Source organism: Eumetopias jubatus, unplaced genomic scaffold (assembly GCF_037043125.1).
Source record: "Eumetopias jubatus isolate StellerSeaLion01/CBP00866 unplaced genomic scaffold, mEumJub1_p1.0 scaffold_4, whole genome shotgun sequence".
NCBI classification, from domain to species: Eukaryota; Metazoa; Chordata; class Mammalia; order Carnivora; family Otariidae; genus Eumetopias; species Eumetopias jubatus.
In genome coordinates, this window is record NW_028274810.1 from 60,596,853 (window position 1) to 60,668,941 (window position 72,089).

The 72,089-nt window shown below is 40.6% G+C and overlaps 2 pseudogenes; both read left to right on the top strand.

Moving 5' to 3' along the window:
* The first annotated feature begins 40,605 nt into the window (after positions 1-40,605).
* On the top strand, positions 40,606-41,707 carry LOC114212075 (phenylalanine--tRNA ligase beta subunit pseudogene; annotated as a pseudogene).
* Positions 41,708-59,017: 17,310 nt separating this feature from the next.
* Positions 59,018-59,248, top strand: LOC114212026 (small nuclear ribonucleoprotein G pseudogene; annotated as a pseudogene).
* The last annotated feature ends 12,841 nt before the right edge of the window (positions 59,249-72,089 follow it).

Genomic DNA, 72,089 nt, shown 5'->3' on the forward strand with positions numbered 1-72,089 from the left:
AGAGGTGCAGACCTCAGAGGCAAGGTGGGGACCAATGACATTCTATTTATGTTAACATAAGATTCTTTAAAATGTTCTTCTGCTTGAAGCCCTTCAGCAGCTCCCCAGTGACCATTACATAAAGGCTCAGCTCCTTACTATGGCTACACAACCCTATGTGATTTATCCCTGCTCCCTGTCCAGCCTTGTCAGTGGTCATACCCACATGGCTTGGGTTACCTAGGGCATCCATTCTTTCATGTATCCACTAATTTCCTTCTTTTCAACATACATACACTGTGTACCTGTTATGAGCTGGACAGTGTGCAGGGCACTAGGGAAAGAGTGTGCTCATGACATTAAGGGCTTGGTGGGAGACTGATAATGGTCTCCAAAGATATCCAGATCCTAATCCCTAGAACCTGTGAATGTTGCCATAGATAGCAAAATGACTTTGCAGATGTGATTAAATTAAGGATCTTGATCTAGGAAGATTGTCTTGGATTATCAGTAGGTCCTAAATGTAATCCCAAGTGCCCTTACAAGTGGGAGGCAGAGGGAGATTTGATGGCAGAAGAGGATAAGGAAATGTGACCATGGAAACAGAGAGTGGAGCGATGCAGCCATACGCCAAGGAATACTGGCGGCCACTGGAAGCTGGGAGAGGCAAGAAAATGGATTCTCCCCAGGAACCTCAGAAGGAGCACGTCCTACTGACACCTTTATTTTAGTTCTATAAGGCTCACTTCAGATGTCTGGCCTGCAGTAGCTGTAAGAGAATAAATTTCTGCTTTAAGACACTAAGATTGTGATAATTTATTAAAGTTTTTGTTACATAGTTCCCTAGTAATAGGGAACTATAGACCTAAAAGTCTAGCTATCAACGGGAAATTACTGTTCAGTACAGGGAAGTGCAGGGTTGGTTTTTGTTTGTTTGTTTGTTTGTTTTTTGAGATACAAAGTAGGAGAATTTATCCTGGAATTGGCATATCAGGGAAGGCTTCTTGGAGGAAGTAATATCTCAGCTATAGCCTGAAAGCTGCATGGGAGTTGTTAACAAGATAAAGAAGGCAAGCCCAGATCAGGTGGTTACAGGCAGGGCTAACTGCTTATACAAAGTGTACCTTGCTAGTTTCTTTGCCCATTTCCTTACCCTCCCCACCTACCATACACACACACACACACACATTTCACATATGCACACTTCCTCGTTTTCCACTTGGCAAACTTCTCATCATTATTCAAAATTGCTCCAATGCCCCCTTTGTAGGAAAGCTCTCCCCCTACCCCCCATGCCTCATTGGCAGAGTTAAGCAACAGGCCTTCTTGTCTTAAGGAGGTCCCATTCTTGTTTATCAAAGCTCTGAAATCATAAAAGTGAAATCCCTGATCAGAATTTAGCAATGGCTCCTGCTATTATCTTTTTCTCCCTCTCTTTCTTGGGAACTTAAAAGGCCAAGATGTGGAGAGGGAAGCCTTTAGCAGAAAGAACCTTCTGGCACCAGCAACCGGGGAGGAAACCCATCAAGAAAGGTTTCATGGTCTCCCAGCAAATCCCCTCAGGTTGATGAATTAAGGTTCTTGGTACAGATGTCCTCCAATAGGAAATTTGGAAAACCCCAATAAATCTTTCTGACTAGCTAGTTCATCCCCAGCAGGAGGCATTTTTGTCTTGGGTGCTGCTAGAATGCTTTGAGATCATTAAAGAAGAGAGGAACAGTGGGAAATACTGATGTTCTGGTTGAATCTGACACCTGAGTCAGAAAGCCAGCTAATTATCTCTTTCTCCTTTCTTCCTTCCACCTAAAATGGAAGCAAAACTATGTGATCAAAAAGATTTCCTTTTTTTTTTTCTTTCCATTTTTCAACTGGTTGCTATGGTGTCAGGTAGGGAGGACCTATCGGCAACTCTGAGTGTTTTGTATCAGGAGGTGACTGTCAGTCCTCAATTAATTATTCATGTTTTCATTAAGAGCAATAATGAGAAACAGTTGAAATGAAAGGTCCCTAACATTACTAGGAACCCTAAAATATTCATTTATTCTTTGATTAGCAAACCTTCCTAAGATAGAGGGAACACTAACTTTGAAGTCAGACAGACTGAATCCTAGCAGCCACTGAATAGCTATTCTGTGAGGCAACATTTAATTTACCTCTTAGAGCATCAATGTTCTCATCCGTGAAATGGGAATAGTGATACCCACATCTTGGGAATGCCTAAAGATTACAGTTAATGAAGATAAAGCACTTAACACAGTGCCTGATACAATACTTGGCTCAAGGTAGCTGTTCAAGAAATAACATTTCTTCATGATAGGAAAGCCAGAATGGACAAGCATTATTCTGGTCAGGTTTGACTCAATTCACAGCTAATCATCCTCTTAGTTTTTATTTTTTTTATCCTCTTAGTTTTGAATGATATTTTTCTACTCGTGGGTAGAGAACCTTTTGCCTATTTGAAAATATAATCAGCAATCTCCCAATATAATCAGCAATCTCTGTATGTAGAATGTATGCAACATATTTTAAAATTTGAGGACATTAAATTGCGTTTACTAAATACTTCGCTTGTAAGTTTATATTGTCGTGGGGGGGTTGTGATTTTACTGTTTGTTTGGGTTTTTTTAGAAGTCTGTGCCATGGGTCAGTTCTTTAGTCCTTGGGAACACTAACCCTTTGTTTTATTACATTTGTTGGGGAACAGACAAGTTATACCTTCTAAAGCTCACAGAAATATTTGAGTAGCAATCTGATTCACAGCAAAGAGTATGTGACGTGAAACCTGCTCATGTTACATGATGTGGTATAAGTGATTCTATGACTTCTTTGTCCCTAAATAATTGAAATAGAGTCAAATGAGATAATGCATGCGAAAGCATTGTGAAAACTAAAGTTTTCATTGTAAGGGATCATTATTATTCTAATTACTACTAATATGAAGAACCTAATATAGCATGGATCAGTTATCAAGATAAGAGGATTTCTGAAGTTGTGAACACTTGGTACCCATTTGGTATTTAGTTTTATACTGTTTTGCTTTGTTCTCTAATTGTTTCATGCATTTTAATATTACCCCTCTACCCCAAGTAAATTGTAAGCATCTATGAGCATTTAGTCATTTTAGAATTCATTTCTTCAAAATCATTTACTGAATTTTCATCATGTGCCAGGCACAAAGCTAAGTCCTGTTGCCAAAGAGGTGACTTTTCCTACCCTCAGCGAGCTTTCTCTCTGTTGGAGGAGTGATGACTAGAATACAGAGTGCAGAGTACTTGGATACGTGTCAGGCTCTATACTGAGGGTAGAGTCTGCTAAAGTTTCTCTCTCCCTCTTCCTCTGCCCCTCCCTGCCTCTTTGTGCATGCTCACTGTCTCTCAAATAATTAAATTGTAAAAAGAGAGAGAGAGAGACCAGTCTTACTGGATTAGCATCCACCCTTAATGACCTCATTTTAACTTGGTTACCTCTAGAAACACCTTTTCTCCAAATAGGATCACATTCTTATGTGGTACTGGGTGTTAGGACTCCAGCTTCTCTTGTGGGGGGAGACACAATGCAAACTGTAAGAGACCCCAAATCAGGAGTAGGTCAGGCAGAAGAACTGAAAGGAGGCCATGTGACTAATGTAAGAACAAACACTGGGAGATGAGGTTAGAGAGCTAATGGGGCCCGGATCAGGTAGGGCCTTTAGAATATAGGAAGAACGTTAGATTTCCTTTGTGTGCAATGGGAAGCTACTGGGGTAAAGAAACAACATCATCTGCCTTCCATCTTTCTAGGATCACAATAGCTAATGTGTTAGGAATAGGCTGAAAGGGGCAAGGGAAAATGAAGAGATCCAGTTAGAAGGTGACTCAGGAGGGAGAGAGAATGGTAGTTGGGGCTGAGTAACCATCGCAGAGTTGGTGACAAATGGTCAGATTCTAGATATAAGGGTTAGCTGACTAATCCAATGAGGGACAAGGCAATCGGAATGATTGTAAGGTTTGGAGCCTGTGCAGTGACTGGATAGATGGAGTTGTCATAGATTCCAGGTTTAGGGGAATAAATCAAGAGCTCAGTTGATGACATGTCAGGGTTGGGATGCCTACTGGATATCCAAGTGGTGATGTCAAGCACACAGTTGGATATGCAAATCTGTAGTTCTAGAAATGGTTTAGACTGGAGATATAAATTTGGAAGTCATCAGTACACAAATGATATTTAAAGACATGCAACATGGGGATGTCATTAGCAAAAAGTTACCCTCTCTGAGTTTTTTTTATGCAAAATAAGAATCATAACCCTTCTTTCACAGCATTACAGTGAAGATCAACCAGAATTCAAATGTGAGGGAATCATATGAAGGGCTTTTAATAAATGCCTATGACATGGGTTAAATTTTAAGTTACTGGAATCTTGGTGACGACCTCCTGAATTCTCATCTCTTGCTGCCTCTTCTAACGGCTGGATTTGGTTCCCAAGCACCTTGAGATAGTTAGATATTTCTCAGGGAATACCTATGTTCCCTGCAGACGGACACAGCAGCCCTGTAATCCTTGTGCATCCAGCATTCAGCAGTGGTTCAGAGAGAAGGTGCAGTGGTGTGCAGAGGGTTAATCCTATGCCAATGGGGATGTGCAAACCAGGAGCCATTCTAAATCTCAATACCACATGCTGCCTTAGGGATCATCATGTACTAAAGCCCAAGATAAAAAGGCCTGACAAAGATTATTGACGGTTTACGTTTTAATGAGCAGCTGGGATTGATTCTGTTCCCCTCTGGGATGGCTTTCTCTGTCCTTCTTCCACCGGAGAGGCCGTGGGGAACAACAACAACGAAAAAAATACAAATCTCCAATTTGAATAATTGCAAGGATCTGCTTTCTAACAAATAAAGTTTCCATGGGTGAGAAACAGCTCACAGCTTTAAAAATACACATTTAGAATTGTTATGATTATCATGATTATTATTAAGCACTCCTGGTACACTGGATATTTTCAAAGAGGCTGGTTGCCTCTAATTGGATATTCCTTGCAATTTCCCTCTGGGTAGGTCAGCAGTGTTAACTCTTAATCATCCGAGGCAATTAAATGCATGTGGGTCTAAACTATGTACCAAAGGCTTCTGAATTGTTAATATAGTTATAATGGTAGAGCCAGACATAAGGGTGCTGTTTAGGGGGAAGAAACTGGCAACCAGTGTGTGAGCTCTTGCACATCTGTCTTGGGAAAAGGAAATCAGACATCCGCAAGTGGCAGTGGGCAACAGTTCTCCAAATACTGACCCGCAGGCATATCCCGGTGTGCTTCTCTCTGGATCTAATTCCTCCCCTTGCTTGGAGCCAGAGTTCTGCTGGGGCCATGGGGTTCTTTGCTGAGCTTAGAATGAAGCCTTTATGTCACCCTTGGGGTGAATGTGATGGTTATTAGACATAGCTTAGGGGAGGGAGAACCAAAGATGGGGGGAAAAAGGAATTTTAAAATAATCTTGTCAACAATTTGAGTATGTTGCCATAAGAAAACCAACCATTAGGTTTAGTACCCACCCAACCTTGAATCTTTCACCGTCTCTAATCTTCATCTCTGCTCCCCTGTTCCTGATCCACTGCAGAAATGAGATGGGCATATTTGTACTACATGTTTTTCTTTTTTTTTTTGTACTACATGTTTTTCAATAATTATTATCTATGACCTCAAAGAGACTAAGATAGTGGTTTCACACTTTTTGTTGGGACCCACTTAAGAAACATATTTTACATTTTGATTCAGGAGATAGACACATACCTGAAACAAAGTTTTACAGAATAATAATTACTGTGTTTTTTTTTTTTTTTTACATGCAGTGTACTCTGATAGAATCTGTCCTATACTATTTTTTTAAAAGAGAGTTGGCCATGATAACTCAATTTCAATGATGAATTGCAATGCATAGTTTGAAACGCACTGAGCTAGAGGTAGAAGCAAGGAGGTCTCTGGCCTTTGGGTCTCAAGAATCAGTGAAGATGTAGATAGAGTAGCCTGCCACAGGAGAAAATGGAGCTAAACCAAGTGAGAGACTCATTTTTTCCTCTAGGCTTTTCAAAGATATAGTCCTAGTCCAGAGACCAAGACTAATACAATACAGCTGACACTGAAGGAGTGGCAGGATTTCACTGTAGGCTGTTAATGTTGCTTAGACTCTACCTCTGTGGCCTTGACCTTCCCAGGTCACCTAACAACAGTTTTTGGGGTGGGGGTTAGATTGGTTTTTTTTTGTTGTTGTTGTTTTTGTTTTGTTTTGTTTTTTACTTTTAACACATTTTAGAGAATCATGTTAAATTATCCTAACAGCAGTTTAAATCCTAGATCTGGTATCAGAGAATGCTGGATGTTTGTTGTTTGGCTCTCCAGATCTACAGCCTAGCCTCCCCCCTGCTCTGTACCTGGGAGACTGCAGCAACTGGCATGGTTTGTCCTCTGGCCGCTGTTTGGGTTCCCCCATTGGTAGGTACAAGCAGGGGAAAGGAGGGTAGCAGAAGGAGGTCAGAAATTTTATTTCCTTACCTCACTCCTTCCTAGGCTACAGGTTGATACCCACTGTGTTCAACCTCTGCCCAGGGCCACGGCCTCCACAGGGGAGGCCACTCCTACAGTTAGAACCACTGCTGCAGGGCTCTCCGGGTCATGGCACCTGCCACCTTCCTTTGTCCTTGAGGTTTATGGGCATAGTTCACTGCAACTTGCAAAGAATAATACAACACCCTTGTAAATGGTACCTTCTCTAATCTCTCTTCAATCACCCATCTGTGCCATCAGTTTCATGTTGGGTCTCGTGGTAGACAACTTAGACATTCCTTCAGGAAGGATGTGCTGACCAGCTACGTGGATTGAGGTCACCGGGCAACCTCCAGCTCTCAGCTCCTCCAGGGCCTGCCTCAGCTGCAGAGACCACCTTGTCCAGGTCATGTTCTCCCTGGCAGCTCTCAGCTGGTGACAGAAGCAAGCAAGCATAAAAAGGCCAGGCCATTTAGACCCAATGCAGCACAATCTGGACAATGTTCACATTAGCGCTCCCCACTAGTATGGAGCCCATCTCACAGTTAAACTTCTTCCCCTGCTCAATCCGGCTCCTTTCTCTTCCCTTTGGTCTCTATTTAAAATTGTGTACCCTAACTATATCTCTGCATCTTCTCCAGAAAACCCCATCTGTAACAGGAAACTAATTGACACCCAGGGTTATAGAAGGGCCTGTTTTAGAAGTAGAGATATCTCCCTATTGTTTTTCTACCAAAAAGACAATAGGAAAATAAGTAAAACCTAACCTACATGTCCTGTCTGATCTCCCACTCTTAGACCTAAGGCAGAGAAAGATATACACAGAGTTGGAGTTTCCTCCTTGGGAATGTATACCTCAGTGAGTGTTCAAATGTTAGGTTTTTCCTTCTTTTTGCACCATAGCTTGATTTCTGTTAAAACCCAATCTCCCCAGTTTGTTCACTGAAACAAATAATACATTATATGTTTAAAAAAAAAAAAAAGATAGTAGGAAGGGAAAAATGAAGGTGGGAAATTGGAGGGGGAGACAAACCATGAGAGACTATGGACTCTGAGAAACAAACGGAGGGTTCTAGAGGGGAGGGGTGTGGGGGGATGGGTCAGCCTGGTGATGGGTATTAAGGAGGGCATGTACTGCATGGAGCACTGGGTGTTATGCACAAACAATGAATCACGGAACACTACATCAAAAACTAATGATGTAATGTATGGTGATTAACATAACACAATTAAAAAAAAAAGAATGAATTCAAGTAACCAGCTCAAATCATTATCTGAGCCAGAAAGCTGTGTGCCTTAATAATCTCAATGTGTGACAAGTGGGAAATGTTCTTGGAATATTCCCAGACTCCCATTCTAAGGAGGAAAGGGGACCCTTTTCTGGGTATGTCAGACACAGGGGCTCACCCCTGAATGGTATGGCTGCTTTGTCCTGCTTAGCAGAGGCTTAGCATAGTTAAAGAGGAGGACACAGCTATGAAAGACTTTATCTGATTTCCTTCTCTAAAAGTTCATTCCAAATATAAATATATTTTCCCTTTTTTTTTGTTTTCATAACATGAAACTATTCTCAGGATTTGTGAATTTCCCCTTTGTCAACAGGAAAGTATGAGAAAAAGGGGAAACTCTAGGTTTCCAACCCCTCTTTCTGCCCCTCCCCAGTTTAATCAAGCATCTCTGCCTTCATTTTCTATACATAGCTATGGCTAACCCAATCCATCATCTTGCGGATGAGAAATCAAAGTCCAGAAAGACAAATAACTTGCCCAAGGTCTCTCAACAATTCGTATCAGAGCCAGGAATAAATGCAGGTCTTCCTGCTCTCTCTATTACTTATAACCCAGTGTGATATTTTCTTGCAGATTTACCCATCAAAATACAGGAGCTTATGCAGACACAAATGAGTAGAAAGTGTAGAGGAATTCTATGTCTTGGTGATAGAGAAAATGGGGGTTGCATTTTGATGATATGTGTGGGGTCTCCTGATCCTATTTAAAATCATATGCTAGAATCACTGCTTTATCTGTAGGAGGAATATGATTTATGCCCCTTTGCACATCTAGCATCCTTTTCAGACCTGGCATAGAATAGGTTCTCAGAAATTCTTGTCTGTGGATGAATAAATGAACGAACAGAAGAACTTGTGAAAATCCCTAAAACCAGCTCACAGCTAAGGCAATGTCCTACTTTAAGGGTGGTTCTTGTCTCAGCTGATGCCTGATATTTCAGGTGGACAGCAGGAAAAGTGCCAAATTATACTGCTAGCGGGTCACTGGATCTGACGGAAAGGGGTTGGGGTGGGGATGAAAATTAGATGTAGGTTGCCATTAATGCAAGTAATCATGCGATGTGATGTATTTCTTCCTGAGACTGTAGCTTAAATCCCAATTACCTCCTGGTGACAAATGAACTCACTGAGTAATTCATTTTGATTGTTGGAGCTCCCAACTTCTGTGTTACCATCACATGGAGAAGGTGTATGACAAATTTCCAGATTTAATTTTAGTGCTTGGGAGCCCAAGTGGCACAATTACCAGATCAAGAGCGATGGCAGAATATTAACGTGAAGAGTTCATGTGAAGTTGAGTTATACCTAAGAATGCTCAAACTCAGACTGTTGGAAGCAATGTGGAGCTCCAACTGGTCCAGGCACCTACACTTTGGGATATTCTCTTCTCTGACTTTATCCTGATTTATCCCATTCAAAAGGCTTCTCTGAGTCCTATTGATTGTATCTCCAACATATCTCTTGACTGCCTCCCTTTGTCCCATTCCTCACCACCTTTCATTTGACTGTTAAAAGCAGTATGCGCAATGATTAAGCACACAGATCCTACAGTCCATTGATAAGAGTTCAAATCATGCCTCTGCCTTGCCCTCCCTATGTAACCTTGGCCAAGGTACTTAGATACAAATATAGGTTTGCCCTGCATATTAAGCATGATTATACAAATAAAATATGTGGCAGATAGTAAATGCACAATTGATTGTAGTTTTTATATTAGCATTAGCATCCCTATCTGGCTTCTATTTACTGTTCAATCATTCTCCTATCTAGGGACCAGCAAACATTATCTGTAAAAGGCCAGATAGTAAATATTTCAGGCTTTGCAGGCCATACAGTCTCTGATGTAATTACAAATTCTGCCATTGCAGAAAGAGTAGCCATAGACAATAAGTAAACAAATGAACGTGGCTATGTTCCAATAAAGTTTTATTTATGAACTCGGAGATTTGAATTTCATGTAATTTTCACATGTCATGAAATACTATTCTTTTGATTTTTTTCCAACCATCTAAAAATATGAAAACCATTCTTAGCTTGCAGACTAAACAGATGGCAAGCTAGATTTGGTCATGAGCTGTAGCTTGCCGAACCTGGTTCTCATACATTGTCTTCTCTATGGTCAGCTTCATCTTCATGAAAGACTCCTTAGAGCTTATTTTTCTTCTTTCAAAACCTTCAATGTCTCCTCATTGCTTAAAACCAAAACTGCTCCATCTGGCCTTGAAAGCACTTTGAAAAAAAAAGAAAGCACTTTGAGGTCATGGGTGGTGGCCCTGGTAACTTCACTGTCAGAGCCCAAACCTCTCAATTTGCCATTCCCAAACAGAACCTCCCCAGGTGTTTGTCACATTCCTTACACTCTTTTCAAAAGTTTATGGACTTAATTTACATAGGATAGAAAGAGCTGGGGAAACCCAATAGGCTCTAAGAAGATGCTGTTATGATAGCAGCCCAGCTTCTCTAGAAGTCCCCTCACAGCCATGAGGTCTGAGGGTACTGAGGAAATCCCTCCCCACCTGCTCTACTAACTGCTTCCCCCAGCTTGCTCCACTTTACCAAGGACTTTCCATTCATTAAATCTCATCTCATCCTCATGAAAACCCTATGATGAAAATATATCCCCATTTTGCAGTCAAGACAACTTATTCATAGAGTGGTTATGTAATTGGTCACACAGCTAGTATGTAGTAGATCCAGGACTTGAATTTGGGCATTGGGAGTGGAGGAGTTCATCCTCTTAACCATTACATTATGTTGAATATGTTCTTGCATGACAGCTGGTGACCTTCCGAGAGGAGCTTCTCCAACTGACAGAAATAAACATTCCATTATGTGCATGAATGTGTATAGGCATATGTAATACCTTCCCTTGAAGTTACATTTCTCCTTTTTGTCCGATGCAGTGATAACAGGAGGAACATAAGATACCTTATTTACAATTGCAAAACCATGCTGCTCCCTAATCCACACAGACAGTCTTGAACGGGAGCCCAGACATGGAAGAAATGCTGCTTTAAATGTATACTAATCCACAGTGAAGGACTGATCATATTAAAACAGTTCCCATCTTCCTGCATTAGCATCATCAGAGGACACGTTTTAGGCAGAAAGGGAAAAGCTGCTAAAATGAATTAGTTGCCTCATTTTTCCAGCAGAGAGAGGTGAGACCACATGAATGTAATGTGCCACGACATAAAATGCCCAACTTCCTTTTAACAAGATTAATTCAAGCTGAGTCGGCACACTGTGGGAGAGGGGTGGGGAATGTGTGAGGTGCTCGCACCTCTCCCCTGGACACCTCCAGGCCTGTAAGAAGGCCACTTTGGCAGAGCAGGCCGAGGAAAAAGGCTGGCTGTCTTTGGCTCCCTGACTGCTGACAGAGCAGGCAGCTAGGGGCAGTGGGGAGCTCCCCACAGGCCAGACGTCCTGCACCCTCATTCTCCACGCAGGTTTGCCTTTAACTTGCTGTGTGATTTTGAGCCAGTCACCTCAGCTCTCTACTTGATGGTCCTCAGCAATGACATGGGCATCGCTGTCATTATATCCTTGGCCTTCCACTTTTCTGCGGAGCAAGAGGACCCATGGCACAGGGCTTAAGACCTTGAACTGTGAAGACAAGCTATTTGGACTTCAGTATTGGATCTATCACTCAGTGCTACATGACTTGGGGCAACTGTTTAGCCTCCTTGTACCTTGGTTTTCTCATCAGCATAATGGGGATGCTTACCTCACATGGTGTTACAGGTGTTTAATGACCTGATCCACATGATGCTCTTACCACACTCCCTGGCATATGCTCAGCACATAATAAATAATGATCATTAATTATCACAGCCTTCTGTGAGGCTGTAATTGGAGAATAATAAATAACCTGTGTATGATTCTTTATAACTTTTCATATTAGCCAATCACATTTAATCTTCATGAAAACCACATGCAATGTTTTAAGTATATTTATTCCAAATCCAGATAGGAATCTGAGAGTCAGAAAGTTTAAGTAACCCATCCCAGGCTAACAAAATCGTTATTGTATGGTATTGACTTGTGCAAAGCACTCTTTCCTGTGTTCTTTCTACATTTTGTACACTGTAACCTTTTTTATACATGTGGGGAATAATTACTCTCACTGAAGTAAGAATCAGGGATCTCTAGATTGCAACATCTTTTGGTATCATATGTGTTTTTTTTTAATTTTTATTTAAATTCAGTTAGCCAACATGTAGTACATCATTAGTTTCAGATGTAGAGTTCAGTAATTCATCAGTTGTGTTTAACACCCAGTGCCCATTATATGAGGTGCCCTCCTTAATGCCCATCATCCAGTTACCCCATCCCCTCCACCTCCCCTCCAGCAACCCTCAGTTTGTTTTCTGTAGTTAAGAGTCTCTCATGGTTTTTCTCCCTCTCTGATGACTTTCCACTCAGTTTTCCCTCCCTTCCCCTATGAACCTCTGAGCTGTTTCTTATATTCCACATATGAATGAAACCATATGATAATTGTCTTTCTCTGATTAACTTATTTCGCTCAGCATAATATGAGCTGTTGGGACTTCATCAAGATAAAAACTTCTGCACAGCAAAGGAAACAGTCAACAAAACTAAAAGGCAACCTACAGAATGGGAGAAGATATTTGCAGATGACATATCAGATAAAGGGCTAGTATCCAAAATCTATAAAGAACTTACCAAACTCAACATCCATAAAACAATCCAGTCAAGAAATGGGCAGAAGACATGAACAGACATTTCTCTTACTTGCTTTTATATTAAGTTAAAAATGTTTTAAGTTTTCCAACTAAATAAGGGTAAGGGTAGTGTTGTCCTAAGTGGCCAAGATATACTTATGTTTGAGCCAAGACTAGATTAAATGTGTTACAGAGCAATGGGAAAAGAAAGAGGGAAAGTATTACAAATCTGTTTTGCAAAGTAGTAGTATACAGCAAGACAATAGACTTGTAAACTAGGCTGTTGTCTTCAGAGAGAAATCCCCAAATGCCTTCCTTCTCCCCCATTAATTTATCTAAGGCTGAGAGGACTCAGTTCTTAGCATATGATAGGAAAGACCCAGGAGTAGCTGATCATTCCTGGAGGTTTAACTCAGGAGAATTAAAGGAAAAGCCATTCTCTATTCTGGGGAGTTTGTTTGGAAGGAAGAAAGAGAGAAACAGAGTGGGACAGATATGTTCAGATATTCCTCTCTCCAAGCCAAAAGTGGAAACTGCACTGGATAAACATGGGTAATATTGAGGGAATGGTTTCTATTCCAATTAATTATTTAGGACTCTTAGAAACTTCTTGGGCTACGCTGCAGTCTACAGTGGGGCACAGTGTGGTCAGGCAAAGAGATGCAGAAGGCAAGGTAGAATACTGGTCAGTGGGCTCAGCAGACAGAGAACTCCACCTCAAGCTGGGCTGGGAGGATCAATCAGTAGGCTGGGTGCAGAAAATGACGGAGATGTGGGGGTCTGCAGCCAGTGGGAACTGAGAATGGGACAACCAGGCTTAGATCAAGCTGCGGGAGAGAACAGCTATGATGGTTCACATGAACCAGCGGAATGGGAAGGCAAGCAGAACCCAGCAGTCAAGGGTCACTGCCCCAGAGACCAAAACAGGCAAATGTTGCTATGCCAGACAATCCCAACTCTGCTTTGCTTTCTCATGGGTTTCTTGGCCATGGCCTTCCCTAACCACTATGCATCTGGATACTATACTAAGGGAGGACAGAGGGGAGAGACCATTCATGAAATGGAGCATTATTGTTGTTGTTGTTTTTAAGATTTATTCATTTATTTTAGAGAAAGAGCGAGGAAGGGCAGAGAGAGAGAGATCTCAAGCAGACTCCCCACTGAGCACAGAACCCCACTTGGGGTTCATCTCAGGACCCCAAGAGATCATGATCTGAGCCAAAACTAAGAGTTGAATGCTCAATCGGCTGAGACACCCAGGCACACCAGGCATTACGGTTGTTGTTGTTTTCTTATTCAGATTCACTGGGCACCACCTAAAAGGGCTTAAATTATTGGATTGGAATGAATTTAAACTGAGTTGGACACTTCGTCTCACTTAGGTTTTTATTTTCCCTGCCAGCCATCATGAGAATTTGAGGGGAGCCCACATGAGGCTTATTAAAAGATAAATAAATTACATTTAATCTGCACACATGAATTCTAGAGTGAGTTAATTTGCCACAAGCATAGATGTATATTAAGATTCATTATTTTATACAGATCTTTATAGTTTTAAAACACTATATATTGACATGTGATTCTCACACTATTTTTGTGACTTTGGCAGGTCATGGATTATTTTCCCCATTAACTGACTGGGGAAAGGGCAAACTAACTTCCCAGGATTAAAACTATGTGTGATAAAGAAGGGTGGGACTTAAATTTATCTTCTGAATCTGAAGCCAGCTTTTCCCCCACTATATCATCTGCTGAACTACCTGTGTATGTTACATATAGCCAAACATGAGTGGTCATATTTTGAAGAGTATAAGTAAAAGAAAAAGTCATTCAGGGTATTTGTTTAGGACTCTGAAATACCAGAATCCTAAAAATTAGGAAAATGTAGGAGAAATTTATAATTATGCTTCTTCGGTATTTAACATCCTCCTGTGCTCTAGCCGCCTCGTGCATATTTATTTTTATGCCCCTTTACCTAAAAACCTGCCTTCTTGAAGATGTTACCCTACATCCTGGGAAATTCCTTATCCAGCATTTCCCAAAACATGTATGGAACACTAGCTCCCTGGGTTGTAAATAGGTGTAACAAGGAAAGAGAATTCTAAAGGTCAAATAAGTTTGGAAAACACTGGGTTAAGCAAATTAAATAGACGTCTTTACAAACAAATTTTTCAGAACTTTTGATATGGTAAGTGATATTTATGATTACTTGAGAGGGATAAAATATGTTGCGTTTCCTACCTTATTCAACCATTTGACCATTTTTGTCAGTGTTCTTCTGTGTCCTTTAAAGCACATGTTAACACTGCTAACTGCATCAATAACTCTGATGGATGGGAGAGAGTCGAGCTATGACATGGGTCATTCCACTGACCATTAGCGTTGATTCAGCTGACTGGATGGATGGATGGTTACATCCTGGTGCTACACACTCCAGCAAACAAGTGCAGCCTTCCCATGGGGACCATCATTAGGTCAAGTGACTGTGGTCCACTAAGATCCTGATTTCTCTTTGAGCACTACTTGCCATAATCCAATATCCGTAGCCATGAGTTATGCTAGGAAGAAACCAGGTCTAGGTGAGAACCATGCTGTGGAAACTAACTCCATCCATTAAAGCAACAAGGCAGACATTGTGCTGTATACTAGGAATGCACTGACAAATAAAGCATAGTCATTCTCTAAGAGTATCCAGTCTGGGAGAGGAGGGAGGATTGGGAAACAACACGGTGTAGACACTAAAATAGTAACCCCATGTGGTGTTATACAAGAAGGGTATGTTTCAGTACAATGAGGCATAGGGCAAGGAGTGCCCTGGTCTGCTCAAAAGGATCAGGGAAAGCATTGAAGAAGTAGTTATGCCAAGGTGGGGGCTTTATAGAATGAGTAGTGTTTTTGCCTGGTGAAAATGTACAGCATCCCAAGAAGAGAGAAGAGCATATGTGAGGAACTAGGATTCAGCCTGTCCAAGAGGAACCATCTTACACTCAGAATACAGTAGTAGGCTTTTTCTAGGCTGAGGAATGGTTCAAGGAGAATCCATCACCATGGGGTAAAGTCATGGGTATTAGGACCCCAACCTAGAACCAAAATTTAGGCTGTGCTCTAGTCTTGTCAGGGTATCCCAAACTAATCCTAACACCAAAACAGATGCTGAGCCCCATCAACTAGGCAAACACTCCATGGATTCAGAAATTGACTACTGGCCACACACTGAGGACTGGACAACTCATTTTAGAAGGCACCACTTTGGGGGGACTGAGCCCTCTTGGTAAATTCCTAGTGATTTACAACTCTTATCTCATTTAATACTCATGACAACCGTTGAAGGTGGTTTCCCTATCGTTTTATAGAAAAGGAAGCTGAGACTCTGAGGCAAAGCAGAATTTGTTCAAGTTAGTAATCAAGCCAGGACAGACCCTGGTCTGTTGGACCCTGGTCCAACTCCAAAGTCTGATCCAGCTCAGTGACCATGCTACAAGGCCATGCTGGTTCTTGTTCCAGCTCCCTGCCTCTCTGCAGCCTTGATCGGTGTTGGCCAAAGGACTAGTGGGGCTGAGACTCCCTTGGAGTTCCTTGATGGCACCAGCACAGAACTGGAGGAAATCATGGCCCATTCTGTCTATTGGCAATGCCACTCAAGGCCCACTTGCCTCATTGTCATGGCCTTCTATTCACTTCCATGCTCACCCCTCATGAAATGTCATCAGGTTCCTATGATACCTTTCTCTAAAGAACTCAATACACCATGAAAAATTATCTTAGCCCCCAGCCATTCCTATGAGGTGAGAGTAATTTCTAGTCCTGTATTTCCAGGTATCCAAGATAAAGTATAACAAGGTCACTTCATCACAAACCTGAGGACTCCAAGGTCCCCATCTAGGAAGAATATCCTGTTCATTTAATTTCTTTTCCTATTTGAGGCTGTGCATCTTATTCTATACCTTAGGACCCTAGCCTGGACATTTATATGCATCACTAAAATTGCTTAAAAATCCATCAGTGAGTTCCTACTAAATACCACTCCGTTCAGATCGTGACCCTACAGGCTGACTCTAGGTAAGACCCTTCCCTCCTTGGATCCTCAAGTTCCTCATTTATTAAGTGAGGATATTAGCTTTGTGATCTTTAAAATTCTGTTCAACAATGTAATTCATATCCACTTTATAGATGATGAAATTAAAAATCATGAGGTTAATGATCTAAATAGTAAATTCCAGAACTGGAATATTTAGCCAGCTGGCAATGTTTTATTTTCAAAGACATCAGTTGTTTAAAATATTTATTGAGCATCTATTATGTGCAAGGCACTGCGCTAGGCATTAGGGATATATAAGTAAGAAGGAATCCTCCTGCACCCTAGACAAGTATTTACTTATTGGAGGAGACGGGTACATAAAAAGAACTTCAATATGATGTGAGAGGAATTATAGGAAAAGCATGAATAAGGTTTCACAAGAAAAGAAAGAGTTGTTACCTAAGCCAGGTATCTAATAAAGCTTACAGCAAAGGTAGAACCTCTCCTGGGGAAGGAGAGTTGACCTGTGAGTTAATGAATTTGACCAATGACCAGTTGCTCTTTGACAGCTTATAGATAAAGAGAACCTAACTTCATTTTTGCTGTTTTGGAATCTAACAACTTCAGCAAATGGAGTCATATGATCTATTCAGTGGAAGAACAGATATAAGGAGATAATAAAAAAGGACAAATAGAAAGAGAACATCTTCAGAGATAGGGTGACGTCTACCTGGAATGCTTGCCTGCCATCTAGCAACAAATATGGCTGGCATAAAAATAAATAAATGTGTCCGACAAGAACAAGGGGAAATAAAAGGAAAAGTCATTGAAAATAACAGGAACCTACACATTGTCCAAGCTATCCACAAAGCCTAGTGAAATTAGAATTATTTTAAGAGACAAAACCAAATTGATAAGGGAATGCCAAGATGAGACTAGAGAAGAGGACAGTAGAGACAGAGATAAATAACCTGTTTTTCAAGTACATGTCCAATAAGTTCTTAAAGGAGGGGTTGGTAGGGCCTCAGAGACTTGCCCAGGGCAATTTATTGACAAGGAAAAGTAGACATTCCTTTAAAAAAATTAATTCATTGTCTTGGTGACTCGTAACAGGAGAGGTTGGGAGATGAATGCTAGAAGTGAGCATAAATCCCCTTCTAGAGAAGAGAGAGTAGCAGTTAGAAGAAATAAAGGTGAATCCTGACAAGAAGAAGCTGATTAAGAAGTAAGCGTGCTCAGAAATTGAGAGAATGGTCAAGCCTGGAGTGATTGATTGGAGGGTCTCGCTAAGGCACATTCTAATTTGGATGTCTGAGCATCCCTGGGCATTCAGTGGTGGGTTAGGGAGGGGTCGATACAGGTTAGGAGTCCAGGTCTCATGCACTCAGTGAGCTGCTTCTCTGTGGATGTACAAAGAGGCTGAGAACGAGCATTTGTTGAGAACAAAGTACATGCTGGGCACCGTGGTAGGTGCATTACACATATTGTCTCATTGTTTTCTCATCATCCGCTGCAAGGTAGGTATAATTATAAGAAAACTGAGGGTCAGATAGGTTAAATAACCTGTCCAAGTTCACATGCTAAGTAGCACACACCCAGGATTTGAACTCCAGTCTGTCTGATTATAAAATCAATATGCTCTTTTCATTCCATTCCAATGAAATAGTCCCATTCTCTTTTACATTTCCATAATGGATATGTCAAGCCTCGTAGCTGATGGGAGCTCAAATCAAGGTAGCTAGTAAAAAACAGAAATAGGACTAGCAAGAGGAGAAGTAGGGAAGGGATCAATGTAAATGGCTCATAACACCTATCTGACTGAAAGGGCTGTTGTGAGAAACAATATATGGTAAGATCTGTCACTGTTTGTCATTGCCCTCTGTAAGGCTCAGACATGAATGCTGGATATGTGTGGGGTTCTTGAGAGGCCCCAATCCAGTAGGCCCAGCACTGTTTGGCCTCTGTCACTTCATACCCTCTAGGCCATACGAAAGCCTCCTGCTACTGGGACACTTGCCTGATGAGAAATCAAGACCACTCAACCCTAGCCAACTTCTGTGAACTTGGGTCTCCAGAAAATCACTGGTCTTTGCCAGGGCAAACCTTGGAAGTCAGGGCTGATGCAGAGCCACTCCCTCTTTCTCCTTGCCATTTTTCCCCAATTCTCTTCCCCCATGGGCACAAGAATCAGCTTGGCCAGTCGGCTATCTAAACAGGGAATGTCCAGGTTTCTCTCCTGCAGGCACCAGTCCCTGTAAGGGATCTCCTCGGCACTTCATCTCCCTTGCCTTGAGGACAGGCAGGCTGTGGCTCAGGGAGGTAAAGGAAAAGCCTCTGCACCAAGCTGTCTGCCCTTCCAAAGCCTCCAGTGGCTTCTTCCTCAGCACTCTCCCCAGGACTTTGTTTTTCTTTGTTATAAATGAAGGAGGGGAGAAAGGTTGGAGGAGTTTCAGGGGAGGCAGAGAGCAAAGTCTGTTTTGCTGCTTTATAATAAGTCCTAAGGAAGATGACTGGCCTCAATTGTTGATGGCAGCTTTTAGATATGGATTCTTTTGTCACAGTGTGGAGTTCTAGCTGCCAATTCTGAGGTAAAATGAAGAGTCCCAATACACACCTGGTTACACATACCTTTAACATACATGTTTTACCTGTGAGGTAAAATTCATCCTCCTCCTTTCATTTAGGAAAACCAGGCTCAGAGAAGATAAAGCAAGTTGTCCCAAATTACACACAGTAAATGGCAGAGTTGGCTTCAAATTAGGTCGGCCTGACTTCAAAGTCCACCCAGGGTAGCAACGAGATGCTCTCTTAAACAGGTGGGAAATAGTGGGAAGAGATTTGGGTGGGGAGACATAGATCCTTTCCTGCGTAATTGGAGAAAAAAGTGAGAGGGCATCAGAGAGACTAGCTCTCCAGGTGGACTGTTCCCATCTGGCAAGGGGTCCACTAAACAATAGAAATGAGGCGATGGCCCCTGGGACATAACCATTAGAGGAGGGTCTTAAAAAAGCACCCCATATTCTCTGGTGCTGCTGTTTAAAAGACTCACCAGAACTAGCAGAGCAAGCTGTGGCCTTCCCAGGTTAACAGGCCTAAAGCCTCAGGGAGCCGAGGCAGAGCCCTTACATGACTACATCTGGTAACAGTCATTGGCTGAATGGAGAATGCCCAAGTGACCAACATTGGGGCTTGGTGTGTTTTTAAGGGGCAGATGCCCCACAGCACAATTTTGTTCCAGGTACTGAGCACAGAAGCTCTCCCCTGATACTAGTTAGCAGAGTGGTTCTCAAAGTAGAGTCCCCAACCAGCAACCTCCACATCACCTGGGTTTGTTTTAGAAATGCAAAAGGCTTGCCTCCTCCCACTTCCTAGACCCTAAGAGAGAATCAGAAACTCCTGGTGAAGCCCAGCCATCTGGTTTACCAAGCTCTACAGATGATTTGCCTTCATTAGATTTAAGTCAGGTTTGCTAGAGTATAATTGTCATACAGAAAGCAGTTTGCCCTTTTTAGATGTAAAAGAGGAAGTTATGATAAATAGGTACAGTTCCTTTTTTAAAAAAAGAATTTTATTTACTTATTTGACAGAGCACAAGCAGGGGGAGCAGCAGGTTCCCCACAGAGGAGGGAGCTGGATGCTGGTCTGGATCCCAGGATCCTGGGATCACGACCTGAGCCAAAGGCAGACGCTTAACCGACTGAGCCACCCGGGCACCCCGGTACAGTCCTATAACAAGCACCAAAATCAATATGTATAATATTGCCATCACTCCAGAAAGTTCCCTCATGCTCCTTTGTAGTCACTACTCTCCCCCGCCTCCAATTCCCGGCCACCACTGATCTGATTTCTGTCTCTAAAGTTTTGCCTTTTGTAGTGTTATATAAATGGAATCATACACTAGGCAGCCTTTAATGTCTGGTTTCTTTGACTTCTCATAATGCTTTTAAAAGTATCCATGTTGTTGCACATATTACATATGAGTAGCCCACTCCTTTTTATTGCTGAATGGTATTCCACTGTGTGACTGGAGCTGATTTTTTTTTTTTTTTATTCATGCCGCAGGTAATAGACCCTTGTGTTGTTTCCAGTTTGGGCCTTTTATGAATAAAGCTATTACATATATTCATTTACAAGTCTTAATGTGGACATTTATTTTCATTTCCCATGGGTAAATAACTAGGAATAGGGTTGCTGGATCACCGAGTAAGTGTATGTTTAGCTTTATAAGAAACTGCTAAACTGTTATCTGGAGTGACTGTAACATTTGCTTCCCACCAGTAATAGAGCTCACTTCTCCACATTCTCTCCATCACTTGGTATTATTATCAGTTGTTTTGGGGTTTTTTTGCTAACAAAGCCATTCTAATAGTTGCCTAGCAGTATTTAATTATGATTTAATTTTCATTTCCCTCATGATAAATGATGCCAAGCATCTTTTCATGTTTATTTGCCATTTACATCTCTTCTTTGATAAAGCGTTTAAACATTTTCCTATTGTCTTCTTATTGAGGTGTAAGAAGTCTTTATATGTTCTCGATACAAGTCTTTTAACAGATACGCCTTTTGTGAATATTTTCTCACAATCTGCAGTTTGTCTTTAGAGAGCTTTGTTTTTGTCTTTTATAGTTTTCTTTAAAGATTTTATTTATTTATTCATGAGAGACAGAGGGAGAGAGAGAGGGAGAGAGAGAGAGAGAGAGAAGCAGAGGGAGAAGCAGGCTCCCAAGGAGCAGGGAGCCCGATGCGGGACTCGATCCCAGGACCCTGGGATCATGACCTGAGCCGAAGGCAGACGCTTAACCATCTGAGCCACCCAGGCGCCCATTGTCTTTTATAGTTTTTGAAGAGTTGAAGTTTTTAATTTTGATGTTCAATTTATCAATTTTTTACTATTCATGCTTTTTGTGTCCTATTTAAGCATTTTTTTCCTGACCTAAGATTGCAAAGATTTTCTCCTATATTCTTCCAGAAGTTTTACAATTTTAGATTTTTAGTTTAGGCCTATGACTCACTTTGCATTAATGTTTGTATATGGGGCAAGGGTTGTTTTTTTTAATTTGCATATGAACATCTAATTGTTCTTGCACCATTTGTTAAAAAGACTATCAATTCTTCATTAAATTACCATTGTACCTAGTCAATAAATCGACTCTATATGTGCAGGCCTATTTTGGACCCTCTATTCTGTATCATTGGTGTATTTTTCTACCTTTATAGCAATACCCCTTGTCTTGATTGCTGTGGTTTTATAATAAGTCTTCAAATCAAATAGTCTAAGTCCTCCAATTTTGTTCTTCTCTTTCAAAATTATTTTAGCTATTATAGGTCTTCACATTTTCATATAAATTTTATAATTAGCCTGTCAATTTCTTTTTAAAAGTACCGACTAGAATTTTGATTGAAATTGCATTGAATCTTTAGATCATTTTGGGGATAATTGATATGTTAATAATAGTGAGTTTTCCAATTCACTAACATAGTTTATCCTTCCATTTGTTTAGCTCTTTTCTAATTTCTCTCATTAATTCTTTTTATAGTAGTAGCACACAAATTTGCATTATTTTGTTGGAGTTATCCCTAGGTCTGTCTCTTTCTTTCTTTCTTTCTTTCTTTCGTTCTTTTGTTCTTTCGTTCTTTCGTTCTTTCTTTCTTTCTTTCTTTCTTTCTTTCTTTCTTTCTTTCTTTCTTTTTCATGCTGTTGTGGAGAATTAGTGAATAAAAAAAGCAGTAATGGTATTTTATCCATAATGTTCTTTCCAGAATCCAGCCGTGCCTGTGTGGTTAAGGTAGGGGCTTTGCTATTAGACAAAGCTATGTCTAAACCCAGTATCACCATTTTGGAGAAGCATCACAGTGTAGTGTTAAAGAGGCCACATTCTAGAGTCAGGTTGCCTGGTTTTGAAGCCTCACTCTACCATTCACTAGCTTTATGACCCTGCATTCTCCAGAGTCCAGTTTCTTCACCTGTAAAGTGGGCATAATAATAATATTTACCTCATAGGGCTGTTAATAGATCAACAGTGTCAATCAATGTCAAGCACATAGATAGAACTCAAAACATGCTAGTTTTTATTATTTCTTCCTAGCTATATGACCTTGGGCAAGCTACCTTTGAAAAACCTCCATCTCCACATTTATAAATTAGGGATAATAATAGCATTAATAGGGTGGTGCTGAGGATTAAATTAAAATAAAACATTGAGGGCACAGAGCACAGTGCGTGGCATATAGAAAGCCCTTATTAATACTAGCTACTAATAGTATCTATGTTAGTACAGTGTCTGACATATATTGACATTACGCAAATGGATATTTTAAAAATCGCTTCTGAACAATGAATACTGGCTTTGGAGAAGAGCTTGTAGGGAAAATTCAAAAGTTGTAGAAACGGCTGCTAGAATATTTAGATGATGCACCGACTGACTTATTGGAAACTGGTCATTTTCAATCATTCATGCTGAATGGTTTTCTTTGGTCATCCAAAGAATTACCCCTCCCCCTCCGTTGCTTCTAAACTCATTGCAGATAGTGGTGTTCAAGCTTCAAACTAAAATCAATCTATTTATTGTAATGACTCCTAGTTACATACACCCAATTACCACTGTCATTAAGAAAGCTGTAGCTGTCAATATTGAGTAGCAATGTGACATGAGGCGTTCAATGCTTGTAACTCCAAAGTGTGGCCTCCTTACCTAGAAAGTTAAAAAAACACCCGATATAATGCCTTTTGTCATTAATTCTTCTATTTTCTAAACAAAAAAAACAACTTCACCAACTAACTAATGTTGTGCCAGACAGAGAGAGGTGGTTCTACAAGATGCAAGTACTGATTGATTATTTTGGGTTATAGCATACTACTGGCATAGATGGTAACATAATCTCTGTAAAATAAACTGGAGAAATTACCAGTTTGATACTATAGGCTCGTATTGAGTATGTTTGCACGGATCTACACCCTGGATAATATGAGAAATCAGAAATCAGCTATATATAACCTGAAAGAGTGGATCAAGATTTAAGCCACCAGGTTGAATGTCTAGCTCTGCTATGAGATTTATAAAGGTGTATGTCTCTGGCCAAGTCATCTGCCATCTCTTCTCATGTCCTTCATCTGTAAAATATGGGGCCAGCGTAATGAGGTTGATTAGAACTTAATAATTCAGATTTTATTCTCTGGTTTTAAGATTCATTATCTGGGGCACCTGGGTGGCTTAGTGGTTAAGCGTCTGCCTTTGGCTCAGGTCATGATCCCAGGGTCCTGGGATCGAGCCCCGCATCAGGCTCCCTGCTCGACGGGAGGCCTGCATCTCCCTCTCCCTCTCCCACTCCCCCTGCTTGTGTTCCCTCTCTCACTGTGTCTCTCTCTGTCAAGTAAATAAATAAAAAAATCTTAAAAAAAAATAAGTTGCATTATCTGCCTTCAAACTTCTTGCATTCTAGTTGGGAAAAAAAATAAAAAGGAATTTTCCTGAAAGGGGGAATAATCGTCCTAAATGCTATTTGACTAAGAGTAAAGTTAATAACCTCCAAGGTAGTAAAAGTCAACATTATTGGAGTTATGAATTAAATGAACATTGCAGAATGTTTTCTCATCTGTAAAATAGGTTTAATTATAATTGCTTTGCAGTGTGTAGAATTAGTGATTTAATGTTTTTTGGACTCCTGGAATACTAGAAGTATATTAAAATTTAGTTGCTTTCTCCACTGAACCTATTATCTGTTTAAACCTCCCAAGATTTTTTATCATGATATAATAAGGAAAACTGTGCCCTGAAGACATTTAGATCATAAATCTGCGCTAGATGGTAAAGATCCAAATCAGTTTTACTATCTTCAAGGGACCAAATCATCCAGTATTTTAATATAATCATTTTGTCCAATTTTACCAGCACCGAATCATCTGTGCATTTTCTTTCTCAGTTCTTTTAACCAAAGAGCCAAGGACCTAGCTTGATAATTATTCCATATTGGAATCTGTTTTAAAAAAAAAATTGGAATCATATTGCCCTGTGTTTATAGGGCATCTCTGCTCCTTACACAACTGTATGATTTATTTAAACTGCTAAATTTTCTGGGAGCCTCAGTTTCTCCATCTGTAAAGTGGAAATATCCTCACTTTATAGGTTTTGGGTTTTGTTTTTGAGATTTAAAAAAGATCAAGTAAGTAAAGCCCTTAGCAGAATGGCAGGCATATCACCTGGCATATCACACTCCAGTGAAGTGGCAGTGGAGTTTCATCATATCTCATTCCATTGGCTGTAGTATTGGATTCTTCAAATAGCTTAAATTGAAGTAGCCTAAATGAAGCACCTTGTTTTAACTCCAACCCTATAGACTGTGGTTATTCTATACCTATATGACAGAAAATTATTCAGTAATAACAATAATTCAATAGTATGAGATGTGTTATAAGGGAAATTGAAAACATAATTAGGCTCAAAAATGTATATATATAGCGTGATCCCAAGTATATAATATATGCATAGAACAAAAGGTTGGAAAGAAACGATGCAGAAGCTTGAAAGTGGTGGTCGTGAGAATATGATAATTTTTTTCCTTTTTCTTCTTTTCAAAATATGGTAAAATTTTTATACATTTCAAAATATGGGTATTTTTTTCTTTTTGTATTTTTCACTTCTCAAAATTTTCTATTTTTTTAAACAATGAACATATGTTGAACAAATTACAAGATAGAAAGCAACATCTATTTGAATGCATAGTAAAGAAGAAATCTGTGTATATCAATTGTTAAAGAGGTTTTGAACATAGTGAAGAATTGCTAAGACAATACCATCCTCTCTGACAGGACTATGCTACGTAGTAATCAGTTTTAGTTTGATGAATATTTATCAAATTCTCTCATAACCTATTTCAGTTATTTTTCTTGCTTTTCCACTTTTGCCTTTTCTTTGCTATAACTTTATTTTTAATTTAAGTACCTATGCTATGTGTGCACCAGATCAATGTGTTAAAAATGTATGAGGAATATAACCAGCCTATGATTGACTTAATGTGTATATATTTTTTTTAATTTGAAAGATGGAAACTCCAGGTGTTCAGATTCCCGACAACTCCAGTTTTGGTTCTTGCAATAGATACTCAGTTTGAAGCCATGGCCTCCCACCATGAACTCCAGGGGATTATCTAGTGACGCCCACTTCTCAAGTCCAAAATTGGTTTATTTAGGCATGACTTTTTTCTTACTTAAGCATCAGTCTTCTTAGAATTAGTCATTGGTAAGCAAGGTAGAGAGATCAGAACTGTAAGAAAAATAGAAAGTGATTTTGATGATCTCAGACCCCTTTTCTTGATAAAGAATGGCATAGTCTCCATAGTTAAACTAGAAAGGATAGGTCTCTGGGTGGAAAATTTTCAGACTTACCATCAATTTTTAACCCACTGAAGATTTTCCATTTCTCTGCTCAGTAGTGGTAATTTATATATACAGGCATATACCTAATTTCTCAATAAGATTTTGACATTCAGACAGGAAAAATCTTATTTCTCTTCCCCAAACACATAGCGTATAGTATCTACTTAATAAATATGGGTGCTTTTACAACAGGCTTTTAAAATGTTAACACTGTTAAGAATTTTCATAAAGGAGATTGAATGATTTTGAAAAAAAATCATATTTTATTATCACTCTTTTGGTAATAAAACAAAACAATAAAGTCCCTATGATGGGCTTCCATGGCACTTAAAATAACCCTTAACTTTGCCCTAAGACTCATGTGAATTGGGACCTCCCTACCTGTCTTTCCAAGTTTACCTTGTACCACTGCTACCCTCTTTTGTTCTGCTCCCATCACACTGGCCTTTCAGTTTCTGTAATAAATGTGCTCATTCTCACCTCTGAGCTTTTGCAGTTGCTGATCCCTCTGCATGAAATGCTCTTGACAAGTTCTTGTTCCAGTCTTCTTAGCTCCTCAGAGAGGACTTTCCTGATGGTCATATGTAAAGTTATTCTCCTTGGTCACTGTCTGATCTCATCACTGTTTTATTCCTTCATAGAATTTTTCTCTATCTGAAATATTTTTTACGTATATTTGTTCCCATATTTATCCTCATCAAAAGATAAACTCAGTGTAGGCAGGGGCTTTCTTGTCTTCTACTACTGATTCTCCACCCCTGGGGAATATCTGTGGAAGGCAGACAAGGAAGGAAAGAAGGAAAGAGGGAAGGAGGGAGGGAGGGAGATTAGGTCAAGCCATCCTTACAACTATCCTGCGTGGTAGGATCCATAATCTCAATTTTACAGATGAGTAAACTGAGTAAAGAAAAGTTAGGTATCTATACAGTGATCACAGATAGTAAATGGAAAAACTGGAATTCTAAATAGAATTGTCCTGAATTCAAGAACAGCTCTTTATCTTAAAAGACATTCTGGAACTTCTACTCCAACCATGTTAGAGTAATTGTTATGAGACTTACCTTTGCATTGTAAACAGCTAGAAAACTAGACAAAGTATATGAAACAGCTGATTTTAGACGTGGAATAATGGGAAGCTCAGAAGTGTGATCCCTAAGATAAAGGAAGCAACTGAAGTGAAAACTGCACTTGTTCTTGCCTTCTGCCTTGAGGTGCTTTCTGGATTACAACAGAGAGAAGGAGAAATGCATGGCTAAATGAAGTTGAGGATTCTGGTCATTAGATCAGAATTCAGTAAAACTGGGGCATCTGGAAGTAATAGGACAGAGATCCGGAGGTGAGGTTGGCACACAGAAAAAGAGCCCCAGGAATATGCGTATGGATCCCCTTAAGACTATTTGCCGAATGCTAACCTGTGAATGTAGGGTAAAACCCTACTCAGCCAGGCAAAGGATAACCAGGGAATTGCAGGCCAAACAATTCCCAGAGCTGACAAGGGAGTTTGAGTTCTGAGCAGCAGGAGTAGAGAGATTTCAACAAACACCCAGGAAATTCCTTAGACACCCAAGAAGGGTCATGGCTTGGTGATTCATGCCTTAGTGGTAGAGTAAAGGCTACTCTAGACCTGCCATGACAAAGCTTAAAAACAAGCCTTGAAATGATCAGGCTGATCCACAAGTAACTGCCAAAATGAACTTCAACACTCTTTAAAGGAAAACTAAATCAAGAAAATCAATACCAACACATATAATGGCCAACATCTAAAAAACAAAAACAAACAAAAACTTATAAGACATGTGAAGAAGCAGGAAAATGTGACCTACAATTAGAAAAAAGTTAGTAAATAAGGACATAAGAAAGGGCAGACATGATGGAATCAGTAAACAAGGACTTTAAAATAGCTAATATATATTATATAGCTCATGGTTTAAAGGAAACACTGAACATGAAGAGGAGAAAAATGAACTATATATAAAAAAAAACATATCAAATAGAACTTCTAGAGTTGAAAAAAGTATGGTATCTGAAATTTAAAACTCACTGGAAAGGCCTAACAGTAGATTAAACACTGTGGAAGAAAAGAGAATTTCAAGACATAGCAATAGAAATGATCCAAAATGAAGCACAAGGGGAAAAAAAAAAGAGCTAAATAAATTTAAGTAACAGTAACAGTGGGGCAATATTCAATGATGTACATACAATTAGAATCTCAGAAGGAAAGAGAGAGAGCAGAAAAATTATGTGAAGAAATAATGGCTGAATTTTTTTTCAGATTTGACTGTAAACTCGTAGAGTAAAGAAACTAAATGAAAATCAATCAAGATAAGCAAAAATAAAACTATACCAGGGCATATCACAGTCAGATTTCTGAGAAACGATGATAAAATGAGTATCTTAAAAGAAGCCTGAGGGGACCCTGGGTGGCTCAGTTGGTTAAGATCTGACTCTTAATTTTGGCTCAGGTCATGATCTCATGCATCGTGAGATTGAGCCCTGTGTTGGGGTCGGTGCTCAGCAGAGAGTCTGCTTGAGATTCCCTCTCTCCCTCTCTCTCTCTCTTCTACTGCCTCTCCCGCTGCTCTCCCTTTCTCTTTCTAAAATAAATAAATAAATCTTAAAAAAAAAAGCCTGAGCAAAAGTACACATTAAATATAGAGGAAGAAAAATAAGTCCACTGAAATACATTAAATGTAACTAGTATAAATATGTATATAAAAAGGTAGAGATCATCACACTGAATTGAAACTAAGACCTATGTGTTACACAGTGTCCACAACATACAGACACAGATAAGTTAAAAGAAAAAGATGAGAATATACATATCATAACAAACTGGAGAAGTTATATTAATATCAGACAAAGTAGGCTTCAGGACAAGAAATATTACCAGGGATAAAGATGAACATTTCTTGATGATAAAAGTGTCAAGAATATATAACAAATCCTAAACATTTAGGCCTGTAATAACAAAGCTACTAAATACAAAAAGCAAAGACTGAAATTAACAAAACCACAGTTAAATTTGGAGATAGTACTCCTCTCTCAGTAATTTATAAATAAATAGCAAAAAAAAAAAAAATCAGGATACAGAAGTTTTGATTAACCCTATCAACCAGTTCGAAATAATTGACATTTTATAAAACTCAAATCCAACAGCAGCAGATTACACATTCTTTCTAAGTTCCCAAGAATCATTCATCAGAATAGGCAAGAAGTTAGATACAGGAATAAATTCCTTGCAATACAAAATTTAGCAACATTTATAGAAGAATTGCAGAGTTAATTAGCCCACTATATGTTAAAGGTTTCAGGATACAAATGCAGTATTCAAAAACGAATTGTATTGCTACATAAACAGTGAAGTGAAAAATATTTTTTAATTAAATAGAAATATGTTTAACTATGGAACTGCAAGGCCTACACAATGAAAACTACAAAGCATTGTTGAAAGAAATTTTAGAAGACTCAAATGAAGAGCTTTACCATGTTGCCAGAAAATTTATTGAGGTATAATTACATAAAATATCTTACTAGTTTCAGGTGTACATAGTAATTCAGTATTTTTATACATTTTGAAATGAACCCCACCAAACATCTGGTTGCCATCTGTCACCATACAGAGTTATTACAGTATTACTGACTATATTCCCTATGCTGTATGTCCCCATGTGTTATTTATTTTAAAACTATACCTTTTAATCCCCTTTACCTAGTTCACCTGGCTCCCTTCCCCTATCCCTCTGATAACCACTAATTTGTTTCTTTTGTCTATGAATCTGTTTGTTTTGTTTTTTAGATTCCACCTATAAGTTAAATCATATGGTATTTGTCTTTCTGTGGCATTTCACTTAGCATAATAACCTCTTGGTCCATCCATATGTCACAAATGGCAAGATTTCATTCTTTTTATGGATGAGTAATATTCCATTGTATATATGTGCCACTTCTTCATTCATGTATCAATGAACACTTAGATTCCTTCTGTATCTTAGCTATTGTAAATAATGCTGCAATAAGCATAGGGATGCATATATCTCTTTGAATTTGTGTTTTCATTCCCTTCAGATAAATACCCACAAGTGGAATTGCTGGATTGTGTGGTATTTCTATTTTAAATTTTTTGAGGAACCTGAGCTGTTTTCCACAATGGCTGCACCAGTTTGCATTCCCACCAACAGAGTATGAGAATTCCTTTGTCTCAATATCCTCTTCAACACTTGTTATTTCTTCTCTTTTTGATACTGACCTTTTTGACTGGTGTGAGGTGATAGCTCATTGTGGTTTTGATTTGCAATTCCCTGATGATTAGTGATGTTGAGCATCTTTTCATGTGCCTATTGACCATGTGTATATCATCTTTGGAAAAATGTCTATTCAGATCCTTTGCCCAGTTTTAAATTAGTATAAGATTTAAGAAAAAAACCCTAATTTGTGTAAGTTTTTTTTTTCATTATCTTCAGTTAGCATAAGTTTTTAAACATATTTTGGGTGTTAATCCCTTATCAGTTGTATGATTTGCAAATATCTTCTCTCATTCAGTAGCTTGCTTCCTTCACCGTGTAAAAGCTTTTTAATTTAATGCAATCCTGTTTGTTTATTTTAGTTTTTGTTGTCCTTGCCTGAGGAGACTGGTCCAAAAAAATATTGCTAAGACCTATGTCAAGAACTTACTGCTCATGTTTTCTTGTAGCAGTTTTATGGTTTTGGATCTTACACTCAAGTTTTTAATCCATTTTGAATTTATTTTTGTATATGGTGTAAGACAGTTTCCAGTTTCATTCTTTTTCATGTAGCTGTTCAGTTTTTCCAACACCATTTATTGAAGAGACTGTCTTTTTCCCCGTTGTATATTCTTGCCTACTTTGTCATAGATTGACAAATCTACATCCATATATGTGTGGGTTTATTTCTGGGCTCTCTATTCTATTGCATTGTTCTATGTTTTTGTTTTTGTGCCAGTACCATACTGATTTGATTACTATAGTTTTTGAGTATAGTTTGAAATCAAGAAGCATAATACCTCTGGCTTTGTTCTTCTTTCTCAATATTGCTTTGTCTATTTGAAGTCTATTGTGGTTTAATACAAATTTTATAATTCTTTTTTCTAGTTCTGTGAAAAATGCCATTGGTATTTTGATGTGATTGCATTGAATCTGCAGATTGCCTTGAGTAGTATAGACATTTTAACAGTATTAATCCTTCTAATTCATAAGCACAGAGTATCTTTCCATTTATTTGTGTTGTCTTCAGTTTCTTTCATCAATGTCTTAGAGTTTTCAGAGTATAGATGTTTCATCTCCTTGGATAAATTTATTCCTTGGTATTTTATTGTTTTTGATGGAACTGTAAATAGAACTGTTTTCTTAATTTCTTTTTACTGATAGCTCATTATTAGTATATAAAATGCATGCAATATCTGTATGTTAATTTTGTATCCTGTGACTTTACTGAATTCATTTATTAGTTCCAATAGTTTTTTGGTGGTGACCTTAGGGTTTTCTATATATAGTATCATGTCATCTGCAAAGAGGGACAGTTTTACTTCTTCATTTACAATTTGGATGCCTTTCTTTTATCGTTTTGCCTAATTGCTGTGGCTAAAATATTAATATTTTTAATGTGTCCATTTTCCCCAAGTTTACTCACTGATTCAATGCAATCCCAATCAAAATCACAGCAGGTATTTTTTATTTACCATTAAAATTGACAGCCTATTCTAAACTTTATATGAAAATGAAAACAAAACAAAACAAACACAAGCATAGCCAAAACAACATTGAAGAAGATGAGCAAAATTGGAGGACTCATAATATTTTATTTCGGGGCATTGTAAAACTATAGTAATCAACATAGAATAGAATTGATACAAGCATATAATTCAATGGAACAGAACAGAAATTCTAGAAATAGACCCACTCATATACAGTAGTGCCCCCCTCATCCACAGTTTCACTTTCCATGACTTCAGTTACTCACAGTCAACTATTATCTGGAAGTAGGTGATCCTCCTCCTGACATATTGTTAGAAGGTCAATAGTAGCCTAATGTTACATCATAGTATCTACATCATTTACTTCACTTTATCTCATCACATAGGCATTTTATTATCTCACATCATCACAAGAAGACAGGTGAGTATAGTCCAGTAAGATATTTTGAGAATGGAGGACCACATTCACATAACTTTTATTACAGCATGTTATTATAATTGTTCTTTTGTATTATTAGTATTGTTGTTAATCTTTTACAGTGTCTAATTTATAAACTCTACCATAGATATGTATGTATAGGAAAAAACATAGTATATATAGGGTTCAGTACATCTGTGGTTTCAGGCATCTGCTAGGGATCTTGGAACATACCCACTGTAGATAAAGGGGAACTACTGTATGTTTAATCAATTGTCACCAAAGTTGCTAAAACAATTCAGTGGAGGAAAAGACTGGCTTTTTATCATAGAGTGGCAGAATGATTGAATATTCATATGAAGAGAAAAATACTTGATCCTTATCTCACACCATAAACCAAAATGACTTGAAATGGATAATAGACCCACACAGAAGGGCTAAAACTATGAACCTTCTAAACGAAAACATATAAGCAAATATGACAACCTTGAAGTAGGTAGTTTTTCTAGACCCAAAACATGAGTCATAAAGAAAAACATATAAATTTTACTTCACCAAAATTACAAATTTTTCCTCTCAAAAGACACTGAAGAAAATGAAAAACCAGAGAATGAGAGAAAATATGCATAAAGTGTGTATCAGATAAGTGACTGGTATCCAGAATGTGTGTGAGTGTGTATGCATACACACAATAACAAGAAGATAAACAATCTTACTTTTATGTGGCCAAAGATTTGAATATTTGCTTCACAAAGAGGATATACAATTGGCCAATTAATACATGAAAAGATGCTGCATCAAGTTCCTAGGGCACTTCTAAGTACTATGAACTGGGTGACTGAATAGAACAGAAATTTATTCTCACAGGTCTACAGGCTTGAAGTCTGAAATCAAAGGGTCAGTAAGGCTGTGCTCCTTCTGAAGCTCTAGGGAAGTATCTGTTCCATGCCTCTCTTTTAGCTTTAAGTGGTTGTTGGCAATTCTTGGCATTCCTAGGTTTGTAGATACATACTCCATTCTCTGCCTCGGTCTTCACATAATATTCTTTTCAATGTGTGCGCCAGTATATATCTACATGATCTTCTAAGGATACCAGCCATTGGATTTAGGGCCCACTAAAATTCATTTTGACTTTTTCTTAACGTGATTGCATCTGCAAAGACCCCACTACCAAATAAGGTCACATTCACGGATACTGGAAGTTAGGTCTTTAACATACCTTTTTTGGAGACACAATCCAACCTACCAGAGATGCTTACCATCATCAGGGAATTAAATATTAAAACCACAATGAAAATGCTCACTGAAACGGTTGATTTTTTTTTTTTTTTTAAATACTAAGTGTTGACAGCAATGTAGAACAAATAGAATTCCCATGCATTGCTAGTGGGGAGTAAAATGGTACAGCCATTTTGGAAAACAGTCAATTTCTTAAAAAGTTAAACATGTTATCACCATAGGTCCAGAAATTCCACTCTTAGATAGTTACCTAAAAGAAATGAAAACATATATCCAGACACAAACCTGCATGTGAATATTCATAGCAGCCTTATGTGCAATAACCAAACCTGGAAATAACCAAAATATCCATTAACAATTGAATGAATAAATAAATTGTTGCAGATCTATGCAAGGGAACAACAGCAGTAAAAGGATATAAGGTTTTGGTACATGTAATGATTTGGATGCCCCTCAGAATGAGTACGGTGAGTGTAAGAAGTCAGAGACCAAACATTACGTACAGTATGACTAAATTTATATGAATTTCTAGAATAAAGAAAACCAATCTATAATGACAACAATCAGATGATGTTTTTTTATTGGGTGGGGCGTGGAGTGGGGAAATTTACTGAAAAACGTCATAAAGCAACTTTTGGGAATTGATGAAAATGTTCTGTATCTTGATTGTGGTGGTGGTTACATAAATGTATACATTTGCTGAAACATAATGAGTATACTTAAAATAGGTTCATTTTATTTCATGTAAATTATGCATCAATAAACTGATTTTTTAAATATAGCCATCTGTTATTGGAATGGAGCTCCTTGGGGATAATTGTTCTTCTCTAAGTCACATTTAAGCAGGGTACTTATGACAACTAAATAGAACAACACCCACTAACATCCTGTGCCCCGCCCTATTGTAAATAGTCAATCAGAGCACTTTCCTGTTAGGAAATTTTAGGACCTATGACATAGTGTTAATGTTTATATTTATATTTATTCAGTGGTTGCTAGTTATTCTATTTCACAGATGTGGACAATTATACCATTTTCTGAATTTTGCTGGTCTTGTAGCTTTTATAAATTAGAAACTCCTAATATAAACTTGATTGTAGTATAGTAGAGCGGGTAGGCTTTATTGCTAATCAGCTTGTGGCTTAAATTCTGGCCGTGCCATTTACCAGCTGTACAGCATTCATTCCTTCACTTAAAAATATCTATAAGCAATTGTGATGTACCAGGTCCCCAGGCATAGGGGATGTCCATGAAGGGGATGTATTCCTAGCCTCATGGAACTTACAGTCCAATTGTTCAACTTATTTTCCTTCTCCAGGTTTCTGTGTTTTGCCCATCTGCAAATTGGGTTGTACTGCCATCCTCACAGGGTGGTTTAGACAATTGAGATGACCAAGTAAATCAGTATGCAGTAGTCAGTAAGGGTTTCCCCCTGCCCTACCTGTGGGTCTTTCCAACTCCTACTGTGCTCTTGTTCTCTCCCATCTTATCTATTCTATCATGTCCCATCCTCTCTCATAATGAGTTTCTTAAATTATTGAAGTATAATTGACATACAAAGTTATATTAGTTTCACATGTACAACATATTCAGCAATTCTATACATTACTCAGTGCTCCCCACGATAAGTGTAGTTGCCATCTCATCGTACAACATTATTACAATATTATTGATTACATTCCCTGTGGTGTACTTTTCATCTCCATAACTTATTTATTTATAACTGGAAATTTGTACCTCTTGATCCCCTTCACCTATTTCACCTATCCGCCCACCCACCTCCCCTCTGGCAACCTCCAATTTGTTCTCTGTTTAAGAATCTGTTTGCTTTTGCTTTTTGTTCTTTTGTGTTTTTAGGTGCCACATGGAAGTGACATCATACAGTATTTATCTTTCTCTGACTTATTTTCCTTAGTATGGGACTCTCTAGGTCCATTCTTGTTGTCACAAATGGCAAGATTTCACAGCAGTCAGATAGGCTAATACCAAAAAGACAAGAAATAATAAGTGTTGTGAGGATGTGGAGAAAAAGGAACCCTCAAGCATAGGAATGTAAATTGGTGCAACCACTGTGGAAAACAGTATAGAAAAAAATTAAAAATAGAAATGCCGTATGATCCAGTAATTCCATCATGAATCTTACTCATGTCTCTTTCTATGCTATATACCACAAATGCCAATACTTATTTCTTTTCTCAGCTAAAGCCATTTACATTTCTGAGTGAATTCTTTCAGCTCTTTTCCTATTTAAACTATTTTATTATTAAGCTTATATTGGATAATATTTATTTTTTTAAAGATTTTATTTATTTATTTGACAGAGAGAGACACAGCAAGAGAGGGAACACAAGCAGAGGGAGTGCGAGAAGGAGATGCAGGCTTCCTGCTGAGCAGGGAGCCTGATGCGGGGCTCGATCCCCGGACCCTGGGACCATGACCTGAGCCAAAGGCAGACGCTTAACAACTGAGCCACCCAGGCACCCCCATGGATAGTATTTAAAAAATAACAGTTCCCAGACTGATTTTTGGGTTATCCAAAGTTAAGTGGAGTATGATATTCCTTAATAATAACTCTTTATATTTGTATGGTATTTTATCTTTATAAAGCCTTTTTGTATCTATTATTTCATTTAATCATCTCAATACTTCTGTGAGGTCAGGGAAGGGATTATCATGTCTACTGTCTAGATTAGTGTACCAAGGCATATCTATGTTAAAAAGGTATTGAGAAGGTGGCTCAGTCGGTTAAGTGTCCAACTCTTGATCTCAGCTCAGGTCATGGTCTCAGAGTTGTGAGTTAAAAAAAAAAAAAAAAGGATTTAGATCAGATATTTAATTTGAACCTGCTAATGCTTTTCATTTGTTTATGTATTTAACCACATTTATTGGCTACTGATTGTATGCTGGATATAATGTGATCCTGCCCTTAAGAAGCTCATTGTCTGTGAGGGCATCCAGCCTGCAAGTGGAGAGCAGTGACAGGATATGGATGAGTATACCAGTTGGGGGTTGTCAGTGAGGAGCAAAGAATTAGCCTTTCTGGGACATAGAGAAAGGGCATTATGATGTGCCACTTATGCAGAGTATCGAAGCTCATCATGATTTCCCCATGTGAAAGAGGAAGGAAAAGTCCTTCCTAAAATACCCCCAAACAAGTAGACTTAGGACTTGATATTTAATCTCTACTCTCAATTGTGCAAAGTAATTCTTCACATGACCCCCCACGCCCCCACCCCCAAAAGAAAGAAAGAAAAAAAATCACGGAGAAGAGAGTCACAATCATCCAGGCCCTTACCAAGTGGGCCTGGTTTTCTGGATAAAAGTAGGAAACAAGGCCTTGTTTCCTGCAGCTATTTCTTGTGGGTGCCTTCCCTCAGACCCTGGTCTTGCTCGGACTGGACAGATCCCATCCAGGGAGGCAGGGGGAATGGTGGTGTTTGTATTCATCAGTATGCATTTCTTGAAACTGGCCACCAGTGAACAATCAAATTGCCTTGGAATAGTCTTAAGCTTCCTACATGTTTGATTAGTTTTTCCCAGTAGGAACTGAAACAAAAGAAGCAGCTATTAAGGGAGCTTGCTCTCTGCGTAGCCTAAGACTGGCTCCTGGTGTCACAGTGATCTTCAGAGCAGATAGGAAGGTCAGAATCATTCCAGGTGTAGAATGGAAAGACCGGAACTGGATGTACTTAGTCTTTGTGGTGGATGGGAGCAGAGGAGGGCAGGAAAATCTGAGGTCTCTTTTTGACTATTCCAGAGGCTGTTTGATACTCTAGCTTCAATTTTCCTCTCTATAAAAGAAGACTATTCATATATAAGATTCTTCCACATTTTCATTCTCTTAGTAGCCCCCAGAGCTTGACCCTCTGCTAGATATCAAGGATATAAGAGGAAGATATAAGTAAGATACAGTTCCCAAAAGAGTTCTTGCAGAAAATGGGGTGAGCAGACATCAAGGCTGTGGGTGGGTGAAGGACAACATAGGTTCAGATGATGGGGCCAAGCCATCCTAGAAGAGGCAGCAGGGAACTGTGTGGGGATGTGAAAAGGAGAAGCCCGGTTGATAGCATGGCAAAAGAGCAATTCTGGTGGAGAAGAGAACTATCCAAGGAAGATATTTTACACTTTGTTATAATAAGTGATATAGGCCCTCTCTTCAAGACCCCTATAAAATATTAAGTAAAATTTATACAGCTCATTAATATTTGGTGAAGTGGACAATCTTTGGGAAGAAAGAAGTGCTGATATCTGCTTCATAGTTTATGTGGGACATAAGAAGCTGGACACAGGAAAAAAGTACATAAATATTTAAATACATCAACACATACATATATTTATATATGTGTATATATATATATACACACACACATATCTATGTAACTAATATATAAATCACATATACATGTATGTGCACACTGTGTATATACACATGTATACACACTGTACATGTATATATGAATATACGAATACATGGTATATATGTCATTCCCCGTAAAAAAGCTTCTTGGAGAACAAAAAAGAATGTTTTATGGATAACATGTTTTCAGTGAATTAGTATGAACTAACACTTACATACTTACTATGTACCAGGTCCCTTTCTAGGTACCTTAAATGTAATACGTCTTCTTCAGGCCTTACAGTAACTTCACCAGGCAGGTACTACCACTATCACCGTTTTGCAGAGGAGGAATCTGAGAAACAGAGAAGTTTCAGAACCCCCAACTGGTATACTCATCCATATCCTGTCACTGCTCTCCACTTGCCCAAGGACACATAGCAGGTAAGAAATAGAGACTGGTTTTTGGATCCAGGCAGCCTGGAACTAAGACCTCAACTCTTCTCTGCCCTATTACCTAAGATATGACTCACTTTTATATTTTTGTAAGGATTCAAATCCTTTAGGGAGCCTGGAGTATGGCTTAAAGGATCAAGGCAGCTTTGATTCTCAAGCAGTCGAGTATGAGGGACAGAAGTGTCCTCCCTTCATGGTGGCTTTAAGTGCATTGCTCCCTGAATTCGACTGTAGACCCTTGGACAAGATTTGCTAATTTGGTTCTTTCATTCAGTAACTATTTACTGAGTAGCCACTATGTGCCAAAAAGCATCTGAGGTGGTAGAAAAAGAACAGTAAACCAAATAAGCAAAATCCCAGTTAATTATGGAGTTTACATAAGGACAACAGAAGAGCACCTGGATGGTTTGTACAACCGTGATAACTGCTATAGAGACAAGGGGTGTCATGAGAGTACAGAGGAGGGAGGGGAGCTGCTATAAAATACAGGTGGTCCAAGGAAACCTTGTTGACAAGGTGACACTTGAACAGAGACCTGAAGGAAATGCAGGAGCAAGCCTGCAGTATCTAGGAGAAGAGCACTGTGGGCAGAGGGAATGCCAAGTTTGAAAGCCTTAAAGTCCACTTGTACTTGACCTATGTGAGGAAGCGGTGGAGACCCGTGCATCTGGAGTAGGCTGAGCTAGAAACAGAATGGTAAAATAGCAGGTGAGAAGTTTAATGGAGACTTTGGTTTTCACTCTGGGACAAGTAACTACAGGAGGAGAGAGGCAAGAAGCTGTGACTTTTTTTTTTTCTGCCTTATGTCTTAAAAAGTTTACTCTCACTGCTGGGTGAAAAATTAATGATAAGAGAGGGCAAGGGTGGACACAAATTATTGTTGCAAAAATCCAGGCAAGAGATGATGGTGGTAGTGTTGGAGGATGATGAAAAGTGGTTAGGCTATATTTTGAAGGTAGAGTTAACTACATTTGGAAGTTTTCATCCGATAAACGATATGTATAAATGATAAAACGAGCTGAGATCACTTCCAGAGGAAGTCTTGGTAGAGAAGGAAACGTGTTCATGGATGGAAGCCTGGGCAGCTCTGATCTTGAGAGAATGAGGAGACAGGAGGGATCAGCAAATGAGACTAAGAAGGAGTAGCAGGGGAGAAAAGGAACACCAAGAGAGGGGAGCATCCTGGGAATCAGGTAAAGAATGTGCTTCATGGAGGAGGGTGACCACCTGCGCTGTTTGATGCTGACAGTAAGGGCTGAAAACTGAGTGTTGAGTTAGCAACGTGGAGGTCACTGATGACCTTGACAAAAGCTGCTTTTGGTCTGGTGGAGGGGGCGAAAGCCTGACTAAAGTGGGTTTAGGAGAAAATTGAGTTACACCTGGATATGCTGTCACATGAGGCTTTCATCGGAGTGGAAATGGAATCTGCTTTCACACTCCTCAGAGGCCTGAGTCTTGTCCTTACAAAACCAAGGCTTAAAAGCCCAGGGCTTTAGAAACCACAAATAAGAAACTGAAATCTTTGAACTTGGGAATAGTATTAAAGTTATCATCTAGGGCTTGAAATGTTGGGAGTCACAGATCTTGCTCCAGGAAATAAAATGGACCAGTTGTTGGGTTTATTCTGGTTCTCTGCCTAAGACTACAGCTAAAGAATCTCTTTTATATATTTACCCCAGGACTTTGTCCCCACCTCCTCCCTTGACAACAAAATGTAGTGTCCTCCAAAGTCTGGCTCCCTGGGAGAAAATGATTGTTACCTCTCTTTGTCTGATGAAAATTTCTTCTTCATAGTTCATTTGTCAGTGTAGCATCTCCTAAATGCCTGGTGTTGGGTGGTGTGAGTCTTGAGCCTGGACATTGAGAAGTAAATTCTAATTCCTATTCTGTTACTAATTTGTTGTGCAAAAATAATTATGTCACTATACCCTCGTGTGCCTCAGCATTTCCGTTTAGTTTGGCAGGTTCACTTTGAATTCCCTCAAATCTTACATTCTCTGATTCATTCTAAAATTCATTCATGTTTTTTTTTCCAAGTTTCTAATTTATCTCAGCCTTCCCTTCTTCATATTAATCACAGTTCCCCTTTGCAAGAGGAACAGGGATATTTTCCTACCATTCAATCATCTTTATGAATCTTCTATTCGTTTGGATACCTATACGTTGTGGAGAATAGCATTCAATCTTGTTGTTCCAAAAACTCAAGACTGGGAACAGACTGGCAGCTGAGATCTGTTGTTTCCTTTGACTCTTAGTGCTAGTGTCAGTGAAGTCCCAGCTATCTTTGGCTGGCTCTTTGTCCTTGACAAGGTAATTAACCTCTCTGTGCTTTGGCTTTTCAACTGAAAGGGGAATATCACTATTACATGTATTGAGGGAACATATGTGATAGTCCTTGGGACTTACCTGAGAGTAGCTACTATTACTTACCTATCTACTTACCTGATAGATAACTGCCAATTGTAGCTATTGGTCAATATCCACTCAATTTAGTTTGTTATGCAAAAATAGTCAGAGAGGCTCTCTTAACTCAGGACTTCAGGGAAACAACAAAGAAGTTAAATGAAAATCAAACACAGTATCAAGAATGAAAGTGCTCCTTGAACATTAATTCCATATCACTGAAAATAAACCCCTGTACCCAGTTACCTATGATAGCAATGGTACCATCATTTTATGGCCTCCTATCATCAATGAAAATCATTCCAAATTAACACTGAATGCTAGAAGTGTATCCGTGAATGCATAAGAACTGATTACTAAGGCAAAAATAGCTCTTGATGTCATTGTCACCATGTTCAGTGAATAAGAATCAATTTACAGTTAAAGCAGGTAAGGTGGTTTTTCCTAATGGAAAATCATATACCCTTCCAGAACTGGCTTAACGAAAGGAGATGGTGATATCTGATCTAATTAACTCCAGAAAATCTTGCCAAGCTTCTGACCAAGGTGTGTTTAAAGTCAGAAGTCATAGGTGATGGGAATCAGATTGAGATTGAAATCTCTCTGACCAGAGTTGACATTTTCCATGCATGTGATATACAACATGTAGCTATTGCTTATGGATATAGTAACATTCAGGTGGCTCTCCCAGAAACATACACTGTAGCTAATCAATTTCCTCTTAATAAGCTCACAGGACTTCTAAGACATGACATGGTAGCGACTGACGCACTGAACCACTTGCCTTTCCTCTGTGCCTCCAAGAAGATATGGCTGATAAACTTGGTTTGGACATCTCTGCAACAAAGGTAGTTCATATAAGTGATCCTAAGGCCACCGAATTTCAGGTAGTACTCATTACCCTTCCTCCTGGCCTCCTAAAGACCATAGCCACAATAGTAAGATGCCCCTTCCTCTGAAACTGAAATCTCTGACACTGTAGTAGAAGATTCTAGCAGAGACCTAGGTGAAACAAACTATAGGCATTTCTGTACTGTTTATTACAGTAGGAATCCTTGGTTGGAGATAATCTGTGGGCTTCTGGACAGAATTATACAGCTGCTTAAGGTGCCTCCTGGTGAAAAGCAGGGGGCATATGTGATCAAAGCATCTGAAGGCCCTTCTCCTGGATGATGCATCGAGATCTTTGTCAGTTGGGGTTGGTCCTTCATCCTGATGCCATCGCCAAATTTGAGCTGACCATGTCCTGCTCTTCCCTGGAAATCAATATTAAGCCCTTTTGGTGAAGATGGGTCTCTGCTCTTGATTCTCTTCAAGAGAGTCCCCTTCTCTTCCCTTGCTGCCCTTTAGTTATCCCACAGGGAACATCCATTTGTGCTTCATTGTTTAATAAAGTAGAAAGTGGTAGGAGAAACACCTGGGTGGCTCAGTTGGTTGAAAGTCTGACTCCTGGTTTCGGCTCAGGTCCTGACCTCATGTGTCATGAGACTGAGCCTCGAGTGGGGCTCCGCACTGAGTGGGGAGTCTGCTTGAAGATTCTCTCCCTCTTCCCCTCCCCCATTCGTGCTCATGTGCTCTCTCTCTCTCTCAATAAACAACTATCTTTAAAAATAAATTAAAAATAAGTAGAAAGCAGTAAGGGGAAAAAAAAAAGAGTGAAAGCCCTCCTAAAATTATCTAGAAGTCTGCATACTATACAGTGGATTTTGAAATGAGCTGCCATGTCCCCTCACTTTGGCCTTATGATCAGGAGAACCATTTCTATTTTGGGGTATCTATGTCTCTCTTCCAGATTCTGCTAGCTGCCTCCCGCTGTCTCATGCCATTCCTTGTCACTGTGTGTTCTGATACCGGTTGCTTCCTTTGGGCTCTTAGTGCAAGTCAGTGGAGCCCAGCCTTTGCAGAGGCAAACATACATTATATGTTAAAAAAAAAAAAAAAAGATAGTAGGAAGGGAAAAATGAAGGTGGGGAAATCGGAGGGGGAGACGAACCATGAGAGACTATGGACTCTGAGAAACAAACTGAGGGTTCTAGAGGGGAGGGGGGTGGGGGGATGGGTTAGCCTGGTGATGGGTATTAAAGAGGGCACATATTGAATGGAGACTGGGTGTTATATGCAAACAATGAATCATGGAAACTACATCAAAAACTAATGATGTAATGTATGGTGATTAACATAACATAATAAAATAAAATTAAAAATTAAAACCTACTTTAAGACCTGGAATTACCATTACATGGCTAAAGAAGCTTGACTCCCTACATTGAGGTGTCTGCCAACTTCCTGTCTGCATTCAGAGTGCTTTTGACGCCCTCCATTCTGTATTCTCTGTCACACACTTCTAAAGGGAAGAGGCATTTTAAATTCCTTTGGGGAAAAGAATTCAATCATTCAGCCCTATTTAGGGTTCTCCTCATTGAATCAAAACATGGATTATGTGATACAGCCTGGAGAGCATCAGACACTGTTTCCTTTTGCTCCTTTGATGACGGGGGAGAGCGTAGTGGAGTGGGGCATGGTCCCCACTTACACCCTTTCTATCATCCCCTCCACCATAGGGTGAGCCCTTTGAGGAAGGGATGGTGCCTGGCACTTCTGTGTATCGGATGCCTAGTTCATGGCTGGTCCACACGAGGGGCATAGTCAAGAGCTGTTGGGATGAGTTGCTGCATTGAACCCATCCCCCCTTGCCTTGGGGTATAGTAGCAGATGTCACAGCATAGTGGAGTCAAAGATAATGGACTTCTCTTCGGGTGGCCCAGAAACAGAGACGGGATGGGGTGGGGGAGTGGTGCCATGAACTCAGCTGTGGGAAATCCCAAAGAAGTCCATAGTTTTCCAAAGGTTTGCATGCTGAGTAGGAATTTCCCACTCTGAAATCAGGGCTTCCCAAATCCTGGTCCCCAGATTGGTGCTGGCCACCAGTGAAATGAAAATGGACAATGTAGTCATTTTTTTAAACAAAGCTAAATTTATGTTTTTAATCTGAGCTTATGGCCTTCCTGAAATTGTTTTTCATGTCCTGCTACACTGAGATGACCCTTTTGAAATTCTGGTGATGGTAAATAGCAAATGTTTTTCTTAAAATTATTATGAGGGGAAAATCTTTGTTACCTTACATCGCTGCCCAGTTTAAGTTTGTTTTGTTTTGAAGTTGTTCTGCCCCACACATTCTCTCTAAGGAGCACTATTAGGCCTGTGGTTTCTAATGAGACAAGGACTATTCTGAAATTCCAAACTAAAGCTTTAGACCCTTTCTCCACGGAAACCTGTATGTGTTGCACACACACAAAAAAATGTTTGCAGGTAATTTTGGAAGGTTCACAACCCTCTTTAAGACCGGCTGTGTGCTTCTGAAGGATCTGGAAAATGCAGGTTAGGAATTCCTGGACCAGAGGGAGTGACAGTCCACTACTGAGAGAAAATGACCTTTCCCCATTCATCTGCCTTGTAATGAAATACTCAATGTAAATAAAAAGTTTTCTATCACTACCTTTAAAAGTCCAGAATACTAAGCATTGAGATCAGGGACTTAACAGATATTTTGCAAAAGCAAATGGCACTCTGTCTAAGGCAGCTGATACCCAGCATTTGAACCAGCACTCTGTGGTCTCGGTGGGTGCGGGAACCTCTCTTCCCTTTGGCGTTTTTTGCTGAGCATATGTTGCAACCCATCACCACCGACAGGGCTCTGTGCATCTCCCGGGCTGTCTGGGGGAGTCTTTTTGAAGGCATTTCAGCCATCTGTTAGGGTTTCCTGCTCTCAAGGGTGCTTTGATGCCATGAGGAGATGTGACATGACATTTGGAATCTGGGCCCATGCGTCACAATGCCAAGGGCAGGGACTGCTGCAGGGTGACTGACTCTGGCCCATTGTGCAGGGATGAGCATGTCAATCAAATACATCTGGCTGGGTAGTTATATTGGCAGCTGGGCCGCTCAGATGTGGAGGTGGGGGGAATGAAGGGTCATAGATGCCGTCAGAAGAGAAGGCGGCTCGTCTTCCTCTGAGAAAGCGTTGGGGTGGAAGTAGAGACCACCGCTGGAACAATGAAGTTGGCAGTGATCACAGGATCTTGGAACCTTAAAGATGGTCAAATCCAGAATTTCCCAAACTTTAGTTATTCAAGCCCATGGCCATGATTTTTTGCTCTCTGCCTGTCACCAATAATTTACTTTGTATTTTCTTTAAATTGGCTCACATTTTTATTTAAATACATGTATTTTTAAATAAGCTTTTTATAACTAAATGAAATCTGGCCTCACTTGCTATAAATATACTGTAGTCAAAAATAAATAAAATGAAAACAAAGCACTCTTTGGAAATTCTTGCTTGGTGCTGTGGTCTGCCAGCTCATTGTTAAAAGGAGAAGTCAGCAAAGGTTTTGGGCTTGTCATGGGCACTAACTCAGACTTTCTCCTTGATGTAGCTGGCAATATTGAAAGCAAATTCAAAAGTGAATCATCATCACTTTCTGTGCTCTATATTAGTTAATACCACATCCAAGAATTGACTAAATTTCATGTGTCATCTAAATTCATTTTGTGTGCTACTGGAGGGCTGGATTTCACTCTGTAGGACGCATGGATCTGATCCAAGCTATTTACAGAGGTGAGGACACCTGGAGAATGGAAAGGACTTGCCCAAGGTAACCATGGTTCTAGATCTGTCCTGGTACTTATACCGTTTAGGTAATGTTGCAGTTTCAGCTGCAGGTGGATATGACATGCCTGCGCCTTGGCTTTGGATTTTGCCTTGTGACATGTGTTGGCCAATGAGATGTAAGCAGGTATGGTGCCGGCAGAGGCTTCAAACTGGATTGTAGAGCTGGGCTTGCTTCTGTGTACTTTACCATGAAGAGGACATGCCATTGTTAGCTAGCCTGTCGGTCTAAGGAGGATGAGAGACACATCACACATGCCCAGATTCTATCTGTGCAAAGATTCAATATTGGACTCCCAGTTGCTGGTTCCCCTTTTTGGTGCAGTATGTGGGGTGTGTGTGTGTGTGTGTGTGTGTGTGTGTGTGTGTGTGTGTGTGTATGAAACAGACAAGCAGAGACAGAAAGAGGTGGGGGAGAAGAGAGAGGGAAAGGAAAGGTGGATAGGGAAGGTCAGTGTCCATCTCTCATTCATCTTCTATCTTCCCAAAGCCTAACACAGGCTCTCAAACTGTTGCTGATTATTAAATGCTTTACCTTTTACTCAACAACTTTCCAAATTCAACGAGTATTTACCAAGAACTCAGTTATATCCATGGGACTGTGCTAAATATACCTGGGGATACAAAAGAAGTCATTTCTGTGCTGGAGGGCAATACAGTATATTTTGATGGCAAGGCCACACCTGCATAATATGACTAAGCACCCATTCAAAGCTGTATGGTTCCTGTGCAGAAGTGACCAGCACAGCGTTCCTCAAATATGGCAGCGTCCTCCTCTGCCAGACCTTGACCATGTTGCCCCATCAGCCCACAGTGCTGCAGCACCCCATGGAGAATGTAGGTTCTCCACAAATCTCTGAGTTTCTGGTCTTCTTCCTTCTTCTCTTCTTTTCCATACAGACATTTCTATTCCTTTTTGTTGTTGTTCTTTCTGCCATTGCTCCAGAGTATTCATACATACCTGCATACATTTCAGTGAGTTTCTCTTCTGTGCACTTGTTCTTCACATTCTCCCATCTACGACCGAGTCCTGGGAAGCTGCCTGAAGTTCACAGGCTGAGTCCACTTTGCTCCATCTCCTTCCCCACTGCCGTGGTCAGTGCCCTTGTAAATGCCTCGCCTGCCTGGTTTCTCAGCATCACCTTTACCCAGTCTACTCCCCAAAGAGTAGTTGGAATAACTTTGTAAAATGCTAATCTGATCACTTAATTCCCCTGCTAAAAAGCACCTCAGTGGCATCCCATCACAATTAGAGAAAAAAACAAAACAAAATACCTACGGACTCATTACTTTGCCCTACAATACTCTGCATGATGTGGGTGCTGTGTAGGTCCATTTTGCCAGTGAAATCAAGGCACACTCCATAAGTGACAACATCTTCTGACTTCCAGGCTATCATTCTTCATGCCCAGTAAGCATAATCACAATCATAGTTACCATTTATTGAGGATACTATAAGATGCACATAATTAAACTCTTTATACATATTAATTTCTTCAATCCTCATAATTCTGTGAAATAGGTACTATTTTTATTCCAGTTTTGTAGATAAGGAAATTTAAGCATAGAATGTTCAAGCAATTTTCTTAGGGCCACACACCTTGAAAATGACAGAGGGTCAGAACCCAGGCACTGGAGCTCCCTTTACTGCAGCTGGGCCATGCACAGACCATAGGATTGACAAATACAGAAGGAATATCATCAAACTGCCACCTGCTTTTCCATCCCCATCACTCTTCTGGCTAGCTCTCAGGCCATCCATATCTATCTATAGCTTAGGATGGCATTGGTTCTCCGCCCTCAAGAGATAGCTCAGTATAACAGTAACATCAACAAAAATTAGGAATCAACTGTTGAAAATTGATAATGTCTCTGAAGGGCTGAGATGGTCTTCTTCCAAAGAGGTAATTACGGGAACCTAGTAAGAGTGGAAGGCATTTTGCAGAAAATAGAGTATGAGCAATCCTCACAGAAATGTCAAAAGGATAATGTGTTTTGCAAATGTTTATTGCAAACAGACAAAAGTAGGTTCAGTTACTCATCACAGCCTACACATTTCTCTCTTTGTTGGCTGGAAAGCACTCAGGTGTTTTGTTTTGTTTTGTTTTGTTTTGTTTAATATTTTCCAGGATGGCATGGAGGTATTTTTAGCTTTGAAATTTTGATTGTGAATTTCTGTGGCCTATTTAAAAAAAAAAAGTGCCAATGCAGCCTTGCAACGTGAAAAAGGATGACAGAAACTGGTGAACATGATTCATGCACTGGACTTCATATATCTTCTGTCCTTTGCCCCCTCCTTCCTCCAAGCCCTGCGCTCTCTGAACACTTCATCTGTGATTCTGGGCACTTTGAAACCAGATTCTGTATTTGGCACATGTCCCTCCACGATTAAATAAAAATAATCATCATCTTTCTCTGCTGTTGCCTCTGCAGGAAATAGTTTTTAACCCCACCTCCACTGCCAGTACCACCAGTCAGCCTCCTTGGAGTGAGAATAAATATCATGGGCTTGGGAGAAAACTGGATTTTAAATCTTAATAATGGTGTGACTTTGGGCAAGTTTCTTGTCCTTGTTGAGTCACGGTCTCTTCTGATATCCAGTGGGAATGATGAAGCAGACATCACAGGGCAGGTGGTAGCGATAGTTAAATGAGATGGATTTTAAATGCCTAGTGCTGAGTAATACTTCCTATGTGCTAGCACTCTGCCCTTATTATTCATTTAATTTAACTTTATAAGATAGGAATTATTGGGGCATCTGGGTGGCTCAGTCAAAAGTTAAGCATCTGCCTTTGGCTCAAGTCATGATCTCAGGGTCCTGGGATCTAGCCCTGTGTCGGGCTCCCAGCTCAACAAGTAGTCTGCTTGTCCCTCTCCCTCTGCCTCTCCCCACTGCTCATGCTCTCTCTCTCAAATAAATAAATAAAATCTTAAAAAAAATAAAGTATGAATTATCATCCCTATTATACAGATGAAAAAACCTAGGCTCAGAGAGGTAAAATAACTTGCCTGTTATGGGTTAAATATGTCCCCCCCACCCCTGCAAAAAAAGGTATATTGAAGTCCTAATGTGACTTCATTTGGAAATCGAGTCTTTATATAAATAATCAAGTTTAAATGGTCGTTAGGGTGGACCCTAATCCAACATGACCAGCATTCTTATGAAAAGGGGACATTTGGACCCAGAGACAGACACTGCCAGAGGGAATGAAGAATGAATGAAGATACAGAGCAAGAAGGCAGCCCTGAGACTGGGGTGATGCATCTGCGAGCCAAGGGACACCAGAGCTTGTCAGTAAGTACCAGACACTAACAGAGGCAAGAAACCCCCCTCCCCCCGCCCCCGGAACTGTCAGAAAGAGCATGGCCCTGCTGATGCCTTGATTTGAGACATTTAATCTCCAGATCTGTGAGACAATAGCTTTCTGTTTTTTTGGCCCCCCAGGTTTTGGTATTCTGCTATAGCAGCCCTGTGAACTAATACATTCCACAAGGTCACACTGTTCATAAGTGTCCACTCCAGGATTCAGTTCCTGGTCTGCCTTAAACCCTGGGCTCCTAATCACTCCTCCACCATTGCTTCTCAAACTGTGGTCCCTGGACCAGCAGCATGGGCCTCACCTGGGAGCTTATTAAAAATGCAGAATCTCAGGCCCCAACCCAAACCTACTGAATTGGAATCTGCACCTTAACAAGATCTCTGGGGAAGTCTTGTGCACTTTAAAGTTTGAGAAGTGTGGTAGACAACCTCTTCCACGGGGACAGACAAACATGAATTTCTTTCTCTTCCTTTCCCTAGGTCCCCCTTCGCGTGTGGGTTCAAGTGGGTCTTTCCCTTTCTAGTGTGTTCTCCCTCCAGCCCATTTCTCACTCTACTCCTTAATCCCCCCACGCTCAGTTTGTCCTTTACACATGGCAGGGCAATTGGGTGCAGTGGAAAAATGACAGGATTTGGGGGCCCTCTTGAACCGATTTCAAAATCCTCCTTTACCACTCAGTAGGGATGGGAGAAGGTAAGTTGCTCATCTTTCCTGAGCTTCCACTTTTCCATCTATTCCTAGTGCTCTTGTCCTCATGTTTGGCCTGGACTTCCCCCCTCCCCATGTCACTCTCAGTCTGTCCGCCCCATTGTGACCTTTATGAGCTCTCCAAACAGCAAATCTGGCATTTCCCATGATTGCAAACTCTGCCCTGGTTAAAGTCTGAATTCCCAAACACAGTTTCCTGTCCCTTCCATGATCTGCCCATGTCTCCTTCTCTCCTTTCCTATCTCCTGCCACTTCCCACCCTCACTTTATTATTTACTCTCTACATATGCTAACCTCCCTTTATGTTCTCAAGTTAGCCATCTTCTCTTTCAGGGTCTTTCCCTACACCACATCTCCCTCCCCTAAACTCCTATACCTTGTGTGCCTTCTCTTTGCTTTTCTTTATCGAATGAATCAAGCTTTTTAGTAATCGCGTGACTTGTCTCTGTTCCTCATTAGACTACATGAGCATGAGGACAAAGACCATGACTATCTTTGTGATGTTTGTATTCTGGCCCCTAGCCCAGTGTTGGAATATAAGTTAGCCCCCAATACATATTTACTGCATCGATCAAAGGAATTGGGCCATGCCCCAGTTTTCGGGCCAGCATTGTGCATTTTCTTTAAGAAACATTTATTTCTGAAACCCCACTGCTGTTTTACAGATTAGGTGCCAGTCGCAGAGTCAATCCAGGAACAACCAGTATATTCTTTCTGAAGCTTCTTTGTTCTTCCCCACATGGTTAAGCTGCCTAGATCCTACCTCGTTGAACAAAGCTAAAGTATTTACTCCTAATTGCTTTAAGTAAGGCCTGTGTGATCTAATCACTAATCAGATGCTTGTGTTTAAGAAAGAAAAATGACTAACGGAATCCAGTACCGCCAATATTAAGGATCAGAGCTCTATCTGTGGCATACAGTGAGGTCTGGAGAGTTTGGGCCTTCCATGGCTTTTTCATTCCTAGGGAAGTTGAAACAATACACACACACCCCTAACAGAAAGGAGTCATTCTGAATGAATCCCAGGAATCTCTCCCCTCCTGTGCATTGTCAGTGGTAAGAAATGCTGTGAGTTTCAAGTTCAAATGTTAGAAATACACAATGAAAACTCATGAGCCACTTGTGAAATTGGCACAAGAATAACCAAAGTGGTTAAAGTTGAGAAAAATAGAAAATCTTATTTACACGGGATGGGCCCGTTTTGGCCTTGACTATACCACATGCTCAATAAATTCTTGTTGAGTGAATTTCTTGTGAGATACACACGCACGCATATACCCCTCTATTAAAAAGCATAAAAGAAAACCTGAACAAATGGAGACTATAATACTCTATTCATGGATAGGAACACTCAGTGCTGTAAAGATGTCATTTCTCCCCAAGTTAATGTAAAGATTCAAAGTGATTCCAACCAAAACTTCAACAGTTTGCCAGGGAGATGGACAACCTGAACCTAAATTTCACGTGGAAGAGTAAAGGGCCCAGAATAGCCAAGCATTTTTGAAAAAGGGGAGATAAGAGAAAAGAAAGAAAGAAAGAGAGAGAGAGAGAGAGAGAGAGAGAGAGAAAGAAAGAAAGAAAGAAAGAAAGAAAGAAAGAAAGAGAAAGAAAGAAAGAAAGAAAGAAAGAAAGAAAGAAAGAAAGAAAGAAAAGAAAGAGAGAAAAGAAGGAAGGAAGGAAGGAAGGGAGAAAAGGAAAGAAAGAAAGAGAAAGAAAGAAAAAGAAAGAAAGAAAGAAAGAAAGAAAGAAAGAAAGAAAGAAAGAAAGAAAGAAAGAAAGAAAGAAAGAAAGAAAGAAAGAAAGAAAAAGAGAAAGAAAAAAAGAAAGAAAAAGAGAAAGAAAAAAAGGAAAGAGAGAGGGAGGCAGGGAAAAAAGAAAGATTTACTATATATAAAGATTTACTCTAAAGCTCCATGTAATTTTGAGAAATGGTTTTGTTTTTGTGTTTGTTTGCCTGTTTTGCAGCTGGTCATCCAGGGAACTGATTTTTGGCAAACTTTCTTAGAGTCGTTCTACACTGAGGGATTTGAATGAAAAGTGAAGGCATGCATTGTGCATTTGTTCAGCTCTGACCACTGTGAGCTGCAGCTCAGGGCAGGGGAAAGAGCCGAGGTCAGAGGCACCAAGGCTGAGCTCCAGCTTTGCCTTCCAGACTGAGTTTTGGGGTCAGTTGCTAAACTTCTCTGAGTGTGTTTTTTAAATCTCACTGTAGAGGGGCATTAGGGCAAATCGTGAGTGTGTAAAACAGAGCTGCAACTGAATCACATCCCGTCTGTAATTTCAGCTCAGGAACCAAGAGCCCAACATGGGAGTCAGAAGAGGGGCAAAGACAAACTCTCACTGTAGCTTTGCCTCCAACAGTGGTGTGACCCAGGGCAAGTTAGTTCTCACTGTGAGCCCCATTTTTCCACCTCCAAAATGGGCACATTGGACTCTCTAAGGGTGGCAATAGCTATAACGTTATAAAATGCCTGTCCAGGGCTCTAATTCATAGATGCACTTGCTAGTCTCACTTCTCGAATTAGATGTGAAAGATTCGAACTTCTAGAATTGGAAGACCACGGTTCACATCCCAACCCTGCCACTTGCTAAATGCCACTTGAGAACATCCCAGAGCTTCACCGCACTTCAGTTTCTATCACTAAAAATATGGAGGAAAAGGAATTATATCTTCTTTACAGAGTTGGGATAACAAGTGTGAAACTTGATGATTAAAATATCTTATAAACTGGATGGCAATGGGGAACATAATGGAAAAGAACATAGATAAATGGTCTACCAAGTCCCAGATACCTAATACCTACATTATTTGCAAATCCAGCTTTCCTGGGATGTAAGTCCAGCTATGCTCATTTTATAGGTGTGAAAACTAAGATTTCAAATCATAGACCCAGGCAGGGATGGAAATCTTTTACTCCCCATTCCAAGGCCCATGACTTATTTCTCTACCTGCTGCTTCATCAGATGGGCCAGCCATGCCCAGTGCTAGGAGCCAGCAATTGTCACCAGGTCAGGGACAGGGTCCAGGGGGATCAGCTGAAGTTAAGAGCAGTAGGCACATCTCCACCCACCAGTCAGGCCAGGCTTTGATTCCTGGAGATGAGGTAGTTAGCCACGTTTGTACAGAGCAAGATGGAGGGCTTTCTCTATGCCTGTTTAAAATGTCAGGTTGGGTGTGGGCAGCCTGAGACCTACTTCTGGAGAGGAGCAGATGGCCAGAGACCCAGGTAAACTCGCTTCTGACTCAGGTAGAACAGGCTGCTGAAAGGGATCACCTTTCATTCTCTTTATGAAACCAACATGCTCTTCTGGCCCTGAGGAGCACAGGTCAGCAACTTCCCGAATTACCCTTTTGCTTGTAATCCAGTTGCAGTGGTGAAATATTATGTTGCCTAGGGCAGGGCTATCCCTGGCTCTTCCTTGTTTAAATTGTGAAGTTTCCTTTTTAGAAGGAAGGAAGATTTATTGAATGCCTACCAAGTGTCAGGCGTGGTGCCACTCACTTTGCACCGATGATTTTATTTATAAAAACTGTAAGCACTAGATTTTGTGGCTTCAGTTTATCAGATGTTAAAAGGGAAGCTCAGTGGGGATAAATAAACTTACTAGAGGCCACAGGTTCAGTAAATGCTAGGGCCAAGGATTAGAATGTCTGGCTCTCTGACTCCAAAGCCTGACACTTTCCACACCACCAGTCTGCCGACTGGTGTGACACTGATGGCAAATATGCCTGTAAAATCCAAATAGAGTTTCATTTATTAATGGTCTGCAATGAAAGACGACCACAAGCCCAGCCAATAGAAAGCTCATTGGTTTTGTAAACAGAGAATAATTCATTCATTTGCTAATGCCCCCTCCCAGCTAAAGTCTGAGCCAATTCTACCTTTAATCTGTGATATAGCTTGAAAGCAAGGATGGCGCCACAGCCCAAGCCTTTGAATATTCCATTTGGGACCTCCAGGAATGGTGCTTCCTTTGTCTCAACATCAAAGCACAGGTCTTTATGTCTTGACAGGTGTATATGTGTATATATATATATTGAAAAATATAAATAAGTACTGAAAATCAAACCCCTCGGATTGCCCCTATTGTCCCATTTTCTAAGAAAATGAAAGAGAGCATAACTTAAAATGAATAAAAATATACTCCCCATTTGGAAGTCTGAAATTGACAGTGTTTACCAGAAATTGTATGAGCGGAGAGCTCGGGCTTCTATTTGATTGTGGGTTAGAATCTACGCCTGGGCTCTGAGATTCTTCCTTTGTGAGTGATTGCTGCTGCTGGGGGAATTGGCAGTGTGACCAGGCCGAGGGAAGGGATAAAATGATTAGGTCCAAGACTTCATTGCGAAGCTTCTTCCTCTGAGATTTAGAAACCATCTTTCTTTCAGCCTCTTAATGTTTCCTGAACACCGTGAATTTCTCCAGGGGGCTTTATGGCCAGAACTGATCACATTCAATTCTCCGGGGAGGAAATAGGCAGGTTTGTCTTATTTATTTATTTATTAAGTAAAGAACAAGAAATGGAGAGGAGAGTCCTCTTATCTTGATTGTCGTGGTTGAGGACCACTAGAAACCTGAGAGTAACTGGCCCTCAGCCCGAATCACTCCCCCATCGGATCGAACTGCCCCTACCCTGCCCTTCCTGTTCTTCTTCATCATTTCCCCCCATGCTTTTCTTCCCCTTCTTTCTTTCTTTCCTCTTTACACTCTGTCCTCTCCCTTCCTCACCCTAATCTTTCCCAACAGACTTTAAGCCTCTGATGTGGTCAGCCTCTGGGGTTGAAGGTCACTGGGTGTTGCAGTGTCACAAGTAGAACCAGATGTGCTGGAAGGACTAGAGCCAGGGAGTCATCCGGGCTGAGCGTGACTGGGAAGGGGCATCCCCCCTCCACCTGCTGCTCAGGAGCCCTCTGGTCTCCCCTTGCAGACACAACAGCATCTCAGCTCCTGCTGCTCCTTGAACTTGGACTTGCTGCAACCCCTCCAGGGTGTGACTCTTCCTCATGGCCCTGGTTCATCCTCACCTTTCTGGCTGCTTCCTTTCACTTTTAGTTCCTGCTTCTAGCTACATCATGCCCTTCATAGCTCCTAGTTCAGATCCCCAACAAGGAATCTGACTGCCTGAGTTAGGGTTCTCCGGAGAAATAGAACCAATAGGATGTGCAGAGAGGTAGATAGACTAGGATATAGACACAGATAGGCTACAGATATAGACAGACAGGGCGTCTAGATATAGATCAGGTATTTATTCTATCTATAGATAGGGAATATAAGTACATAGGATTTTAGATATGTATGATTTATTATAAGGAATTGACTCATATGCTTAGAGATGCTAAGTTTCAAGACGTACAGTCAGCACACTGGAAACATAGGGAGAGTTGATGTTTCAATTCGAATCCAAAGGCAGGAAAACATCTGATGTCCCAGCTCTCGGCAGTCAGATGGAAGGACATTCCTCTTTCTCAGCCTTTTAGTTCCGTTCAGGCCTTCAGCTGATTGGATGAGGCCCACCTACATTATGAAGGACAATCTGCTTTACTCCGTTTATCAATTTAAAAGCTAAACTCATCCCAAAACATCCAGAAGAATGTTTGACCAAATATCTGGGCAACCCTATGGCCCACTCAAGTGGATAGGTAAAATTAACTATCACATTGCCCCAGGTCACCTCTCTGGTGTTCTCTCTCCATTCTTTCTTTCATTCCCTCCCACCTGGCTGCCTCACAGATAGTTGGTCTGGTCAGCCTTTAGATTAGCTGCCATTGGAGCAGGCATTCATCTGTATCCAGTCACCTGAGGCTGAGCGGTAAGTTGAAGGGACATGTTAGCTGCCACCCATGGCTGTTGCTTCAGGGAAGCAGTCTCCTTTAGAGAAGCTTGAGGTGGGATGATCAGATTGTTAAGAGAAGCCCTACAGTCCAAAGACCCTGACACCAGTAAATGGGAGTTTGTGTGGCTAGCTGCGTCTCTCTCCCTCTCCCTCTGCCCCTCCCCCGACTCACACCAAGCTCTAAATAAATAAATAAGTAAAATCTTAAAAAAAAAAAAAAAAAAAGAAAAGAAAGGGAAGCCCAGAGAGGTTAACAGGCTTGCCCGGGGTCACACGGGTAATTATAGGTAGAAATTTAATTTCAGTTACCATGTGTTAAATATGCAATATGTGTAGGAGGTTAGCTTAAACCTTTTCACGTTTTTTATTTCATATAACCATTATTACAATGAAATAAGGTAGGCTTTATCCAGAGGAGAGACCTGAATTTCAGAGAGGTACATGGACGCCTTCCAAGTCACAAAAATAGGTAGGAGAGAAATGAAAAAAGGTTTTCTGTCATGTCAGTGTTGCAAACCAAGGCAGTGTCAGAAATTATAAGTAGGACTTCAAAATGTCTTTAAGAAAAGCATCCAATGCCCACCAATATGATACTTTGCTGCTCTTTGGGAGAACAAATATTTAATAGAAAAAGAGCAGCAGGAAGGACATTTTTGAGAGACTGGATGAGAAAGGAATGTTATAGAAACACAAAAAGGGAGGAGGGTGGACATCTTTGAGATGATCGATAATAAAGATGTTTTAATTAAAGACTTTTAAATATCCCAGGAAAAGATCCATTTTACAGGTGAATAGGATGATTTAGCAACAAAGAAGAGAGTGAAAGACTCAGATAGGGCAGTGAGGCAAGGCCTGATCAGTGTGCTGGTGAGACATTCTGTCTTTACTTTCCTTAACCTGAAAGACCTTGGCTTGACCAAAGAGCTATTTGAAATAGCGTGCATATTGATTTTCTCCCCAGGCTGGGTTTGTAATCTTCCCTGAAATAAGAGCATTCAGACTAGAATGAGTGCTGAGCTGCTAGGTTCTGCAAATAGGAAGGCTCCCTTGGTCAACTGAACAGAACACAGGCAGGATAACATCTCTGGTTATGGTACTTCTGGTTGTAGTTTTGGACTTCATTTCCCTCATCTCCTTCCCCTTCTATCCCACCTTCCCCTCCTCTACTTCCTCCCACCCTCCTGGATTTCTTGTGCTACATTTCTTCCTTCCTTCCTTCCTTCCTTCCTTCCTTCCTTCCTTCCTTCCTTCCTTCCTTCCTTCCTTCCGAGAGCGCACATGAGTGTTGGTGGGGAGACAGAGAATCCTAAGCAGGCTTCACGCTCAGCACAGAGCCTGACGTGGGTCTCGATCCCATGACCCTGAGATCATGACCTGAGCCAAAATCAAGAGTTGGATGCTTAAGTGACTGTGCCACCCAGGCACCCCTCTTGCCCTTTAATTTCGATAGCAGAGTCTGTAGAGTAGGGATCATGACTCATATCGCCCTCTGGGTCAACAGGCCACTGAAATTAGGATGTAATAATATATGGAATGGAGGCTGTGCACATTTGGAAGTGTATGCCTAAGCCAGAAGGGGCAGGGGCTACTCAACTCCACCTAATTTTTGCCATACTTGACTAGGGACCTGGCGTTGCCAGGTCTCCCTACTTTTCAAAAGAACCTGGAAATCTGGATTTAACTTTTATGCAACACCCTGATTTTTAAGTCTTAACAATTAATTCAATTCTTCAAATTCTTAAATGCAGGTAAGGACCCATTAGTTACCAACTTTTGGCCCCTAGCACATAATGTAAGAAGCATAGCTGAAATCATCACGTCTAGCTGTGTGACTTTGAGCATGCCTCTTAACCGATCTGAGCCTTAATTTTATTGACTATCAAACAGTACAGAAGATGGTGTATTAAGTGCCAGGCTTACTGTCTCATACCAAGTAGATACACCATAGATAATCATTCACTCCCTCTGTTCAATCCCCTGACCACAGTGTTTCAATCATGTATACATCTGATTCCAGAGAGGAATATTCAGTTTATTACAAGACCAGTGACTTCTGGAATATCAGCTTGCCTTTGTCCTGCAAATGATCAAATCACAAGAGCTTACAGTGTGTTCTTACCCTGTTTTGTTGAAAGCCATTTCCCCAAAATGCGTATTATGTGGGCGATGAGTCTCTGTTCATGCACAATTTCACATGAAAAGATTTGCCCTTTTCATTGTACACATGGCTTGAATCGGCCAGCCTGCGTGAAAATATTTCCATTCATTAGCATGCCAAATGATGTCACTGGCCTGGAACTCGGGTGGATATTGCATGGACTTATAGACTCCTAGCACTCTAAGGATTCTTGGAGGAGACCATCTCGTCCACCCTTCCACGCAATGGCCCTTTTGATGCAGCTTAAAACAGCACTGGAAGGTGGTGAGGGCTCACTATTCTGGGAAGCCGCCCTGGCCACTCTAGTTATTGAAAATCTCTTCCTTGTATCACATTTAAATCTGAATTCTAGTAACTTCTTCCCATTGGTTCAGATCTACCCTCTGGCAATACTGGGAGTAAGTTTAGTCATGGCACAACATGCTATGTTGTTAAATAATCATAATGGCAAGAACTTACATAACAATGTCAGGACTGTTCTTGACGTTTTACAGGTATTTACTTAGTTAACATTCACAAAAACTCTATAAATCAGGTAACGAAGCATTCCCATTTTCAGAGTGAGGAAATGTGAGGCACAAAGCAATTAAAGGACATGCCTAGGGTCTCACGGCTGATAAAAGAGAGAGGCAGGAAGGAAACCAGGGTGGTCTGTCCTCCAAGTGCTTGGGGTCTACCTCCTCCTGCCCCTCCGCAAAGGGAGACCAGCACCAAGGTTACTGCAGGACCGAGGACTCTGATGTCACCCAGAGCAGATTTACATCCTGTCTCTGCCACTTCCTCTCAGAGCAGACTTGGGCAACCTTCTTCACATCTCTGACCTTTAAATTAGAGGTATGCCACCTCTCAGTGGTCTTTGGAGTCAAATCTCTGTAAATTGTCTAGAGCAGAGCCTGGCTAGCAGTGGGCATGCAAAGGGTTTTTGTTGAGTAAATGGCACTTATCAAGACCCCAGACAGCACATCACCTGGTCTTTCATCTTTCCTTCCATGGCCAGCATTCCAAGAGCCCTCTTCATACTAACTGCTCACTCCTCTTTGGGCACTCTCCATTTTCCTCTGTCACTTTCAGTATGAAGGATATTTTGGGGTTGCCTTGCCTACCTCAGAATACAGTGGTATTCTCACTAGTTTAACAGCCCATTCCCATCACTGCCACTAAGACTGTGCAAATACACTTCTCTCTCAAGCATCTATTCTCCAGGTTCTACACTGGGAACTGAGGATAAATAAATGAATTAAAACAAGAACTCTGCTGTAAGGACCTAGGATGGAATAGAATTGATGGTACAAAGAGTTATGGAAAGGGTAAAAAAGGAGTGTGAAGAAGGGAAGACCACTCTACCCAGGGCAGGTTGAGACATAGAACATTTTTGAACAAGGAAGGGAAGGGAAAGGAAAGAAGGGAAGAACATGTATGGTTTAGAACCTTGGAAAAACCTACATGTCAAAAAACAAACCTTAAAATGATGACATAAACTCATGGTAGGATATCTAAAAGCTCTTAAAATGAGTTATAGGGAAATTCATAAATATGACAAAGACTCTAATATATAAAGGATAAGATTGGTAAATTTTACCACTTCAAAATTTCAAATGAATATATTACAAAAACAAAAACACAAAAAGCCAGTGTGTAGCAAAGGTTGCTGGTTATGAGATCACTCACACACTTGAAGATACTTCCCTCACCTATAACAAAGGACAAGTATCTAGGGAAATGCTAAACCAGTAAGTAAAAGAAGAAACTATATAGAAAAATAAGGAAAGGAAATGCACAGGCAGTTCACATAAGAGTAATCATAAATGTTTGATAAACATATCTGCAACCTTAGTAATCAATTTGGGGAATTCAAGTTGAAATAAGAATGAGAAAGATAGGGCATCTTTGAGCTCGCCGAGTAGACACCATGAGCAAAGCTCACCCTCCCGAGTTGAAAAAATTTATGGACAAGAAATTGTCATTGAAATTAAATGGTGGCAGACATGTCCAAGGAATATTGCGGGGGTTTGATCCATTTATGAATCTTGTGATAGATGAATGTGTGGAGATGGCAGCTAGTGGGCAACAGAACAATATTAGAATGGTGGTACTACGAGGAAATAGTATCATCATGTTAGAAGCCTTGGAGCTAGTATAAACAACGGGTGTGTTCATCAGAAGAAATCAACTGCTTCCACATGTCCCCTCCATAGTACCTGTTTTACTACAATATAAAAATCAGGTCATGTGCATTGTCATATTGAGCTTTTTTGTTAAATAAACTTTTATGATAGTCAGAAAAAAAAAGAATGAGAAAGATAATTTCTCATCTATCAGACTAGCAAACATTTAAAGGTATGACAAGATCGAAAGTTGGTGAAGGAATAAAGGAAAATTATTATGCTTATCGTGAATTTCTGATGAAATATACATTGATAATATGCCTACAAAGAGTAGTTTGGCTCTCTGAGTGTATACATTCCCTATGACCGAGTAATTCTGACACACACACAAGCATATGTACATACACTTCCAGACACACTCTAGAGAATATTGTGGACATGTGCACAAAGAGATATATACCAGAAAATTCACTGCAATTCTATTTATAATGGAAAAAAACTATAAACTCTCCACATGCCCATTATTTGAGGAATGGAGGACTTAAGAAGAACAAGCGAATGATGACATCTGAAGCACATAATTTAAGTGAAAAAGTATGCAGGATTATATTTAGTATATGTTCAGTATGATTTCATTCATGGAAATCTTTTTAAAAACCCACACAAATATTAAACAATACTATGTTGTTCATACCTAAACTGTGTTCAAAAAAAAAGACTGGAAAAGATACTTAATTCATGAAGTAGTAGCCACTAGAGAGGGAAGAGATGAAACTCACAAACAAGAGTGAGAGGGGACTTTAATTTTATCTGAAATGTTTGATCTTTTTATTAAAAAAAGATTTAAGGCAGTTGTGGCAAAATGTTAATAATTATCCATTATTGGTGGTGGTGGGCTCATAGATATTTGTTATAATTCATTATCACTTTTGCTACTTTTATAATTGTCTTCAAAATTTAAATACAATCCCAGGATAAGAGCTACTTTTAAAGTCTTGAATGCGTCATTTTGATGAGCGAGGGTGGGGTGCACGTCAGAGTTTCCCTGGGTTTCTTCCCTCAGAATGGCCCTAGGAAAATACAAGCTCCACCTCATAGAAAAGAAAAGTAGCACAACAATCCAAGTAATTTCTGATTATAAGGTTACAACCCTCCCAGGAACCAATCACATAATTTACTTTTTGCTAAAAATCAAATATAAATATGAAGCAAAAGAAAATTCTGTATTTGTGTATTCAGACTCATATATGTATTGTTTGTTGAAAGTTTGAGGGGCACCTGGATGGCTCAGTCAGTTAAGCATCCAACTCTTTTTTTTTTTTAATCACATTTTCTTTTAAACATCCAACTCTTAATTTAGGCTGGGGTCATTGTCTCAGGGTCGTGAGATGGAGCCACATGGCTCTGTGCTGAGCATGGAACCTGCTTCAGATTCATTCTCTCTCTCCGTCTGCCCTTCCCCCTCCACTTCTGCTCTCTCTCACTAAAAAAAAAAAAAGAAAAAAGAAAAGAAAAGAAAAAAAATTTCAACAAACATTGGTGAGCACCTTCCCTGGGGGCAGGCACTGTGCTAGAAGGAAGGTACCCATAGATAAACAACTTTCTTGGGAGTACAGCACCAAAGTTGCATTTTACTGGGCACATACCCTTACTTCCAGATTTCTCCCTGATGTCACCTTCATAAGTATTCCCCACAAAAACACTGAGAAGGGGGTATTACTATCCCCAATCTATAAATTAATATATTGACAGTGAGCTAGCCCAAGGTCATCGTCAATTAGTGAGTGGCAGCGTTTATTCTCAGACTCACGTTTTCTGACATGAGGTTACACGTTGCTAGAGCAGACATTGGATGTTCCCAGAAAGGTGAGATTGAGATCTCTTTTGAGATGCACAGTATTCTGTAAAAATCAAAACTTTCCAACCTTTGCTTTTGTCCTTGAAACTGAGAAATAAAATTGTGAGTGGAACTAATAGTCTTTGGATGGCCGGCCTGCCTGCCATTTAGTTTGCGTTCCCACTGGGCAGGAACCATGTCATTGCCCATGGTTTGCTCTGTGCTGAGGGCATGGATGCTCAGATGGAGAGTGCCCTCAGAGCATGCCTTGCACCTGCCAGTGACAAATTGTCAACTGGGAGGTCTGTGAGCACCTAATTGGCTCTTGTTCCTTCAGAGGACACACACCCCTCATGCAGAGAGCCCAAGGAGCAAGATGCTGAGGTGCATAAGATGTAAGATCCAGGCTCCCAATGCCACGGTTTCTTTTCAGCTTCCTTTGTGACTTTAGCCAGAGTGGGCTTTCTGATCCTTAAAACTCCTACATTTAAAAATGCCAGTTCTTAGATTACCAGTATATTGATGGGACTAAGTGAATAGAATGTTCTGGATAACAAAATAATTGTTGAACTTTTTTAGATGGTCTTTCTTGATCCCCAAGGCCATCCTGTGAGGTACAAAGGAAAATTCCTAAAACCTCCATTTTGCAGAGGAGACTCTGAGAGGTTACCGAACACTCCAGTAAGCGGCTCTCTGGTCAGTGAGAGATATTTTCAGGCTAAAGAGCTGTGACAGAGTATCTACCAGTTACTATTCTAGCAGCCTTCCAAAGTTGCCAAGTGGTTTCCTCTTCTTTTTCTGGGTCAGGTGCGGCTCAGCCTGACACCTGCAGGCCCTGTTCACTTTCTCCAGATGGGAGTACCTGCACACACACACGCACGCACGCCCACGCACACACACACACAGGTGTAGCCGCGGGAGGACCTCTGGCAAGGTGCCCTGTGTGTTAAGGCCTCTCTTCACTCAGGACAGCATGAACAACTGGAGCCCTTGTAACCACTGAGTCCACATTGTGGAATGAGTTGTTTCTATGTCACCAATAAGTGATAGGTGCCCTGATAAATGCACATTCCCATCCTCACGTATACAGTGGCACACAATACAAGCTCATAGCGATAGCGTACTTGGGGTGTTACCTCCCCACTGATGCTCCCCTGTCTCCACACCATCATGCTTGTGGCTCTCTCTGCCCGCATTGCCATCCTGGGTCACCTTGTCTCATCCCACTACCCTCGTCTAAATCCTCCCGCTCCTTCACATTACTCCCCCAGAAAGCCTTTCTGGCCCTCCTGCGTCTAGATTCAGGCAGTCTCCCACATGCTCCCAGAGAGCCTCCTCTTTCTTCTGTGGTGTGTGGCTCATCACATGCATAATTAGGGTCATTGTCTGTGCTGGGGACAGAGCCGTGGGCCCGGGAGAGCCTGAGTTTCTCAAGAACATAGGCCTATGCGGGGAATCAGGTTCCTGCCCTCAGGGCGGTCCTACCAGCCCCCTCGCTCACATCAGGCATGGACGGCCCTCCTCATGTCAGCATCTCAGGAGGATGGTGTCGAGCCCAGGGCAGCCGTGTGGTCCCCTCCCCTCATATCCCACTGATGCCAGCCAGAGTTAGGGTGACTTCACTGGTTTTTCATTAGCCTCTATCCTGTCGATCCTGCATTTTGATCGAAAACAATTTTCCCTAGATTCATTGTTAATGTTGTTCATAAAATACCATCTATCTATTTTATATTTTTTATTTTATATCCCACCACCTACTTGTTTCCACACCTGTACAATAAGAGAGCTGGAGAATATAAATCTCTAAGGTTCTTCCCAGGCTAATGTTCTGAGTCTGTGGAATGTCCCCTTAGTGGGTTGAGGAGCCAGAAGAAATATCCCCCGTTTTAAGTGGGGGGGATATCGTCTGAGAGCCATAGAAGCAGCCTAAATGAAGACTATTTACTGTATACTGAAGATTCCAGTTTACTTATTTTTCTTCCCTTCCAATCTGCTCCAGGTGGTTGAACCTCCACCCCCATGGGCCTCATAAAGGATTAGTGCTCCTGCAGAGATCCCATACATATTACTTGATGAAAGGTGTTACACGGGAAAGTTAGCAGTGATTAGAATGTTTGGCTTCACTTCATCTTATTGCAGATTATATTTGTACATTAACTTCATAATTCCCTGATTACCAAGGAGTTCAACTGAGGTTCTCAGTCTCCTCCATCCTCATTAGCCTTGTCCAGCTGCGCTCGTGCCAGGCTGAACCATCATGAGAGTGTCTCACTCAGCAGCAGGAGTGAGAATGATGCGTTCTGGGAACCCTGTCTCTGTTGCTGTAAACTATTTGTCTACCATGCGGATTTGCACAGACCTAGCCAATGCCGGGTCCCAGAAGCAGTCTGCTTTCACCTCCCCCCTTATCTGAGAAGTGGCCGTGCATTATTCAGTAAATGGCACCATCTGAGGAATTGACATCACTTCCTCATGAAACAGAATTTAAATTTAGACATTCTGAGAGGCAACATAGCACAGTGGTTGGGGTACACATCGTTGGGACAAGCAAGCTATGTTTTAAGCTAGTGGGTAACTTTGTTAGAGTTACTTAAGCTTTCAAAGCCTCAGATGACTTATCTATAAAGTCAGAATAATAATAGGGCCCACTCATAGGAACATTATGAGGATAAAATGAAATATATATAAAATGTGTATCAGTATATGTGAGTTTTCATTATTGTTAATATTAAATAGTATCTTTCTGTGAAAGAACAGCAGAGAGGCAAGAGAAAGAAGGTTTATCTTATGAATAAGGAAATAAAGCTAGGCGAGGAGAAGTGACTTCATCGCCTCCTTATCAAGCACTTACCATGGGCCAGTCCCTCAACATCAAAAATCCGATGTCCAACACCAGTCTCTGCCCCTCAGACAGTAACAAGTAGCTCTTAACTACTGTGGAATCAGAGAAGCCTTCCCAGAGGAAGTGTTGGCTGAATTGTCTTGATGAATCATCCTTTAATACCCCACCTCACTCCTTAAAACCACACCTAACATCATCTCCTCCATGAAGCCCTCCTTCATTCCCTTCTCCCTGTCCAGTGCATAATTGATCATTTTCTCCTCTATTTAATTTGCACTTGGTCTGCGTTCACACATTTGAATATAAAGTGCACATAAAAACTGGAGATTTTTAAATTCTTTATCGGTTGTTTCTATCACTAGCACATAGCCTGGTGTCTAGGACATAACAAAGGCAATCATAATTGCTGACCGAATCTCTAACGTGCTTCCTGTGCATAGGAACTGCTCTAAGTACTATATTTATATCAACTTGACCTCCTGGCAACTCAGTGAAGGTGCTAAGACTCAGTGCTAAGACTTAGTGATTTGCCCTAAATTGCTCAACAGCCAGGATTTGGATCCAACATTTGATCCTAACCATTATGCAATAATCTCCGCAGAGGTTTGCTGAAATGGACACAGTAATGGTCATCAAGTGCTAGGCGCTTTACGTGCCTTCTCATGTAATTTTCACAATACTATCCTGAGCCTCCTATTATAAATGTGTAAGCTGAGGCCTAGCATGTTTATGTACCTTGCCCAAGGATGCATGGCTGATAAGTGACTGGAGCTGAAATCCGAGCCTGTGGCTAGAGCCTGAAATCTTATCTACGGCCCTAATATTCCCTAAAGTGTGATGTGGGAATCGGGACTACTATGAGAGGATATTTTTATGTGATTCATGGTTTATTTTAAGAGTTACGTGTCTGTTTTAATGTGCACCACAAATAGTATGACTAGACTCTTAGCCCCATGGTTTTATTGGTGTAAGTGCTGAACAGGAGCCTAGAGTGCCTATGTAGGTACTAGAGTGTGTCATCTGTAAAATTAAGTGACTGGTAATGCAGTTAGATTATGGGTGTGAGAGGCTGGTGCATAGATGGCTGAAGTTTGGGAAGCTCTGTATTATGATTCCCTGCCTCCCCAACATATGGAAGGGACAGTGACAGAGACATGAGAACACTCCAGAGTGTGAAAATAGCAAAGGTGCGAAGTCAAGAAAACACTTATTAAGTTTCACACAGGGTATTGTCTGGATTTGTCTGCCTGGAACTTTGAACTTTATTCTATAGAAAATGGAGAGCCTTCAGTGATTTAGGACCAGAGGTGAACATGACATTGTCTATTAATATTCGTCTCTTAAAGTCATTGTGTGTTTATTATCCATCTGAATTTATAATAGCTTAACAATATATCTATGTGTAAATACCAATGAATAAACACTCACAAATATGCATTTGCTGCTAACCCCCTAAACACAGTGCTCAGAGACACTGCTATAAAATCCAAACCATGATGATGTAAACCTTGATGTGCATGTGGGATGCAGGGCCCACCTCTACCCTGCACCTATGCATTTTACAAATTAGGGCATTCTCCTCCTTATTTAGAGTTGCTTCTAACTGCCAAGAGTGGCAGTCTTGCATCTTTCTGTATTTGAAATTGTAATACTAATTGAACAATTCATTGAACCCAATGGCTTTAAAAAAATCAATAATTGCCTCCCGTTATTGATATAGTGGAAACGCATGGAAGAAATTATCCAGTATAGAAATAAGCCAGTTAAAATAAATAATTCAATAAGCTGCCTGACAATCTATTCAAATTTTGAACTTGAATGATGAAGTGGAGTTTTTTAAGTATAAATAATGAAAGAAATATACTCAGTGCTGCCAGGGTGTGGACTAAAGCTATGGGCAGCCAAGATGCCAGTTCCTGGCATTTACCCCATTCCTCATGGTTTTGTGGTCAATAAATAGGTTGTTGGCTGTAAGGTGTCCACGTGGGGAGTGTGTATGAATACTGGCTCCAAATTAGTGTGGTTAGTATTTGAGATCAGAGCATGGCAGTACTAATATGTTCCTCAAATATATCTAGTAATTTACAAAGCACTTTTATATCTAGCCACATGTAGCTATGAGCCACCTCAATATTTTGCAAATGGTAAAACTAAGGTAAAAATAAAAAATATTTTGCAAATGGTAAATGAGATCAGAGCATGGCAGTACTAATATGTTCCTCAAATATATCTAGTAATTTACAAAGCACTTTTATATCTAGCCACATGTAGCTATGAGCCACCTCAATATTTTGCAAATGGTAAAACTAAGGGCTAGTAACATGAATTGACAGTATGTAGTCCTATTGCTAGTCCATACAAGAACTTAAATTATAACACAGGTTTTTAAATTTTTGTCCATTGCTCCATTTACTAGTATTACTAACTTTGACTTTTTATTCCTTCCTACATTCAAAGGAATATGCAGAACTCAGGTGACTGTTTTCTGTCCAAGGACCCTCCAATTAAAAAAGGATCTGTTGTTTGGTTGAGATCACATGGCCCAAACAGATTAGAGCTAGGATTTGAACATGGCTCTTCGGACTCCCGGTTCAGGGCATCTTTTTTTATACTCTTGGCAGTTAGAAGCAACTTCTAACTCTTCAGCTTTTAGTGTATCCCTTCCCAAGGCAAGAAGGTGAGGTAACCGGGGAGAACACAATCCCTGGCTGAGAACCAGAGGTGTTTTGAAGCAGAGCCTGGGACCTGGGACTGAGGAGGACTTTCAGCCAGATACTTTGGGTGACCTGCTTCCAAATCATCAGGGATGGAGGCAGATGGGTGCAGATGCTGGTAGCTGACAGAAACCTAGGTCCTGATGTCATGAAGACAAAAATCGTAACAGGACTCTGAGGGGAAAATAAAATGGAATGATAGGATTCCCCTTCCGATCACATCACAGGCCTTGTCTGCAAGCAAGAAAGAAAAAAACAGCACAAGGGGTAGTCCAGTGTGAGCTGCAGTTCAGGACACTCAGAGAGCCTTTCACTCATTTTTCTTGTCCACAATTGCATCCCATATGTACAAGCTGAAACTAAATATAGCGCTTAGGTTGTACGAGGCATTGCTCTGAGTGATTAGGAATATTAACTCAATCTTCACGATAACCTGTGGGTAGACACTTTTACTATAACTGTTTAACAGACAAGGAAATTAGGACATAGAGCTTTTATTCATTCATTCATTTTGGAGCCGACTCCATGCCCAACACGGTGCTTGAACACATGACCTCGTGATCTAGAGTTAGGAAAATTGGGGACATAGAAAGAGTAAGTGGCTCACGCAAGGAATCACAGTGGGCAAACAAGGATTCGTTGGAATGTAGGCCCAGAGGCTCTAGAACCCATATTCTAAGATGCCATGCTACCCGCTGATCCTCAGTAGTCTGTGCTTGCCACTTAAGATCTGGTCTCCACCCTTGCACATGGCACCGTGCCACCAAACTTGGGAGGGGGGTGCTGCATCAACGGGTCCCCTGGCCTTCTGGCTTCTGGTCAGGTTTCGCCAATGAAAAGCACCAGCAGGCAATCAGATGGAAGGAGATGGGTTAGAGCAGTTAGTCTCCTGGCTCCCTCCCTGCCAAGGCCACAGTTTCCTCTACTTGAGGCCATACCTCCTATTGAAAAGCCCTCTCCAATAGCTACCACACCTACCACTATCTTCCTCCTGATTCTGAGTCATGCTTCTTCCACTTGGCCCCTCAGGCTTGAGGGTGGTATGGTCTCTGCCACTGTCGTGAGCCTGAGTGCTTCACCATCCCCTGTAAGGGTTCCCCTTAACCATATCCATACCTATATAAATGGTCTCCTCTTTACACTTCCCTCAATTTACTGCATGTGAATGAACCATGCTGGGCCCCTGACTATTTTGGTTTTTTGATTTTTTGGGTTTTTTTGGTTTTTGTTTCTATTATGTTCAGTTAGCCTGTATAGTACATAATTGGTTTTTGATGTAGTGTTCAGTGACTCATTAGTTAAGTATAATACCCAGTGCTCACCACAGCCCATGCCCTCCTCACTACCCCTCACCTTGTTACCCCTTCCCCCACTCTCCACCTCTCTGAAACCCCCAGATTGTTTCTTTGAACTAAACCAACCAGTTGTTTCATTCTTCATAGGAAATCTAAACTCAAGCATCTGACTACCTGTTTCTTGCACAAGGTTAGCCCTCAATAAATATGTGTTGGATAGAGAAAAGGAAGGGAGAAGGAAGGAGGGAGAGGTGGGGGGAAGGACAGAAAGTCGGGGAGGGCAGAATTAAAGGCCCCATAGATAAAGTTAGAACACCAGTCCACCACACTTCACCTGGATGAGTCATTTCCTTTCCTTACAAATAACCATAACTTGGGTCACAAAGCTCTATGGCATGTTATTCTACTTTTAGCATATATGCTAGTATGCCCACTTTACAGTTCATAATACTGATCTTCAGAGAGGCGAAATAATTTGTGTTTAGTTCACATGTCGATGAAGTATCAGAGCCTGGACTTAGCCCAGAAATTTTGATTTCAAATCGAATCCATTTTCCTCTCTCAAGGTGCAATTTCTGAGAATTGGGTTTCTCCCTCGTGACAATGACCCAGATCTTCAGGAAGTCAGACCCACCTTGGGGAAACATCTGCCTCTTCCCCACGGCTTTGGTCATAATGGGAATTTGACTTAGGGTCCTTCCCATCACCACTGAGTTCTGCCTCTTTGGGTTTTCTCCTTTCTCTCGGGCTCGCCCGAGCACCACTCTTAACTGAACCTCTGGAGGGGGACAAAAACAATTCAGATGCTGAGAAACACATTGGTTCTGTCTGGTTCCTTCCATCTCAGTCTTCCAAGGTATCCTGAGAACCATTTTTATAAGCAGCATCCAGCGATCGATGTAGAAATGTACTAATGCACTTTTCCGATAGCTCCCTTTGAAAAATGTAAGTCTTTTTTTTAAAAACTTAGATACTGATATTTGTACAGATGGGTGGCATTTGAATGTATCACCGTGAAGTCCCCTGAGGACTTGGAAGGTCCATCTGAGAAATGTTTATTTGAGAATCAAAAAGGCCATCACTTCTCCACATCCTGTTGATTTCATTCTCCTGGAAGTACATCAATCCTGGGCCCAGACAGCGCCTTTAAAGTCGACTGGAAATCCCGGTTGTTAAGAAGCCACATTTTTTTTCAGATAGAGGGAAAATTTATGTCTTTAAATATTTAATATTCTAAACAAGTGGCCAAAAAATGAATAGTAGAAGCAGCTATTTATGTGAACAAAGGTTTAAGACATAAGATTGGTTGGGTTATTTTGGACTAAACCAAGGAGTGGCTTCATTTTTTGTAGAAAGTCTCAAATCAGGAATTTCCTAACAAAGAGGGAAATAACCAGAAGGAGAGCACCTCTAGCCTAAAAGACTACATTCCCTCTTTCGTCTCCTCCACTCCACAGCATGCTTCTTTCAAGAGAAGTAGTTTGTCTTTGCTTGGTTTCCTGTCCTTATGTCTAATGTACTATCTAACATGTAGTCAGGACTTCTTAAGTCATTACTGAATGATTAACTCACTGGTTAAATGAATGGTTCATAAAGTCTCTTATTTTTTTCATCGAATCCTCAAAATTCCAGTAAGTTGAGCAGGGGCAGGAATTATTCTTACTCTTCTTTTATAGATGTAGAATTTGAGACCCTGATACATACTGGGTCTTGCCCAAAGTCACATAGCAAAGTAACAGCAGAGCTGGGAGTAAAATCTTGGTCTTCAAATGAAAAGGTTGGTAGTCTTTCTAATTCCTTGACCTGGTCTCCCTTCTTATCCTTTGTTTTTTAGCTTTCACGTGGTCTCCGGACTTAGACTTTGGAATGGAAATGGCATTTGGAAACTGAAAGAATGAAAACAAAGCTATTCCTCGGTAGAAACCATGAAATCCCCAAATGAAATGGGAGGCACTGAATTCCCTGATACAGAGATCAATGTAGTAGAAGAGAAGTGAATGACAGATATGAAATTAATGGCATTTAAATTTATGCAGTTACAATAGAAAACAATTCTTCTGGAATGCCTTCCTGAGCCTTTGATATGTAGTGGTAATTAAAAGAGCTCCTTTAAATCATTTATTATAATTATGTTTTAAATGATCCGGTCCTGAATGTAACCGGCATTTTGTTGTTTACTGGTAACTGGTGACATTTGGAATTGACTAGACATTTGCAATAACTTGACTACTTTTCAAATATAGAGAACAGAACTGCCTCTTGCAACTGAATCGGAAAAGCATACCAGATCCCCAGTGGACCCCTCGCTTTCTACTCTGCCTCAGTGATCTGATACACTCCCTGGGCAAAAAGAATCAGCAAGAGTTAAACAAAGGTAGGACTGAAGATCAGGCACATTTTGTGACTTTCAAAGGCAAAAGGTTTTATGAAAAAGTGGAGAACTGGTTACATGCTTTAGTTGCAAGATTTGAACCTCTGCAGGTCCAGGCTGATTGTGAGTGAAATTTGCAGAGTTGGCTAAAACTGTGTGCTAATGGTGTAAGGTTAGAAAGTCAATCCACATTCCAGCCATTTTTCTCCCCATATTAGCTATCTGGTATCTTTACTTAAGGCTTTCTGGCTTACAGGCAAAGAAACTGAGGCTCAGAGAGGTTGAGAGGTTTGTCTAAGGCCACATAGCTCATGTGGAGTTGGTGGGGGGAGAAATTTTGGCTCTGAGTTAGATGCTTTCTTTCACCAGCTGTGCCCCGCAGGGTTGTTCTTATTCTTGGACAGTGTTTTGCAAGCAATACCGCAGTGTGGTACTTGTTGTAAAAGTGTACCCCCATTTGAATGGTGAGTTTCAGAGCAGTAAGGTGGCATTTGCCCAAGGCCACACTTTGAGTGGCAAGGATAGGACTTTGATCCAAGCTCTTGAGTCCAAGTTTAGGACTCTTTGGATTAAAGCACGGCTTCCTGGCTTAGAGAAGTCAGGTAAGTATATGGCCTGGATCATTCAGGGGCTGGATGAAGGTCAGTGGGAAGTCACTCCTTCCAGATATAAGGGATGCATCTCAAGGATGCTCACATTTTCTGAACTCTTAAGATGATTTCTGGATCTTTCATGTTTACTTCCCTTTCCTGAGCCGCTTCTTCCCAAAGCGAGTATGGTTTCTCCAATATGCCACACCCTCTGTTTGCTGTCTCCCCTGTCCCACTCCCCACTTCCTCCTCCTCACCGTCTCAGCTTTTCTTCTCCTTTGGACTCTAATCCACTTCTGGAAGAGCATGGATTTCTTCTGAGTTAGCGTTTGGCAAATGACTCAATCTCTCTGAGCCTCGGGTTCTTCATTATAAAGGAGTATCTCCAAATTGCTAATATCGAAGTAGGAAATTGAGGGTAGATCCCCTAACCTATTTATATTTGTACCCTTGGAGCCCAATTTGACCCCTCTACATAGTAAATAAGTGACCAAACCCTGTAAGGATTAGATGAGATAAACCACGTAACTGGCCTAGCACAGGTCTTAGCACATCTTAGGTGCATGATTCATTCTTTCATCTTTGGAAAATCCCCTGAGGGCCTACAGCATGCCAGGAGTCATTAGGCAAATTGCATATAATATTGAATAACACAGCTCAAGATTCCTGCCCTCTTGGAACTTGGGTTCTGGAAGAACAAGACAGACAATAAATAATAAACACACCAAACAAGTAAAGCGGGTAGTAAAAACTGTTGAAAATTTTTCGAAAAAGAGCTGAGAAATGGGGATCAGGAGAGAGGTTGGGGGAACAGGTTGCAATTTTAAATAGGTGGTCTTGGGCAGCCTTTATGGAAAAAGTAACATGAGTTCCATACTTCATTTCCTCATCTTCATCCTTTCTTCTCTCCCTGTCTTCTTCCTCAACCCCAATTCCTCCTATGCAGTGCCCCACTCACTGACAAGATGAGAACATCCTGGAGAATGGAGGCCCTTAGTCCTCTTGTCCTTCCTGTAGAACTGGCCACGTAATCTGCAAGGCCTGATGCAAGAGGAAAATCAGGCCCCTTGTTCAAAAATCATTATAGATCTCATCATGGCAACAGCAGAATGTGACACTGAGTGCAGGGCCCTTCTGCAAAGGGCACATAGTGGCTGTTCATGGCCTACAGAGATCTGCCATGTCACCACCAGAATTGCATTGACTCAGGCCCAGCCTCTCCTCCCT